Below are 60948 nucleotides of genomic sequence, written 5' to 3'. Positions count from 1 at the left end.
TGTTACATACATGACGTCAGTCTCTTCTGATACTGGCATTATATAATACAGCCCGGTGTCTCTACAGCAGATGGCCGTCGTTATACGTGTGGCGCCCTCCTAGCGGGTATTTCACATCTTACACCATTATAGTGACGTGACTGCTGGGGGGGGGGGGGGGGGGTTGAGGGGGCTCAGCCTGCAGCTGTCACACTGCCAGTGGTGTAGTAATGGTCTGCAGCTGTCACACTGCCAGTGGTGTAGTAATGCTCTGCAGCTGTCACACTGCCAGTGGTGTAGTAATGCTCTGCAGCTGACATAATAATAATAATAGCATACCTCCCAACATGACCCTCTCCAGGAGGGACAGAATGCTCTGCTGCTGGACTTCCCTCTTAATGTATAATTGACATCACCTGTGCTGCAACTCCTTTCTTCTCCATTAACCTGTTCAACACAGGTGCCGGTGATCATACATTAAGAGGGAAGTGCAGAAGCAGAGCATTGTGTCCCTCCTGAAGAGGGTCATGTTGGGAGGTATGATAATAATAATAATAATATTAATAATAATAATAAATAATAATAATAACAACAACAGGACACCACAGGCTGCTCCCCCTGTATAGTAATAATAACAGGACACCACAGGCTGCTTCCCCTGTATAGTAATAATATCAGGACACCACAGGCTGCTCCCCCTGTATAATAATAATAACAGGACACCACAGGCTGCTCCCCCTGTATAATAATATCAGGACACCACAGGCTGCTCCCCCTGTATAGTAAGACGCCATTACCTGATCTCCACGGACAATGCGAGGCTGCAGCAGTCGATGAAAACTCACTTCCTGTATGTGGAACGCACAGTCCGGAAGTAAGGTGCAACGCACAGGCCGGAAGTAAAGAGTGATTGGCACAAGCTGATTCCTAGTGACTGGTTCCTCAACCTCCTACACCCCGCCCTCTGTAATGACTATTACCACACATGTCCTCAGTGCAGGAGGCCGGCGGCCATTTTCTTGTAGACCAGTCCGGCAGCAGCAATAGGTTCCCTGGCCGTGTAGTGACGTCAGGAGCGGCGGCCATTTTCCCCTGGTCTGAGCTCCGCCTTCCTTCTATCATTCCCACAAGGCAGCAGGAGCAGAGAGCAGCCATTGCTGTGTCTGGCAGCAGGTAATGATATTATTATTATTATTCTATAGGCTGAGCAGCTCTGGTGTCAGGTTCTGTACTACAGGGGGAGCAGCCTCTGGTGCCTTGTTATAGTGCAGCTGGAGCAGCCTCTGGTGCTGCATTATCCCTGTGCAGGTGGCTGACACTCTAGTGTCCTATTACCGTAATACATGTGGCGCAGACCCCGCCATTACTGTAATACAGGTGGAGCAGACCCCGCCGTTACCGTAATACAGGTGGAGCAGACCCCGCCGTTACCGTAATACAGCTGGTGCAGATCCCGCCGTTACCGTAGTACATGTGGCGCAGACCCCGCCGTTATCGTAATACAGGTGGTGCAGACCCCGCTGTTACCGTAATACAGAGGGCGCAGACCCTGCCGTTACTGTGATACAGGTGGCGCAGTCCCCGCCGTTACTGTAATACAGGGCTCAGACCCCGCCGTTACCATAATACAGGTGGCGCAGTCCCCACCCTTACCATAATACAGAGGGCGCACACCCCGTCGTTACCGTGATACAGGTGGCGCAGACCCCGCCGTTACTGTAATTCTATAAACGGGACATTACAGGTGTTGTGTCCTGTGGCATTGTACTATACAGGTGGAGCGGCATATGTTGTATTAATATTCAGGGGAGCTGTATTAAAATACAGGGGAGTGGCATGTGTTGTCCTACTGTACAGGGTGAGCGACCTGGGGCATCCTCCTATACAGGGGTAGTGGATTATGACATCCTACTATACAGGGGGAGCAGCCTGTGTTGCCCTTTTATACAGGGTAAGTGGCCTGTGGTGTCTTGTTACTTTTATTATATAGGGTGAGCGACATGTATTGTCTTTCTATACAGAAGGAGTGGCCTGTGTTGTCATATTACAGGGGTAGCATCCTGTACTGTCATAGTATACAGGGGGAGCGGCCTGTGTTGTCATAATATACAAGTGGAGGGACCTGTGGTGTCTTGTTACTTGTATTATATAGGGTGAGCGGAATGTATTTTCTTTCTATACAGAAGGCGTGGCCTGTTTTGTCATAATATACAGGGGTAGCTTCCTGTGCTGTCATAGTATACAGGGGGAGCAGCATGTGTTGTCATAATATACAGGGGCAGTGGCCTGTGTTGTCATAATATACAGGGGTAGCTTCCTGCCCTGTCATAGTATACAGGGGGAGCAGCATATGTTGTCATAATATACAGGGGTAGCTTTCTGTGCTGTCATAGTATGCAGGGGGAGCGGCCTGTGTTGTATTTATTATTTATTAGCAGTTTCTTATATAGCGCAGCATATTCAGTTGCGCTTTACAATTGGAACAGTAATAGAACAAAACAGGGTAAAAACAGACAGACATAGAGGTAGGAAGGCCCTGCTCGCAAGGTTACAATCTATGTGGGAATAGGCATTGATACAGAAGGATTGATGCTACCTGTTGCATAATGGTCCACCAGATTGCTAGGTTCTTAATGGGTTGTATGATATGATCACCCAGCGATGAGATGAGGTATAGATTGAGAACAGCAGAGGACTTGCGGTGCTCCAACTGATAGAGGTAGAGAAGAAGAGGTAGAATCAGAGAAGTGAACACTGAAAGAGCGATTAGATAGGTAGGATGAGAACCAGGAGAGGGCTGTGTCCTGAAGACCTAGAGATTGTAGTATTTGTTTGAGAAGAGAGTGGTCAATGATGTCATAAGCAGCAGAGAGATCTAGAAGAATGAGTAGTGTGTAGTGGTCTTTAGATCTAGCAGTGACTAGATCATTCACTACTTTGGTCAGTGCAGTGTCTGTGGAGTGTTGGACATGAAAGCCTGACTGAAGTGGGTCCAATAAGTTGTGGGAGTTAAGAAAGTGTTAGAGGCGAGTTTAGGCAAGTCTCTCAAGTAGCTTGGAGGGATATGGTAGCTGAGAAATGGGACGGTAGTTAGAGAGTGTGTTTGGGTCAGAGTTGTGTTTGTTTAGAATGGGAGTAATCACTGCATGCTTAAACAGAGAAGGAAAGATACCAGTAGAGAGAGAGATTACAGATGTTAGTTAAGGTTGGGATAAGCACAGGAGACAAAGTTTTACTGACCTGTGAGGGTATAGGATCAAGAGGAGAGGTAGTGGAGGAGGAGGATGGAAAGACTGATGATACTTCATCTTCACTTGTGGGATCAAATGAAGAGAAAGTGCCAGAGGGTTCAGGTAGGGAATTGAGCAGGTCACTGGCTGAGGAAGAGCATACCATTTCATCTCAGATTTTATCAATCTTATCCTTGAAGTAGGAGGCAAGTTCTTGTGCACTGATACACAAAACACTATTATTTGCAGCGCCTGCATCAATTACATAAAATCAGCAAAAATATTTTAAAAAAATGAAATGGTGGGGACAATGTTTGGTATACGTTCACCAATATATAAGAGTTGTGTATTGTTCCTATCAGGAATAACTAGATGAAAGAAATATAATAGGGGCGCTCATATATCAAAACACTGTACCCAACAAGATAACAGCCATGGAGTCCCAATAGTTATTAAAATGACTTTATTATAAATAACAAATACTTTTGTATCTGTATATATTGCTATTATATATTAACTATTCTTGTACAATTGTATAGCAATTTCATAACACTTGTATAATTAATTAACAGTACTTACAGATTCATATAAAAAGCAGCTAGAAACCAAATACATATATTAATGTAATTGTTCAGTGGTAATATGACCAATATATCCAACCGGGCGTCCCCGGAAAGAAAATATTGGTTGTGGCTTAAAGACAACTGCTGGAAGATAAAAAAACATTTATATGCCAAGCCCAGGTGGGTGCCGGCACGGAACTGATGAGAAGAGAACCTTCAAGTCCAATGGTGGAAAATCCGTTATGCGCTTGATGTATATTCTCCTCCAGGATTACATCACCTCTTCCACTATAGCTGTATTGTATAAACCACAGTAAATTTTTCAGACTGGGGGCAGTATGTATTCCCGTCTCTTATACGGGACTTGAGGTGACTCGTACCTTGTTTGTGCTGCCGCTACAGCTTTACCATTGGGCTGACTGGCCCTGGGATATGGTCGCTGTTGGTATTGTCGGCATGTGAAGCGCTGTTACGGCGAGATCGATAAGGCCGTATGGTGAGAGTCCCGTGGTTGATGATATAAGCTGCAGTCAGTTGTTCAAGCTGGAGGGGGATTAGCTTCCCGACTCCCATGCAGTGCTTGAGATGGATTGATCGGTAATGTTCAAACAGGTCCGGTATATGGAGTAACCACCTGGACTGGTTTGTGCTGTTGTAGGCACTGATAGTAGCTAGTGGGGGAGGTGAGGGAGGGTAAAGAAGTGATTTAAATGTATTAAAAAGTTGCTTGGGGTTGGTGGCATGAGAAGAGATGAGAGTTTGGAAGTATGTTTCTTTGGCAGTGTCCAGAGCCTGATGATAGGAGTGGTAGGTGGTCTTATATCTGAGGAAGTCACTTGGATTCTGAGATTTACGCCACTGACGTTCTACTTTACGTGACAGTTTTTGTAGGTGTCTTGTTGATTTAGAGTTCCATGGTTGGCATCTAAGCCTATGTAGAGTGTGATGGGTAGCTGGAGCCACTTCATCAAGGGCACTCTTTAGGGTCTTGTGCAGGTGGGATACAGCAGTGTCAGGTGTGGTAAATGTAGAGATTGGTGAGAGCAGTTGTTGCAGAGAAGTGGAAAGTTGTAGAAAATGTATATTGTTAGTATTTCTGCGGGTTAGAGGAGGCTTGCTAGGTTTTAGTGTCATAGAATTTAGAGTAATAGAAGAGATTGTGAAGGTGATCAGGATGTGATCAGAGAGAGGGAAAGGAGTGTTAATGAATTCAGAAACTGAGCAGAGCCTGGTGAACACAAGATCAAGGCAGTGGCCCTCCTGATGAGTAGAGGAGTCAGACCATTGGATGAGGCCAAGAGAGGAGGTTAGAGAGAGGAGTTTGGAGGCATGAACAGATTGTGGACTGTCAAGAGCTATATTGATATCGACCCATAATGATGGTGGAGATGTCAGAGGATAAGATGTGTGGGAGCCAGGCAGAAAAACTGTGCCCGTAGCGTGGCGAGCGCAGCGAGCCTGCAAGGGGCTCATTTGCGCTCGCCACACTGTCGGTAAGCCCAACCGCCGGCATATCGTAGTGAACCCGTTAATTTGTTACAAACAGAGCGTGCATTCCATAAGCCACATTTTAGTGACATGGAGGGGGATGGGAGACACGTGGGGGATGGGAGACACGTGATATTTATGAGGTTAGATGGAGTTCTATGTTGTTTTGAGATAGCTGAGTGTGAGAGGGACAGGTGGTTGGGGCCTGGATTTGGTGATATGGCACCAGCTAATAAAAGCAGAAGAGTGAGATAAATATTGGTGGATGTTTGCGAGTGTTTATTCTGGTGGCCAGTTGTGGTTGTCAAAGTACTTGCAGAGAAGTAAGTATAAAGCTCATGAGTGGTTAGAAGAGGGGAGTGGAGAATAGAAGCTGTAATGTGCACAGAGGGGTGAGTTTTAGTGTGAGTGTAGAATGTGTTACATTTGGTGAGAATTCCATGAATTGAAATAAACGGTAGTTTGATGAACATGCTGTGGTCGTTTGTGAGATAATTTTGGGTTAAGTGGTTTAAGTAAGTTTCCTGTTTATTTAACTGTTCTGATAACACACGTCTTAATTCCACGCAAGCAGAGGTGACTGCTGGGAATGGGACATTATACAGGAACATCGGGGGATATGTCTGGGTGATGACTGGAGAGGTGACTGCTGGGAATCGGACATTATACAGTAACACCAGGTGATGTGTCTGGGTAAATGCTGGGAATGTGGCATTATAAAGTAACACCAGGGGACGTGTCTGTGTGATGACTGGAGAGGTGACTGCTGGGAATGGGACATTATACAGTAACACCAGGTGATGTGTCTGGGTGATGACTGGAGAGGTGACTGCTGGGAATGGGACATTATACAGTAACACCAGGTGATGTGTCTGGGTGATGACTGGAGAGGTGACTGCTGTGAATGGGGCATTATACAGTAACACCAGGGACGTGTCTGGGTGATGACTGGAGATGTGACTGCTGGGAATGGGACATAATACAGTAACACCAGGGGATGTATCTGGGTGATGACTGGAGAGGTGACTGCTGGGAATGGGACATTATACAGTAACACCAGGGGATGTGTCTGGGTGATGACTGGAGAGGTGACTGCTGGGAATGGTACATTATACAGTAACACCAGGGGACGTGTCTGGGTGATGACTGGACAGGTGACTGCTGGGAATGGAGCATTATACAGTAACACCGGGGGATGTGTCTGGGTGATGATTGGAGAGGTGACTGCTGGGAATGGGACATTATACAGTAACACCAGGGGATGTGTCTGGGTGATGACTGGAGAGGTGACTGCTGGGAATGGTACATTATACAGTAACACCAGGGAATGTGTCTGGGGTATGACTGGAGAAGTGTCTGCTGGGAATGGGACATTATACAGTAACACCGGGGGATGTGTCTGGGTAATGACTGGAGAGGTGACTGCTGGGAATGGGGCATTATACAGTAACACCAGGGGATATGTCTGGGTGATGACTGGAGAGGTGACTGCTGGGAATGGGACATTATACAGTAACACCAGGGGATGTATCTGGGTGATGACTGGAGAGGTGACTGCTGTGAATGGGACATTATACAGTAACACCAGGGGACGTGTCTGGGTGATGACTGGAGAGGTGACTGCTGGGAATGGGACATTATACAGTAACACCAGGGGACGTGTCTGGGTGATGACTGGAGAGGTGACTGCTGGGAATGGGACATTATACAGTAACACCAGGGGATGTGTCTTGGTGATGACTGGAGAGGTGACTGCTGGGAATGGGACATTATACAGTAACACCAGGGGATGTGTCTGGGTGGTGACTGGAGAGGTGACTGCTGGGAATGGGACATTATACAGTAACACCAGGGGATGTGTCTGGGTGGTGACTGGAGAGGTGACTGCTGGGAATGGGACATTATACAGTAACACCTGGGGACGTGTCTGGGTTATGACTGTATCACTGTGTGTGTCAGGTTCCTATAAGGTGTCAGGATGTCACTGTCTATGTCTCCATGCAGGAGGGGGAGTATATAGAGGAACACAGGGGTCTGTACAAGGATATGATGATGGAGAATCACCGGCCCCTCACATCACTAGGTAAGAGGAGACTGTCATGTATTGTACAGGGGAGAGCAGGTATGGGGGCCCCTATATACACACATCATCTGATAATCACATATATACACTGTACTCAGTCACTGTGTGTCTCCTATAGATGGACCCAGTAACAGAGATACCCCAGAGAGATGTCCCCGTCCTCTGTATTCCCAGGATTGTACAGAGGAGAATCACAGGATCCCACAGGAGGATCAGGTAGGTGGGATTTAGGGTCTCCCCAATATACCAAAGTGACTGTCACTATATGATCTGTAGAGGAGCTGTGTGTCTTATACACTGATATTATACTGTTTCACCTCAGTTTAAGCTAACACTATGCAAATGCCGTTGTATTATTTTCTCATACGTCCTAGATGATGATGGGGTCACATCAAGAACCATGGGGTATAGACGGGATCCACAGGAAACATGGGCACTTTAAGACTTTCAAAGGGGTGTGAACTGGCTCCTCCTTCTATGCCCCTCCTCCAGACTCCAGTTTAGAATCTGTGCCCAGGCAGACTGTATGCACTCTGAGGAGCTCTACTGAGTTTCTCTGAAAAGACTTTGTGTTAGGTTTTTTATTTTCAGGGAGAACTGCTGGCAACAGTCTGCCTGCTTCGTGGGACTTAGGGGAGAGAAGTCAGACCTACTTCTGTGAGTTTAAAGGCTCTGCTTCTTTGGCTACAGGACACCATTAGCTCCTGAGGGTCTGATCACTAGGTACGCCTAGATGCTCGTTCCCAGAGCCCGCCGTCACCCCGCTTGCAGAGCCAGAAGTCAGAAGACAGGCGAGTAGAAGAAGATCAGAAGACTTCAGTGACGGCCATGCTCCCACACTCAGAGGCACTACAGGTGCTGGGCGGGGGGGGGGGGGGGGGGCTGAGCAGCATTTTAACCTCAAAACAACTGACTGGCAAGAGCGGACAGGGCACTGTCCGGACCCCGCCAGTATAAAAAAGTTTAAAAAAGAGCGGGTCTGAAGCGCGCCATTACGGGGGCGGAGCTTAGCCCACACAGCCCGACACCATTTTCTCTACACAGGCTGCAAAGACGCTGGTCCTTCCTCACACTGCTGTACAAGTAACAGGGTACAAAACGGGGGGGGGAGGGGGCACAGTGATTTTGGTGCATTGTATGTAATTTATAAAAGCGCTGCTGGTCTGGGACATTTTCTGTAGTGTTTTCAGACCGGGTTTGGGCGCTGGGGTGTGAGCTGGCAATATCTCCCTCTGTGTCTCTGACAGGCTTTACTGTGGGTCTGTCCCCTATATGCCCGGTGTGTCTGTGGGTGGTGGGTGCACGTGTGTCGGCATGTCTGAGGCGGAGTGCTCTTCCCAGGAGGAGACTATGTTAGGGACACAAATGGCTGTGGGAGTGACCCTATCGGCACCACCGACACCTGATGGGGTGAATGTTTTGAGTGCTTTGAATTATAAATAAAAGATTGGATAAATCTGAGTCTCAGAACCAGGCTTGGAAGAAATCCGTAGAGGATGTGTTGTTTCAAGTCCAGACCTCCTCGGGGTCACAAAAATGTTAATTTGCCCAGCAGGCAGACACGGATACCGACACGGACACTGACTCAAGTGTCGACTATAGTGATGCCAGATTAGATCCAAAACTGGCAAAGAGCATTCAGTACATGATTGTGGCTATAAAAGATGTATTACATATCACTGAGGACCCTACTGTTCCTGATACAAGGGTCTGTATGTTTAAAGGGAAGAAACCTGTGGTAATGTTTCCTCTCATGAACTGAACGCGCTTTGTGAAAAGGTTTGGGAAAGTCCTGACAAAAAGTTTCAAATTCCCAAAAGGATTCCAGTGGTGTATCCGTTCCCCTCTGGGGATAGGGAAAAGTGGGAGTCACCCCCCATTGTGGACAAAGCTCTATCACGGCTGTCCAAAAAGGTGGCTCTCCCGTCCCCTGACACGGCAGCCCTAAAGGATCCTGCAGATCGTAGGCAGGAAAATACATTGAAATCCATTTATGTCACCACGGGTACGCTACTCAGACCAGCCATTGCATCTGCGTGGGTGAGTAGTGCTATCGAAAAAAATGGGCAGATAACCTGTCGTCTGAATTGGATACCCTAGATAGGAATAGCATTCTTCTGACACTGGGTCATATCAGGGACGCTGCAGTCTACCTAAAAGAAGCTGCGAGAGATATTGGCCTCTTGGGATCACGAGCCAATGCCATGGCAGTCTCAGCTAGGAGAGCATTGTGGATTCATCAATGGAATGCTGATGCTGACGCTAAGATAGCTATGGAGTCTCTACCGTATAAGGGTGGTGATTTGTTTGTTGACGGCCTCGCTGATTTGGTATCTACGGCTACCGCGGGTAAATCATCATTTTTACCTTATGTGCCTGCACCACAAAAGAAAGCACACCACTATCAGATGCAGTCCTTTCGTCCCAATAAATACAGAAGGGGCCGAGGGTCTTCCTTCCTTGCTACTAGAGGAAAGGGAAAAGGTAAACGATTACCGGCCGTGGCCGGTTCCCAGGAGTAGAAGTCCTCCCTGGCTTCTGCCAAGTCCACCACATGACGCTGGGACTCCTCTGCGGAAGTCTGCACCAGTGGAAGCATGTCTCAGGCTCTTCAGTCAGTTCTGGGCTCATGGGTTTTAGAAATAGTGTCCATGGGGTACAAACTGGAGTTTCAAGACGTCTCCCCTCACCGATTTTTCAAATCAGCCTTACCAGCTTCTCTTCCAGACAGGGAGGTGGTATGCGCCGCAATACAAAAATTGTGTCACAATCAAGTCATAGTCAGGGTTCCCCCGTCGCAACAGAGAGAAGGCATTTATTCGAGCCTGTTCGTGGTCCCGAAGCCAGATGGCTCAGTCAGACGAATCCTGAACCTCAAATCCCTCAATTTCTACCTAAAAAAATTCAAATTCAAGATGGAATCTCTCCAGGCAGTGATCTCCAGTCTGGAGGAGGGGGATTTTATGGTGTCAGTAGACATAAAGGATGCCTACTTGCATGTTCCCATTTATTCCCCACATCAGGCTTACCTGAGGTTTGTAGTTCAGGATTGTTATTACCAATATCAGACGTTGCCATTTGGTCTGTCCACGGCTCCGAGGGTTTTCACCAAAGTAATGGCCAAAATTATGGTTCTCCTACGCAAACAAGGAGTCACGATTATCCCGTACTTGGACGATCTCCTGATAAAGGCGAGATCCAGGGACCAATTGATGCAGAACATTATGCTCTCCCTCACAATTCTGCAGCAACATGGTTGGCTCCTAAACTTGCCAAAATCACAGTTGGTTCCGACGAGACGGCTGTCGTTTTTGGGAATGATTCTGGACACAGAATTACAGAGAGTCTTTCTTCCAGTGGAAAAGGCTCTGGAACTTCAATGTCTGGTCAAACAATTGCTGAAACCAGCAAGAGTATCGATGCACTCGGTTGCTGGGAAAGATGGTGGCGGCCTACGAGGCCATTCAGTTTGGCAGATTCCATGCCAGAGTGTTACAGTGGGACCTGTTGGACAAGTGGTCCGGGTCCCATCTGCACATGCACCGAAGGATAACCCTGTCTTCCAAGACCAGAATCTCACTCCTGTGGTGGCTGCACAGTTCTCACCTCCTAGAGGGATGCAGGTTCGGGATCCAGGACTGGATCGTAGTGACCACGGATGCAAGTCTCCGAGGCTGGAGAGCAGTCACGCAGGGGGAAAGCTTCCAGGGAAGATGGTCAAGCCAGGAAATGTGTCTACACATAAACGTTCTGGAGTTAAGGGCCATTCACAATGGCCTTCTGTAAGCGAACATCTTCTTCGTAATCGGCCCGTCTTGATTCAGTCGGACAAAATAACAGCAGTAGCGTACATAAACCGCCAGGACGGAACAAAGTGCAGAGCAGCAATAGCAGAGGCCACAAATGTGCTCCATTGGGCGGAAAGGCATACAAGCGCTCTGTCAGCGATCTTCATTCCAGGAGTGGACAACTGGGAAGCAGACTTCCTCAGCAGACACAATCTCCATCCAGGAGAGTGGGGTCTTCATTAAGAGGTCTTTGCAGAAGTGATAAGTCTTTAAGGGAATTCCTCAAATAGACATGATGGCGTCTCGCCTCAACAAGAAACTTCAGAGATATTGTTCCAGGTCAAGAGACCCTGAAGCAATAGCAGTGGATGCCCTAGAGTGACACCGTGGGTGTTTCAATTGGTGTACGTGTTTCCTCCGCTTCCACTCATTCCAAAAGTGATAAAGAGCATAAGAAGAACAAAGGTTCGAGCGATCCTCATTGTTCCAGACTGGCCAAGAAGGGTTTGGTATCCGTATCTTCTGGAATTACTCGTAGGAGATCCCTGGCCTCTTCCTCTGGGGGAGGATCTGTTACAGCAGGTGCGTGTTCCAAGACTTACCGCGACTTCATTTGATGGCTTGGAGGTTGAACGCCGGATCCTAGCCCGGAAGGGTATTCCCGAGGAACTTATTCAGGCCAGGAAGGGAGTAACGTCGAAACATTACCACCATATTTGGAGAAAATACATGTCTTGGTGTGAATCCAGGAAGGTTCCTACGGAAGACTTTCAGCTAGTACGTTTTCTCCATTTTCTACAAGTCGGTATGGATGCGGGCCTTAAGTGGGCTCAATTAAAGTTCAAATTTCAGCCTTATCGGTTTTCTTCCAAAAACAATTGGCCTCTCTTCCAGAAGTTCAGACCTTCGTGAAAGGCGTGTTGCACATCCAACCTCCCTTTGTGCCCCCCTGTGGCACCGTGGGATCTTAACGTGGTGTTGCAATTCCTGCAATCTCATTGGTTTGAACCTTTGCAGAAGGTAGAGTTAAAATTTCTTACTTGGAAACTGGTCATGCTGTTGGCCTTGGCATCTGCAAGGTGGGTGTCTGAATTGGCGGCCTTGTCTCACAAGACCCCTTATTTGATCTTCCATGAAGATAGAGCAGAATTGAGGACTCGTCAGCAGCTTCTGCCGAAAGTCGTTTCTTCGTTCCACTTGAACCAACCTATTTTGGTGCCAGTGGCTACTGACGCCTTGCTGGAATCAAAGTTTCTCGATGTAGTAAGAGCTTTGAAAATTTATGTAGCCAGAATGGCTCAGTTTAGGAAAACGGAGGCTCTGTTTGTCCTGTATGCTCACAATAAAATTGGGGCTCCTGCTTCCAAGCAGACTATTGCGCGCTGGATCTGTCCTACGATTCAGCAGGCTCATTCTATGGCTGGATTGCCGTTACCGAAATCGGTAAAGGCCCATTTTACCAGAAAGGTGGGCTCGTCCTGGGCGGCTGCCCGGGGTGTCTCGGCATTACAACTCTGCTGAGCAGCTACTTGGTCAGGTTCAAACACCTTTGCGAAGTTCTACAAGTTTGATACCCTGGCTAATGAGGACCTCATGTTTGGTCATTCGGTGCTGCAGAGTCATCCGCACTCTCCCGCCCATTCTAGTGCTTTGGTATAACCTCATGGTTCTTGATGTGACCCCAGCATCCTCTAGGACGTGTGAGAAAATAGGATTTTAATACCTACCGGTAAATCCTTTTCTCTTAGTCCGTAGAGGATGCTGGGCGCCCGTCCCAGTGCGTACTGTATCTGCAGTTATTGGGTATGGTTACACACATGTTGTGTTACGTTTATAGTCGGTCTGTTGCTGATGATGTTCATGCCGTTGACTTGCGTTGTGTTAAATGCCATGTTGCACGGCGTGCTTGAGGTGTGAGCTGGTATGTATCTCACCTTAGTTTAACAATAAATCCTTTTCCTTGAAATGTCCATCTCTCTGGGCACAGTTCCTATAACTGGAGACTGGAGGAGGGGCATAGAGAGAGGAGTCCGTTCACACCCCTTTGAAAGTCTTAAAGTGCCCATGTCTCCTGTGTATCCCATCTATACCCCATGGTTCTTGATGTGACCCCAGCATCCTCTACGGACTAAGAGAAAAGGATTTACCGGTATGTATTAAAATCCTATTTTTTGGGTAATTTAGGAAGAACGTCTGTCTGATATAAAGGCAGAAGATATAGAGGGAGAAGAAAAGACGTATGTGACTGATATAAAGGCAGAAGATACAGAGGGAGAAGAAGAGACGTATGTGACTGATATAAAGGCAGAAGATATAGAGGGAGAAGAAGAGACGTATGTGACTGATATAAAGGCAGAAGATATAGAGGGAGAAGAAGAGACGTATGTGACTGATATAAAGGCAGAAGATATAGACAGAGAAGAAGAGACATTTGTGACTGATATAAAGGCAGAAGATACAGAGGGAGAAGAAGAGACATATGTGACTGATATGAAGGCAGAAGATATAGAGGGAGAAGAAGAGACGTATGTGACTGATATAAAGGCAGAAGATATAGAGGGAGAAGAAGAGACTTATGTGACTGATATAAAGGCAGAAGATATAGAGGGAGAAGATGAGACGTGTGTGACTGATATAAAGGCAGAAGATATAGAGGGAGAAGAAGAGACGTATGTGAGGGGTGATCAGCAGTGTAAGGAGGAGGAGATCCCTACAGATATCAGCACAGGTGAGTAATAAACACTTATTACAGAAGTCACATATTCTCATTGCTCAGTCACTACAGCAATCTCTTATCCTACACCCTCCTCCGCCATCAGCCCTGTTCTCAGTTGGGTGTTTCTAACACAAGGCTATCCATGACAAATATCACATGTAGAGAGTTATTACACACAACACTATAATGTTATGAAAAGTAACAAGCAGAAGTTTATTATTAGTGATTATATATAAATGTGTATATAAGTGTGTATATACTATAATTAGTATTGTTTTTTGTGGAGTGCCTAATTTATATGCATTTTGTTAGATGATGCAGGTATGGAATATTTCCTGCTATACAGTAGACCTGAGGTCACCAAATACAATTTGTATAAGATTCAGAAACAAAATGAAATTTGAATCTAGAACTTCAAGTAAAACAGATTAAAAGCTTATCACAAGTACATATCTGTATAATCATAAGACAAGCGTTTTGCACTTGTTGTCACCCTTGCATGGGCGAGCTTGTTCTTATCCACTCCAATTCACTCTAAATCCAAATTGTGTATCACCAACGCGTTTCTTCAATAGTGACTTCTTCAGGGGTGTTTTCTGTTAAAGGCTTTATCCTCAAATATCAGTTGTGTAGACATGAAATGATTGTGTAACCTTCAGACGGTAATTGTGGACTTGTTCATGATGAACACATTCCTAATTACTTGTGAATAATAGTTCCTGCTCTGTGCAGTTCTGAGGTTATGACTTTAGGGAATGTAATGGCCAGATCCAATATTGCTCAATCTAAGGTCTCCCAGTAGCCTTACTACATACATAAATGTGTCTTGCACTCACTATTTTAGCTAACCATAATAAAAAGTGGATTTATAGTTCATGTATTGCTCAGTGCATTTAAGCCTGCAGCTCCCGACAAGGGACCCCACTATACTGCAGGTCCTACTCTATTGCTCAAAATAATTACCATAAAAACAGCTATCACATTAGTGTTAAACTTTAGGTGTACTCTCAGCGGCGGAATAGTTGCCGAAAGGCTTCTATTGGTTTTCAGAGCACCAGTCTGACGTGCCACATCTCACGTGGCCCTCCAATTCACCAGATCTGGGACTGCTTGGCTGGGTCTGGCATTGTACTGTTGGAGCAGTTCCTGATGCGTTTGGAATGATTGGTGGTTGCTAGGCGCCCTAAATGCCTGTGGTCCCGATTTGTCATGATCTACTTTCGCCCACTGTTCCGCCGCTGAGATTCTTGGTATCCATGCTTCTTCCACTGTAGATGGATACTACTCACTGTCTACAAGGGATCACCAACAAACAAATGCCGGTCTCGTGCAAAACCAATGGCTCCCTTTTGCCAGTCGCATCACGTGCACGACCCATTGCTCCATCTGAAAAAGAAACAATATCTCAACAAACTTTTATTATATCAATACCTCAGACATTCACAATGATCATCCAGTAACTTTAGTGTCACCATCTACACATATGTGCACGTTCTGTGTCATTGTACTTATATATATATGTATGCATTTGATTGTATCCCCCTAATATGGGTTGATTAGACTATATACAGGATTCATATGTAATGGACCAAGGAAGATGATCTGTCGATTCGGGGATTTGGCACCCCTAATAGTCCATGAGCTGATGTTTAAATATTCATGCTCATTATCCTGGCGGCCCGATGTTGCTAAGCAACCTGCAGAACCAGACATGTGACCTTTATATACAGTATAGCCGCTACTAGCGCCTGGTGACCTCCTGACAGACCGGGACTAGGCGGTTACTAGGCAACCACTAGAAACAACACACAGGATGTACGCACAGAGGATACAGCATGTGCGTTCCACAGACCGGAAGTTCGGCCCGCAGTGGAACGCACGCCGCATGTGGACCTTATCGATAGTGAATGCAGGTTAGAGATTGCATGAGGGGGTAAGTTAAATAGATTCATGGATTAATCTATCTATCATGACATGATGATTCTCTGTTTTTAACATAAGCATGTAAATGTTTAGTATGCTATTAGTAATTGTTGTTGATATGGGGAGTGGGGGAGTTGCTGAGATTAATTGGAGGGTGGGATTTATATGGGTATATATGTGGCACTAGTTCACTGTACTGGTATCCTGACAAAGGTCAGAAACATGACCGAAACGTCGATCTAATTTATCTACTACTGATGGCTTCAATAAATCTTATGTCTGCTTGAAGACTGGTGAGTGCTCCCCTTATTTGAAAATTGTATTGGAGTTGGATTTTTTTCCTCTCATTGGATGTCACCCCAGCATTTTATATACTCCAACGTGAGTGTGGACCCTCTGCTTGTGTATATATATATATATATATATATATACATATATGTGTGTGTGTGTGTGTGTGTGTGTGTGTGTGTGTGTGTATATATATATATTATTGATTTATGGAATCATATTTATGAATATTAATATTTAATATATCATATATGGTATTTAATATATGGATATATTTCAATTAATATGCATTTATCATATATATCTGCAAGTATATTATGTCAGGCTTACTAAGTGGCTGATAAATATATGCAGAAATATATACTTACCATGTCGTCTTGAGGTTTCATAATCCCAACATATTAGACAAATTATTATATCTATATATATAAGAATATATCAGGATTTACGCACAACCATTCTCACAGAATATATCATGAACCATATAGGATATACACACAACCATCTCCAAATACCAATTTATAAACATCAGGTACACATATCTGTACCGAGTAATTATCGATCCCATGTACCAGTTATTTATTCACCCAGCAATTCACATTATATTTCTTTTATAATACACTATTATGTTTAATATCACACATACTTATGGACACATTAACACACATGTAATAAAAGCCATGATAAACGTTCTTTCATTATTATTATTACTATTCACTTGGGTTTGTCTTTTCCTTTTGCACTGTCAGACACACCAATCTTTAATTAATTTTTGATTTTGTTTGTAAGTCACTTTGCACCAGTGTTAATAACACCCCCCCCCTTGTTTTACCCAGTACAAAAATGACACACATAACACATTAATCTATGACACGTACACTCACATATCAGCATAGATCCCAGTCACTTGAACCACATACGGAGCATATATCTTTCTTATTCCCCTCCTTTAAAAATTCACTAATAATTTTTAAATACACTCTTAATTAAAAATTCTTTGTTTATTACCTTTTCAATACCATCATAACACATAAAGATTATAATATTGGTTTATTTATTTCGGTACACCTATTTATCAGATTATGAAATATCTAAATGAATGACACTAATTAGTATAATTTTGTTTTGTTATAGTATATTTAGAATAAACAGTAATATTCATTATTATACGTATACATGTACCATTTATCAATAAGAAGCATATATACATTGGTAGATGGGTAGTGTTTCAGTTTATAATTATTCAAATGGTCATTAATATAATAATAAAAACTTATACATTTCCAACAGATGCCTCCCATATAGATCACTTTATGGACCCAGGGAGACTGGAGAATGGATTTCAGAAATCCTTGTAAATGACAGACGATACTGTCAAAACACAGCGTAGATAGTTTAATATTTATGAGGATAATAAAACATCACTATAAAGGGAAAATAGTGCTCCTTTGCGGGCAAATAAACTGTGGGAAAATTATTACATTACTATACATAATCTTCGTATATTCTGCACGGTACTATGAGCCTCGGATTAGAGGTATACTAATTACAGCAGCTCGCAATGGGCCGTAACGGCTAATTAAGTTTGAATTCCCCGCGGGACAATATGATAGGCAGCGGGTAGAATAAAAGGATACTCCAGTAACGGCCTCGGGTTACCCTGACGAAGCTATTGTGAAACGTACGTAGGACCTGAGCGTCCTACGTGTCTGCTTCTCCTGTTAAAAATATATAATTAATAAGAAATGTACTTTGAATATGCAATGTATCCAATATAAGAAAATTTATTGTTTAGTCTCAGAATCCAGAGTGATTAAGATCGCGCAATTTAGATATAAGAGACACGAGTTCTAACAGACACTCTACGTGCAGAATGTTAATAAGCATACTGGTCTTAGCGTAATAGTGATTGTTTAGAAGTCTCTATATATATATATATATTCATCTAGGCAAGTGAAATACTGTGATCATATGTGTCCATCAGGGTGATAGCCAGTTTAAAGAATATTGCTCTAAACACTGATAACAGACTGGCATTATATCCACGCGTGTGAACAAGAATACACAGCATATGTGGACTGTGACAAGCAAATTACATACGGAGTGTGAAGTAATATATCAGCTTGTATACAGTGGTTATCGCTTGTAGACACTAATACAGGCTGTCACTGAGATGCAGATTTACCCTAAAAGAATTGTTAGAAACTGATATATATTGATAATAAACAATATTCTGTTAAAGGAATCTGCAACACAAGTGGCACGTAATAGAGGATCATATGATTATTTCACCACATCTTAACTGGGTGAATAATAAAACTATCAGAGCACAGTAATTAGCTTAGCCACAGAGCGCTGACTGTACACCTGATTCTGAGCCATATACATGGATGAAAAGTTATTGAAGTGATCAAATCACAATAGATCACAGTAACTGACAAAATATAACTATAGACTATCTACTGCACACTTGACTGCAATCTAATATTTATTTATATACATTCATTATATTGTTAAATTTTCCTGTTTATAATCGCTATACATTTGTTATAAATAACTGAGCTCCATTCATATATTAGACTCAAACTTGCCTCTCTTATGTTGCATCCCTCTTTGGGATTAATAAATCTGTTATATCATCATCAGAATAAATCTCTAGCGATATATAGCGTGATATCCATTAGTAACTAAGAACATAACACCTGACACCATGAGTGAGAGGTGTACTGACACATAATCAAAGAATATCATAGGATTACCTCCCCCAATATATAGTACGCCTGACACTATAAGTGAGAGGCGAATCAGCACTCAATCTCACATGTGAGAGATATCACAGGACTATTCTCTGATACCTAATGCACCTGACACTATAAGTGAGAGGTGATGTGATATCATACAAAACTATCAAGGGGGATATGACCAGAAGATCTTCAGATATAAGACAGACACCTGACACTATGAGTGAGAGGTGAACTATCAGTGAAATATCACATCATTAAATAAAACGATTGAAAATCTGACTAATTCTGAAAGGAGATATCATACTATTACACAGAGATTTATACATCAATGAAATAACTATAGGATGCAACATTTATTTATATTGTCCCTTAAATTAATGAGAATAACAGCACACAAAATATATGTGCGACTGATCTTGCAAGTTTGAGTGACTAGCAACAAAACTTACGAATACAGGACCAATACAATATAATTCTCAAAGATTGCAACATATGTTTCAGTTATTAAATCTGGGCTCTGTGCCAGAAACATCCATCTCAATATTGAAGTGTTAAAAACACTCCTCTAAGTATTGAAGCTACCATTTGAACACAAATATATTTATAAATAAACATGTAACATTGCTGACATATACAAAATCTGGGCACAGTGCCAAAGGCATTCCATTTAAATAATGAAGTGGTAATAACATTCTTCTAAGCATTGAAGCTATCATATCATTGTGTAACACTGATTTGCAACACTGCTGATACATATAAAAAGCATTGAAGCTACCATTTGAATAGAAACACATCCATGTATATCATTGATTTGTAACATTGCTGATATATATGAAAACGGATATAACAGAACAGACACTAAACAGACGCTCATTTTTTTAAATCTATTGTTTATTTTCTTCTTTTTTGTAATTCACAGTGTTGTTATACTTTCACATATTTGTTATTTGTGGTTTTTAATATTTCGCATACTAGCTACTCAGTAGAATACACCATAATCTAAAATTCTTAACGGCAACAATTAAAAGTTATATTTTAAATTTTGTGCACCCAAGACAGATCCCTTCCTTTCCCCTTGCTACATATCTACAACATGATCTGTGGTAGCACCCCCTCTAAATATGAATGATTAATAAAACATATAAATTAGGGGCCTTTTCTATAAATTTCTATCCTGTGCAACTGACCTTACCCTTCCCCCTTTCCCTCCAATCCCTATCCTAGTCTTTTTTCCCTTTTTTTGTGACTGCAATATATAAGAACACCTGTGAGTACTGGTACGCCCTTTTGTACTTGAAAGATACCTTTATATGAGGATATTACACCTAACCAGTGTAAGTTAGGTACGCACTGTAGGAACCCATTCTGTGCACTGTTTTGTTGTACTTTATTGGAGCGTGGTCTTGTCTTAAAGATACGTTGATAAGTCTGCTATCAATTTTCATTGTGTAAGTTGAGGTACGGGTCCACCTCATGAGATTACCCTATTGAAATATGTGCGGTTCCTAAATCTTCTGAAAAGAAACTGCTATGGGTTTCATTATACCATTTATTGTGTAGGTACATCTATTAAGATAAATTACATATAAGAATAACCAGACAGGAATAATTCATCCGTAATTGGGTTCAACATATAATCTACAATCATTGCAATCCTTATTTTACATGCACTGTCCGTAATTCTTTGGAGGAATAATATTAAGAATATAAAGGGGAAAGCAGAGACACCATAAAGTCAACACACCCCGTTATTTAGATAAGTATCAATCTTTTATTTCACCCTCAGCGCCAACCCTCTCTTTCCACTTTTTTATCACTCTCAAAAAAGCAGGCTGAAAGGCTGGTGGTAAGTAAATCACATAGACATGATACAACATCTTCACAGTCTACACATGTTTTAGATGAGGATTCGTTGGAGGATGAGGACTCATTGCACTTCGGAAGGTCTCAGCTTAGAGGACATACCTGTTCAAATTAGTGCTATGTAAGCCATTCTATCCTTAGAAGAGGCAGCAGAGCCTGTTTTAAAAACTAAGGCAACTGTGTTTAAAACATCCCAAAACAGCTGATGGAAATTTTGGGTTACGCCCAGTAGTAAGTTAGAATTCCAAGAAGTGGAATTCCAATTATCCTCGTCCAGCTGGAGACTGTTTAAAAAAAAAAAAGGCACGTGGCTCCCAAAGTAGATTCGCAGGTCTTAGATTGGTGCGAAAATCTGCATTACTTTTGTTTTCAACATCAGTAAATGATGCCACGGATAGGAGAGTTGATGGTTTTCTAAAGACCATTTTTTCTTTTGTCTTGTACAATCGTTAGACCAGCCATGGCTTGGGCTGATGCATCGAAGGAGGATATATTAGTGGCATCTAGAGAGTAAAGATCTCACATTGCACATATCAAACAGGCAGCGATAAGTGGACCTGGATATGGGTACAATGGCCTCTCAGACAGCAGCGGGTTGGCTGTGTACATGGTAAGCTGACTCAGAATCCAGGAAGATTCTGGGGTCTTATCTTTGCTTACTGGAGATATTTTTTTGGTAAGGAATTAACAGTTTATTGGAGTCAGCTTTCCGGTCCTTTCCGAATCAAGGAAAAGGAAAGGGTAAAGGCAAACAGTCCCAATCCAACAGGTCTGGAAAAACTAAAAGGTATTGGGCTACCAGACCGGTTTTCAAATCTGAAGATAAGCCATCAGCCTGATGGTGCAGGCCTCCTCCTGGGGGGACCCGGGGTGGGAGGCTGACTTCTTCAGTTTGCACAGATCTGGCAGCAGTCTACTACAACCAAGAGGTCATCAGTATAAATCAGGCAGTGTGCCACTTCAGACCGAAGACCATTTTGGTAAAAAAAAAAATGCTATTTCTGTAGATGCCATGAAAGTATTGGCATATGCTGGGGCCACTTAGGACCCCATGGCACAGCCTGGCACTTGTAAATAGTACCCATTATCATAGAAAAGAACATTTCGGGTCTGAAGTGGCACTTTATTTGAGATTTATTGATGACCTCTCGATTGTTAGGACAGCAGAAGAGTTAATGTGGATACTAGACACACACAATGAATGAGGGAGTGTAGTGCAAGTAACGTATGTGCTGCAGAGTAATGGACAGAGATGTTGTCCTACCGCTTATGTGCTGCGGCTGCTGTGAATCAAGTGCTGCTTCCTCAGCTGGGTCAGCTTCTACTAGGGGCCCACTGCATAATCCAGGAAAGGCATATACCGACGCACCAGCGCCGCACATCACACGCAAGAGCCACACATCGTCATGCGCCATCTTTGATTACTTTTGCACATATGCACTATGGGTGAGACACTTTTGTTTGTTTTTTCATATTTTTGCTCTGCCGGCCAGCGTGTTACACATTTAATTTGTGTAGTAATATTGTTTCTTGGGGCCCCTTGGCACTTTGATGCCCAGTACAGGGGTCACCTTTGTACCCTCGCCGGGCCTTCATATGAATATTGGGAATGGTTTCTGCAAGCTTGGAGACAGCAGTGTTTTCCCTCTTCATCCTCCATGTCAGCCATTGCAATGGGTAACTTCCCTGTATGGAGAATTTACAAAGGGAACTCTCTTCATGCTCCTTACATCCCTGCTGCTCTAGTCCATATACTGATGGTTCCATCATCCATCAGAAGCAGGAGACATATGGTAATAATATAACCCTCCAAGCACTGGGACTAATGTGGAGAACTCAGTCCTTTTACTATAAATCACTTTTCCAAGGAGTGTAATCTGCATCAGCAGGCCCGTATCCAGAAACCTGGCAGTGGTAGGCAACGGTTGAGGACTTCCGTCTGCAGTTACCAACAGCACAGAAGTTGTCTGCAGGGGGTATCTGCAGATCTTCTTATGCTATCCCCTCAACAGCCCCTACCCCATCCTTTGTGCCTTACATCACTGTTGCCCCCTCAGTGGATTATTGCTGGATGTCACCTGGGGGATCCTCCATCTTCCCCAGATCGCTCACCTCGTCCAGCCTGACCGGCTGAGGGCCTGGCTGAATGCTATTCTTACTCTTGCTGGCATCTCCTTCATGACCCCAGGCGCATTATCCCTTTCTCTCCTCTGTGCTATGCTGGCTAGACTTGAGTCTTCTACATCACAGAGAATACTGGGTTGCAAGTGTTGTCTCCTAACATCCACTGTATCAGCATTTGCTTGTATGTCTCCTAGTGCTGACATAGTTACAGTCCACAAAACTTTTATGGGGCTTACAGTAGCGCAACATATCCCCATCTAGTTCCTGCTCTGATCTTGGGTTATCAGCCTCTGATACACGTGTCCTTTCTAAACCACAAGGTACAGACCAGCACTCAGATTTCAGCTCCTCACTCTCTAAATTGCTAAGTGGGAACAATAATTCATAATTGTCTTGTCAGCTGAATATGCTGGTCAGCCTGGGGCATGATGCCACCCTCGACTGGTGGTCAGGAAGTAGGACAATAATACCCCATCCATGGTTATCTCCTCTTGGACACAGTCCTCATAGATCCCCTGCCAGCTGGTTAATAGGTGTCCATCTTCCATATCAGCAAATGGGAAGGTGTAGTTGTGCAATACCCACTGCTTGCCACCAAATGTGAAGGTCCTAGGTCTATGTATGTGCCAAACTGGCACCCTGGTTCCTTCTCTAAGTCCTACAGATCACACAGGACACACAAGAGCAAAGATACAAATGATACCTCTATTTTACACACACTGGATATACATGTAACATCAGTAAATACAATCTATATACACTACATACAGAATGGACAGCAGTATTAACCACACTCTGAGAACCTTACCATGTCCAAACCACTTTGGCCTGAGGAGTCCCCTGGACAGGAACCAAGACGCCACAGTTCCAGTATCTCAGGTTTCAGGAAGTGATCTGAGATAACATATAAAGTCCTCGGTTTGCCGTTATAAAACCTCTGCTTTTACCTGATGGGTGACACCCTTGAGGCCTAGCTTTGGGTGATATGAATGAAGGGACTGGCTACAGAACAGTCTGTTTTCCCCACTTACCCCTGCGGATTTTGGTGCCTGGCTGTCTGACAAAGACAAGGTTACAATAAAGCCTACTCCATCACATTGACAGGGGGATTTGCATCTCGGGGCAATAAAACTGGTCGCTATTAACCCCTTGCAGTCATTTGTGATGTCAGAGCCCCTTCAGCTGTTCATGGCCTCCAGTGAGAGAGGGGGCAGTGTGCGGTGTCGGCCTTGGGACTTCCTGTAGGTCACACAGCAACACTGCCAAAGAGACACAGGATAGCTTACCTGGCTGGGCAGTCACCATGGTGACCAAGACATTACACCCTATAATACAATAATCAATATCTTCATGTATAAACAGGTCATACACATTCTGTAAGGAACAAATCCGCCTTAGAGCCCTCATTCCCTGATAGGCACACCCATATAACAAGAGGGACGATTTCCCACACCGAATACACATATTTAATGACAGGCCTGGATGTCACCAACTGTTTTCTGCCCATGCGTGTGCAATGCATCATGGGAGGTAGCTAGATTCAGGGGACCATGCCGTACATAGGACCCAAAACGGCTGCGTAGTTCCCAGTTTCTAAAACAGTAATGGGAACTGTGTGTGACATCTGGATACCTTTAAGGTTAATTGGATAGGGAGTTTTTGCAATGAACTGAATCCCCCCCATAAAGTGTTTATACATACAGTGTGATGTTACATTGAGATTACCGCTGGAGGAAACTCTGCCACAATATAATTGAATGTAATTTAGCCCGTCCTCGTATGGGTGTAATATATAAATATATTCTTACTGAACAGGATTACCAGCACTGAATCAGTTATCACCCAATATAATATACATGCCGATGTGTAACAACAAATACACTTGTTTCTTTATTACTTTATTCAACTTTATACATTTACCTTTGTGTTTAATATATCACTGATTTATCTTACATACTTTACTGTACTTAATAAAGGTTATATATTATTTATTAGTGCGCAAACAGGACATCACTTTCTCTTCTTTGCCGTTTTATTATTGCAAAACCCATGTCACCTCTAGTAATCCCACATGAGCGTCGGTGTCACCTCTAGTAATCCCACATGAGCGTCCATGTCACCTCTAGTAATCCCACATGAGTGCCCATGTCACCTCTAGTAATCCCACATGAGTGTCCATGTCACCTATAGTAAATCCCACATTAGCGTCCATGTCACCTCTAGTAATCCCACATGAGCGTCCATGTCACGTCTAGTAATCCCACATGAGCGTCCATGTCACCTCTAGTAATCCCACATGAGCGTCCATGTCACCTCTAGTAATCCCACATGAGCGTCCATGTCACCACTAGTAATCCCACATCAGCGTCCATGTCACCTCTAGTAATCCCACATCAGCGTCCATGTCCTCTAGTAATCCCACATGAGCGTCCACGTCACCTCTAGTAATCCCACATGAGCGTCCATGTCACCTCTAGTAATCCCACATGAGCGTCCATGTCACCTCTTGTAATCCCACATGAGCGTCCATGTCACCACTAGTAATCCCACATGAGCGTCCATGTCACTTCTAGTAATCCCACATCAGCATCCATGTCACCTCTAGTAATCCCACATGAGCGTCCACGTCACCTCTAGTAATCCCACATGAGTGCCCATGTCACCTCTAGTAATCCCACATGAGTGCCCATGTCACCTCTAGTAATCCCACATGAGCGTCTATGTCACCTCTAGTAATCCCACATGAGCGTCCATGTCACCACTAGTAATCCCACATGAGCGTCCATGTCACCTCTAGTAATCCCACATCAGCGTCCATGTCCTCTAGTAATCCCACATGAGCGTCCACGTCACCTCTAGTAATCCCACATGAGCGTCCATGTCACCTCTAGTAATCCCACATGAGCGTCCATGTCACCTCTTGTAATCCCACATGAGCGTCCATGTCACCACTTGTAATCCCACATGAGCGTCCATGTCACTTCTAGTAATCCCACATCAGCATCCATGTCACCTCTAGTAATCCCACATGAGCGTCCACGTCACCTCTAGTAATCCCACATGAGCGTCCATGTCACCTCTAGTAATCCCACATGAGTGCCCATGTCACCTCTAGTAATCCCACATTAGTGTCCATGTCACCTCTAGTAATCCCACATGATGAATCTCCAGTATAAGCATCCTAGCTTTTTTGTTTTTTAATGATTACAGGTAAAAAAAATGTCAGTTATAGAATTATATATTGTATCCTGTAACACCCTCGGTCTTGTCTACTCATTTTATATTTTAATGTATTTTATTTCCAGCAGATGGACACACAAACAGGAATATCACAGAAGGACATCTAATGTTATCCCCGGATTGTGACCTAAAAGAAAATGATAGTAGACCTGATTCTCCAGGAGATAATCCCATTACCCCAATTATACATCCAGCTCTATCAGCTGGTCTCTCTGATCCTGGGAAATGTTCTCCTGATCACTCTGATATTGGAGCATCTGTTACAGCTCTGAGAGTAGATACAGTGTTTCCCTGTTCTATAGATGCCAAATGTTTTACACAGAATACAAAGCTTATTACCCATCAGCCAGCTAAGGCAAGTGAGAGGCCATTTCCATGTTCTGAGTGTGGGAAATTTTTTACACACAAATCAGCTCTTGTTACACATCAGAGAAGTCACACAGGTGAAAAGCCATATTCCTGTTCTGAGTGTAGGAAATGTTTTCCACGGAAATCAGAACTTGTTACACATCAGAGAAGTCACACAGGTGAGAAGCCATATTCCTGTTCTGAGTGTGGGAAATGTTTTGCACAGACATCAGCTTTTGTTACACATCAGAGAAGTCACACAGGTGAGAAGCCATATACCTGTGCTGAGTGTAGGCAATGTTTTCCACGGAAATCAGATCTTGTTACACATCAGAGAAGTCACACAGGTGAGAAGCCGTACTTCTGTTCTGAGTGTGGGAAATGTTTTGCATGGAAATCAAATCTTGTTACACATCAGAGGAGTCACACAGGTGAGAAGCCATATTCCTGTTCTCAGTGTGGGAAATGTTTTGCATCGAAATCATATCTTGTTACACATCAGAAAAGTCACACAGGTGAGAAGCCATATTCCTGTTTTGAGTGTGGGAAATGTTTTGCATATAAATCAAATCTTGTTACACATCAGAGGAGTCACACAGGTGAGAAGCTATTTTCCTGTTCTGAGTGTGGGAAATGCTTTACATATAAATCATATCTTGTTACACATCAGAGAAGTCACACAGGTGAGAAGCCATATTCCTGTACTGAGTGTGGGAAATGTTTTGCATTGAAATCAATTCTTGTTACACATCAGAGAAGTCACACAGGTGAGAAGCCATATTCCTGTACTGAGTGTGGGAAATGTTTTGCATTGAAATCAATTCTTGTTACACATCAGAAAAGTCACACAGGTGAGAAGCCATATTCCTGTTCTCAGTGTGGGAATTATTTTGCACATAAATCAAATCTTGTTACACATCTGAGAAGTCACACAGGTGAAAAGCCATATTCCTGTTCTGAGTGTCGGAAATGTTTTGCACGGAAATCAGATCTTGTTACACATCAGAGAAGTCACTCAGGTGAGAAGCCATATACCTGTGCTGAGTGTGGGAAATGTTTTCCACGGAAATCAGATCTTGTTACACATCAGAAGTCACACAGGTGAGATGCCATTTTCCTGTTGTGAGTGTGGGAAATGTTTTACACAGAAATCAGATCTTGTTACACATCAGAGAAGTCACACAGGTGAGAAGCCGTACTTCTGTTCTGAGTGTGGGAAATGTTTTGCATGGAAATCAGTTCTTGTCAAACATCAGCGATTTCACAGGTGAGAAGCCATTTTCATGCTGAGAGATAAATAAATCCGCTCTTGTTAAACATATTAGACATTACCCAACTACGGAACCATTTAAAATAAGATTTTACTCACCGGTAAATCTATTTCTCGTAGTCCGTAGTGGATGCTGGGACTCTGTAAGGACCATGGGAAATAGCGGCTCCGCAGGAGACTGGGCACAACTAAAGAAAGCTTTAGGACTACCTGGTGTGCACTGGCTCCTCCCCCTATGACCCTCCTCCAGACTTCAGGATACTGTGCCCGGAAGAGCTGACACAATAAGGAAGGATTTTGATTCCCGGGTAATACTCATACCAGCCACACCAATCACACCGTATAACTCGTGATACAATATCCAATTAACAGTATAAAAAATTAACTGAGCCTCTCAACAGATGTCTCAACAATAACCCTTTAGTTTAACAATAACCATATACAAGCATTGCAGACAATCCGCACTTGGGATGGGCGCCCAGCATCCACTACGGACTACGAGAAATAGATTTACTGGTGAGTAAAATCTTATTTTCTCTGACGTCCTAAGTGGATGCTGGGACTCCGTAAGGACCATGGGGATTATACCAAAGCTCCCAAACAGGCGGGAGAGTGCGGATGACTCTGCAGCACAGAATGAGCAAACTGAAGGTCCTCCTCAGCCAGGGTATCAAATTTGTAGAATTTTGCAAAAGTGTTAGACCCTGATCAAGTAGCCGCTCGGCAAAGTTGTAAAGCCGAGACACCTCGGACAGCCGCCCAAGAAGAGCCCACCTTCCTTGTGGAATGGGCTTTTACAGATTTAGGATGTGGCAGTCCAGCCGCAGAATGCGTAAGCTGAATTGTGCTACAGATCCAGCGAGCAATTGTCTGCTTCGAAGCAGGAGCACCTATCTTGTTGGGTGCATACAGGATAAATAGCGAGTCAGTTTTCCTGACTCCAGCCGTCCTGGAAACATATTTTCAAGACCCTGACTACGTCCAGTAACTTGGTATCCTCCAAGTCCCTAGTAGCCGCAGGCACCACAATAGGTTGGTTCAAGTGAAAAGCTGATACCACCTTAGGGAGAAACTGGGGACGAGTCCTCAATTCTGCCCTATCCATATGGAAAATCAGATAAGGGCTTTTACATGACAAAGCCGTCAATTCGGACACACGCCTGGCCGAAGCCAAGGCCAACAGCATGACCACTTTCCACGTGAGATATTTAAAATCCACGGTTTTAAGTGGCTCAAACCAATGTGACTTTAGGAAATCCAATACCACGTTGAGATCCCAAGGTGCCACTGGAGGCACAAAAGGGGCCTGAATATGCAGCATTCCTTTAACAAATGTCTGAACTTCAGGCAGTGAAGCCAGTTCTTTATGGAAGAAAATCGACAGAGCCAAAATTTGGACCTTAATGGAACCCAATTTTAGGCCCATAGTCACTCCTGACTGTAGGAAGTGCAGAAAACGCCCCAGCTGAAATTCCTCCATTGGGGCCTTCCTGGCCTCACACCAGGCAACATATTTTCGCCATATGCGGTGATAATGGTTTGCGGTCACTTCTTTCCTAGCCTTAATCAGTGTAGGGATAACTTCCTCCGGAATACCCTTTTCCTTCAGGATCCGGCGTTCAACCGCCATGCCGTCAAACGCAGCCACGGTAAGTCTTGGAACAGACAGGGCCCCTGCTGCAGCAGGTCCTGTCTGAGCGACAGAGGCCATGGGTCCTCTGAGATCAGTTCTTGAAGTTCCGGGTACCAAGCTCTTCTTGGCCAATCCGGAACAATGAGTATAGTTCTTACTCTTTTTCTTATTATCCTCAGTACCTTGGGTATGAGAGGAAGAGGAGGGAACACATAAACCGACTGGTACACCCACGGTGTCACTAGAGCGTCCACAGCTATTGCCTGAGGGTCTCTCGACCTGGCGCAATATCTTTCTAGCCTTTTGTTTAGGCGGGACGCCATCATGTCCACCTGTGGCCGTTCCCAACGGTTTACAATCAGCTGTAAGACTTCTGGATGAAGTCCCCACTCTCCCGGGTGGAGGTCGTGCCTGCTGAGGAAGTCTGCTTCCCAGTTGTCCACTCCCGGAATGAACACTGCTCACAGTGCTAACACATGATTTTCCGCCCATCGGAGAATCCTTGTGGCTTCTGCCATTGCCATCCTGCTTCTCGTGCCACCCTGTCGGTTTACATGGGCGATCGCCGTGATGTCTGACTGAATCAGTACCGGCTGGTTTTGAAGCAGGGGTCTTGCTTGACTTAGGGCATTGTAAATGGCCCTTAGTTCCAGAATATTTATGTGTAGTGAAATCTCCTGGTTTGACCATAGTCCCTGGAAATTTCTTCCCTGTGTGACTGCCCCCCAGCCTCGAAGGCTGGCATCTGTGGTCACCAGGATCCAGTCCTGTATGCCGAACCTACAGCCCTCTTGAAGATGAGCCCTCTACAGCCACCACAGCAGAGACACCCTGGTCCTTGGAGACAGGGTTATCCGCCGATGCATCTGAAGTTGCGATCCGGACCACTTGTCCAACAGGTCCCACTGAAAAGTTCTTGCATGGAACCTGCCGAATGGAATTGCTTCGTAGAAAGCTACCATCTTTCCCAGGACTCGCGTGCAGGGATGCACCGACACTTGTCTTGGTTTCAGGAGGCCTCTGACTAGAGATGACAGCTCCTTGGCTTTCTCCTCCGAGAGAAACACTTTTTTCTGGTCTGTGTCCAGAACCATCCCCAGGAACAGTAGACATGTCGTAGGGACCAGCTGTGACTTTGGAATATTTAGAATCCAACCGTGCTGTTGTAGCACCTCCTGAGATAGTGCTACCCCGACCAACAACTGCTCCCTGGACCTCGCCTTTATCAGGAGATCGTCCAAGTACGGGATAATTAAAACTAATTTCGGCCATTACCTTGGTAAATACCCTCGGTGCCGTGGACAGACCGAACGGCAACGTCTGGAATTGGTAATGACAATCTACCACAAATCTGAGGTACTCCTGGTGAGGATGGTAAATGGGGACATGCAGGTAAGCATCCTTGATGTCCAGTGATACCATGTAATCCCCCTCGTCCAGGCTTGCAATAACCGCCCTGAGCGATTCCATCTTGAACTTGAATTTTTTTATATACGTGTTAAGGATTTCAAATTTAAAATGGGTCTCACCGAACCATCCGGTTTTGGTACCACAAACATTGTGGAATAGTAACCCCGTCCTTGTTGAAGGAGGGGCACCTTGACTATCACCTGCTGGGAATACAGCTTGTGTATTGCCTCTAACACAGCCTCCCTGCCTGAGGGAGTTGTTGGCAAGGCAGATTTGAGGAAACGGTGGGGGGGGAGATGTCTCGAATTCCAGCTTGTACCTCTGAGATACTACCTGAAGGATCCAGGGATCCACCTGTGAGCAAGCCCACTGATTGCTGAAGTTTTTGAGACGGGCCCCCACCGTACCTGGCTCCGCCTGTGGAGCCCCAGCGTCATGCGGTGGATTTAGAGGAAGCGGGGGAGGGCTTTTGCTCCTGGGAACTGGCTGTCTGCTGCAGCTTTTTTCTCTACCTCTGCCTCTGGGCAGAAAGGACGCTCCTTTAACCCGCTTGCCCTTATGGGGTCGAAAAGGACTGTACCTGATAATACGGTGCTTTCTTTGGCTGTGAGGGAACATGGGGTAAAAATGCTGCCTCTGGGCAGAAAGGACGCGCCTTTAACCCGCTTGCCCTTATGGGGTCGAAAAGGACTGTACCTGATAATACGGTGCTTTCTTTGGCTGTGAGGGAACATGGGGTAAAAATGCTGACTTCCCAGCTGTCGCTGTGGAAACAAGGTCGAGAGATCATCCCCAAACAACTCCTCACCTTTATAAGGCAAAACTTCCATGTGCCTTCTAGAATCTGCATCACCTGTCCACTGCCGAGTCCATAACCCTCTCCTGGCAGAAATGGACATTGCACTTATTTTAGATGCCAGCCGGCAAATATCCCTCTGTGCATCTCTCATGTATAAGACTGCGTCTTTTATATGCTCTATGGTTAGCAATATAGTGTCCCTGTCTAAGGTATCAATATTTTCCGACAGGGAATCTGACCACGCAGCTGCAGCACTGCACATCCATGCTGAAACAATAGCTGGTCTCAGTATAATACCTGTGTGTGTGTATATATAGACTTCAGGATAGCCTCCTGTTTTCTATCAGCATGCTCCTTTACGGCGGCCGTATCCGGAGACGGTAGTGCCACCTTCTTTGACAAGCGTGTGAGTGCTTTATCCATCCTAGGGGATGTTTCCTAACGTGACCTATCCTCTGGCGGGAAAGGGTACGTCATCAGTAACGTCTTAGAAATTACCCGTTTCTTATCGGGAGAAGCCCATGATTCTTCACACACTTCATTTAATTCCTCAGATGGGGGAAACACCACTGGAAGTTTTTTTCTCCCGAAACATAATACCCTTTTTTGTGGTAGCTGGGTTAATATCAGAAATGTGCAACACATTTTTCATAGCCTCAATCATATAACGTGTGGCCCTATTGGAAGTTACATTAGTCTCATCGTCGTCGACACTGGAGTCTGTATCCGTGTCGACATCTGTGTCTGCCATCTGAGGTAGCGGGCGTTTTAGAGCCCCTGATGGCTTTTGAGACGCCTGGGCAGGCACGTGCTGAGAAGCTGGCTGTCCCATATTTGGTATGTCGTCAAACCTTTTATGTAAGGAGTTGACACTGTCACGTAATTCCTTCCACATGTCCATCCATTCAGGTGTCTGCCCCGCAGGGGGTGACATCACATTTATTGGCATCTGCTCCGCCTCCACATAAGCCTCCTCATCAAACATGTCGACACAGCTGTACCGACACACCGCACACACACAGGGAATGCTCTGACAGAGGACAGGACCCCACAAAGTCCTTTGGGGAGACAGAGGGAGAGTATGCCAGCACACACCAGACCGCTATATAACACAGGGATGAACACTATAACTGAGTGATTTTCCCTTATAGCTGCTTATACAGGTTGAGTATCCCATATCCAAATATTCCGAAATACGGAATATTCCGAAATACAGACTTTTTTGAGTGAGAGTGAAATAATGAAACCTTTGTTTTTTGATGGCTCAATGTACACAAACTATGTTTAATACACAAAGTAATAAAAATATTGTATTAAATGACCTTCAGGCTGTGTGTTTAAGGTGTATATGAAACATAAATGAATTGTGTGAATGTACACACACTTTGTTTAATGCACAAAGTTATAAAAAATATTGGTTAAAATGACCTTCAGGCTGTGAGTATAAGGTGTATATGTAACATAAATGCATTCTGTGCTTAGACTTGGGTCCCATCACCATGATACCTCATTAGGTTATGCAATTATTCCAAAATACGGAAAAATCCCATATCCAAAATTCCTCTGGTCCCAAGCATTTTGGATAAGGGATACTCAACCTGTATATCACTACTGCGCCTAGATTTAGTGCCCCCCCCCCCCCTCTTTTTTACCCTTTTGTAGCTTGACACTGCTGGGGAGAGCCTGGGAGCGATCCTTCCAGCGAAGCCGTGAGGGAAAAATGGCGCCAGTGTGCTGAGGGAGATAGCCCCGCCCCTTTTTCTGCGGGCTTCTCCTGCTTTTTTTCTGGAATTCTGGCGGGTATTTTTCACATATATAGCCTCTAGGACTATATATTGTGATTTTTTTGCCAGCCAAGGTGTTAATATTGCTGCTCAGGGCCCCCCCCCCCCCCAGCGCCCCGCACCCATCAGTGACTGGAGTGTGTGGTGTGCATGAGGAGCAATGGCGCACAGCTGCAGTGCTGTGCATTACCTTGTTGAAGACCGAAGTCTTTTACCGACGATTTTCAGAACCATCTTCTGGCTCTGTAAGGGGGACGGCGGCGCGGCTCCGGGACCGGACGATCGAGGTCGGGCCCTGTGTTCGATCCCTCTGGAGCTAATGGTGTCCAGTAGCCTAATAAGCCCAAGCTAGCTGCAAGCAGGTAGGTTCGCTTCTTCTCCCCTTAGTCCCTCGTAGCAGTGAGTCTGTTGCCAGCAGGTCTCACTGTAAAATAAAAAAACTAAATTATACTTTCTTATCTAAGAGCTCAGGAGAGCCCCTAGTGTGCATCCAGCTCAGCCGGGCACAAGATTCTAACTGAGGTCTGGAGGAGGGTCATAGGGGGAGGAGCCAGTGCACACCAGGTAGTCCTAAAGCTTTCTTTAGTTGTGCCCAGTCTCCTGCGGAGCCGCTATTCCCCGTGGTCCTTACGGAGTCCCAGCATCCACTTAGGACGTCAGAGAAATCTTCTGGAGTATAATTATCACTGTCGTGCAATGTTCCTCAAGGGTCAATCCTATCTCCTATGCTTTATAAAATATACATGCTACCACTGGGTTATATAATCAGACATCATGGCCTGGTCTACCACTGCTATGCAGATGACCTGCTTTTTGCTCCATGTACTGAGAACTTAATACCAATCCTAAATGGTTGTCTAGCTGAGCGCCAGGGGTGGATGATGCCAGCCCAGCATTACATTGTCCAAGGTACTAGAAGCAGCTTCTGCCTCCTTACTGCCCTGCTTGCTTGCTTCTACAGATGAAGGACTGTTACCAGCAGTACCAAGAATCTCCTGTCATTCATTTATGGGTTGAACTTTTAGCTTTGCAGCCCTGACCATGGAACTCACTGCCTTGCACAGTCCAAGAGACCACCACTCTAGAGACCTTCACAAACAGACTGGTGACTGTTACTCACGCTTTTCATTAATGTACCTCTATTTACTTCCTAAATAATACATCCCAAATGCTTAGGTCTTTTTTCTGCTGTTTATTTTGTATCTTGTGCTTTGTGTAAATGTGAATGTCTAATACCAGTTTGCACAATCTGTATTGCTGCACGACAATATGGCGGCCATTGGAACGTGTTTTCACTTCTTCTAGTTTACCTAACTTGTTGCAGACACTCATCTTGATAAGGAGTGCTGAGTGTTTTCTGATACAAGATCCTATCTATATATACCCTGTACATTACCATGTGCATTAGAGTCACCCGGGTTCCATCTGCGGTGGTTTGTTGTATGTTATATCTATATGGTGCGGATACTCCCCTGTATTTCATAATAAAAGCTTTTGTTTGCATCTAATTATTGCTGTATAGCTTTTATTTCTCTTACGTCCTAGAGGATGCTAGGGGCTCCGTAAGTACCATGGGGTTTAGACGGGCTCCGCAGGAGATATGGGCACTATAAAGAACTTTTAGTATGGGTGTGCACTGGCTCCTCCCTCTATGCCCCTCCTCCAGACCTCAGTTAGATTCTGTGCCCAGAGGAGAAGATAGAAGCCGGGTGAGTATAAGAAAAAAGAAGACGTCTCAGGCGGCAGAAGACCTTCTGATCTTCACTGAGGTAAGCGTGCAGCGGTAACGCTGCGTGCCCTTGCTCCCGCATGTTACACACACGGCAGGCACTGATGGGTGCAGGGCGCCCTGGGCAGCAATATATACTTCTTTTTTAGGCATATTAGTCACATATAGGCTGCAGAGTCAGTGAATATGTTTATCCACCGCCATTAATTGTAAATTTGAGCAGGACCGAAGCCCACCACTAGAGGGGGCGGAGCTTGGTCGCACAGCACTAACCAGCGCCATTTTCTCCATAGTGTGCTGAAGAGAAGCTGTCTCCCCGGACTCTCCCCTGCAGAACGGTGATACAGGGCTGAAAAAGAGGGGGAGGAGGGGGCACATTTTGGCGCAGTGAGTGTATTACACGATTGACATAATATAAAAGTGCTATATCTGGGAATTGTTTCCAGTGTCAGTTGGCGCTGGGTGTGTGCTGGCATACTCACTCTCTGTCTCTCCAAGGGGCCTTGTTGGTGACCTGTCCTCTTATAGGAAGATCCCTCTGTGTGTGTGAGAGAGTGTGTCGGTACGCGTGTGTCGACATGTCTGAAGCGGAAGGCTCATCCAAGGAGGAGGTGGAGCAGATGATTGTGGTGTCTCCGTCGGCAATGCCGACACATGTTTGGTATGATATGTGGAATATTTTAAATGCTAATGTGACCTTATTACATAAGAGAATGGACAAAGCTGAGTCCAAGGAAACAGCAGGGAGTCAATCCGCGGATGTGACTGGATCACAGGGCCCGTCAGGGTCTCAAAAGCGTCCCTTATCACAAATAGTAGACACATGGATCCTGACACGAGGGTGCGCATGTTTAAGGGGAAGAAACCTGTGGTAACGTTTCCTCCATCTCAGGAATTGAACAAATTATTTGAAAAAGCTTGGGAAACTCCAGACAAAAGGATCCTTATGGCGTATCCTTTCCCTGCAAAGGACAGGGTACGTTGGGAATCCTTGCCCAGGGCGGACAAGGCATTAACGCATCTGTCTAGGAAAGTGGCGCTACCATCTCCAGACACCGCGGCCCTTAAGGACCCTGCTGATCGTAGACAGGAGACTACCTTAAAATCTATTTATGCACATACAGGGGCTTTACTCAGGCCGGCAATAGCATCGGCATGGGTCTGTAGCGCTGTTGCAGCATGGACAGATATCTTGTTGACTGACATGGATACCCTGGACAAGGATACTGTTGTCCTAACTTTAGGCCACATTAAGGACGCAGTCTTGTATATGAGAGACGCTCAAAGAGACATGGGGCTGCTTGGTTCCAGGGCCAACGCCATGGCAATTTCGACAAGGCGAGCTCTGTGGACCCGCCAATGCTCGGGTGAAGCCAACTCAAAAAAGCATATGGAGGTTTTACCTTACAAGGGTGAGGTTTTGTTTGGGGATTGTCTAGTGGACCTGGTGTCCACAGCTACCGTGGGTAAATCTACATTTTTGCCTTTTGTTCCCCCACAGCACAAGAAAACCCCCAATATTAGATGCAGTCCTTTCGGTCGCATAAGTCCAGAAGAGGTTGGGGTTCCTCTTTCCTCGCCAGAGGTAAGGGTAGAGGTGTCAGGAATCGACTCACCAAGCTGGCATCCGTCCGCCGCTGCGGACTCCGTCCTGGCTCCCTTCGGTCACCTGTCATCTGTGTCCCTGCCGTGGGACACCATCGCGGGCCTGGGAGCGCTCCTGTGACAGCGGGCGTGTAGCGCGCCGCGTTCCCGCTGGGCCGCGGCATGGGTGCCGCCATGACAGTCTACAAACAGCCAGTATACAGCGGCCAATCCGGTGCTTGGCCGCACCCACTTTCCCTCACTCACCCAATCCCTGTGGACCAAGGGGTACATAAGAGACTGCAGGATCAGTCTGCAGGCATCCTGGACTTTGTGCCACTCCTGCGACCCATGTGTAAGGATCTGTTCCGTTACTCCTGTGTTCCTGGCTCTCTGGCTAAAGACTTGTACTCCTGGTTATCTGCACAAGCTCCGTGGAACTTCAAGGCCCAGCAATACCTGCAAACAGGCTTCACACTCATCACCACCCTGTGTGCTTCAGCCTGCAGTTGAGACTGACTCCAGGTGTGTCTCATTCCAACACCTGTGATACAGCTTGCTGCTGCCAGTGCTTTCCACCTGCACTGTGAAGTCAGACTCCTGCCTCTGCTACCAGGTTTGCCATTAAACACCTTGCTGCCTAAAGTTCCTGTTTTAAATATCTGCACTGGTTTCCAAACCAGAACCAATTTCACAAGCACCTGTTCTTCTGTTATCATCACTACCGGTTACCACTTCTTCAGTTATCATTCATCCATTTACCATACTTCAGTTACCATAGACTTTCAGCTCCCACGCTGTACTATTGACATTGCACTTTCTCCCTGTTATTATTTACTGCCGTTTTTGAACTTGCTGTTTAATATCATCTGCCAATAAATATTATTGCACTGTTGCGCAAAACATCATCCAGCCTCCTCGTTTCCTCCACTGACCCACTAGCGCCCCCTCTGGGGACACAGACGAGACCAGACCTGACAGTAAGTCCAGGATCGATGGACTCAGATGGTGGACGGAGTGTGGGGTCAGAGGCCTTGCAAAACCTGGTCTCCCGTCTGGATGGTCAAGAGGCTGCGCAGCAGCAGATGTTTCAATTTCTGCAAGGGATGTCCTCCCGGATAGATACACTACAGCAATCCCTGCCTAGTGTACTCACTCCTGTTGTTCCTGTTACTCCAGCACCTGCCAGTGCTGTGAATTCCTCTATGCCGACTGCATCAGCTCCAGTGTCACGTCTGCACCTGCCCGTGCCGAGCAAGTATGATGGCAGTCCAAAGTTATGTCGCGGGTTTCTCAACCAATGTGAAATCCAGTTTGAGTTGTTGCCACATAATTTCCCCACGCCAAGATCCAAGGTTGCCTACATCATCTCCTTACTTTCTGGATCTGCTCTGAGCTGGGTGTCTCCTCTGTGGGAACGTGCTGACCCTCTGATTAACAACTATACAGACTTCGTGTCAACTTTCAGACGGATCTTTGACGAGCCTGGTCGTGCAACATCAGCTTCCGCTGACCTGATTCAACTCTGCCAAGGTACCCGTAGTATGGGACAATATGTTATTCAGTTCCAGACGTTGGCCGCAGAGGTTCAGTGGGATAATCAGGCCCTGGTAGCAGCCTTCTGGCATGGACTTTCTGACCGGATCAAGGATGAACTGGCGACCCGCGACCTTCCTGTTCAATTATCTGACCTGATCTCCTTGTGCATTAAGTTGGACTCTCGCATCCGCGAACGCAATAATGAACGCGCCCGGAGTGTGCCACGCAGATCAAGGATAATGCCACCTGTACAGTTCCAGTCTCTCTCTTCTGACGAGCCTATGCAGATAAATAGGTCCCGCCTAACTCCTGAAGAGCGGGCAAGAAGAATGCGTGAGAGACTCTGTCTGTACTGTGCGGCTGCGGGCCATCAGATTAACTCCTGCACAGTGCGTTCGGGAAAACGCCAGATCCTGACTTATAAAGGAGGAGTCAAGTTGGGATCTTTTTGTCAAGCTCCTTCTAATCCAGACCTTATCCTTCCTGTGACGTTAGAGACTTCAGTTGGGCTCCAGTCCGCATCAGCATTAGTGGACTGTGGAGCTGCAGGAAATTTCATCACCCAAGCTGCGGTAAATAAATTCTGCTTATCCACATGTGAACTTTCCTGTCCAGTTTATATTACCGCTGTGGATGGAAGTCGAATCTCCAAGGGGAATATTTCCCATCAAACTGCCCCCGTGGTCCTGGGAGTTGGATTTCTACACTCTGAACTGATTAAGTTCTTGGTCATCCCTCAAGCCACCCAGGAGATCGTCTTGGGCATGCCCTGGCTCCAGCTACATAATCCACAGTTTAACTGGTCAACGTTGCAGCTTACCTCTTGGAGTTCACAGTGTCATCAATCCTGTTTACCCCAAGTGTGTCCCATAAAGTCTACCGAAGTTAAGACACAGTCAAGTCTCCCAGCAGTTTATCAAGATTTCTCAGATGTCTTCAGTGAGAAGGCTGCTGATGTCCTACCGCCCCATAGGGAATGGGATTGTCCCATCGATCTCCTTCCTGGCAAGAAGCCACCTAGGGGGCGCACCTACCCGTTGTCTGTTCCTGAAACTGAGGCGATGAGCGACTATATCAGGGAGAATCTACAGAAGGGATTCATCCGTCCTTCATCATCCCCCGCTGGTGCAGGTTTCTTCTTTGTTAAAAAGAAGGATGGAGGACTGCGACCATGCATTGACTACCGGGGTCTCAATGACATTACCATCAAAAATAGTTATCCGTTACCACTCATTACCGAATTATTTGACAGAGTTAAAGGAGCCTGCATCTTCACCAAGTTAGATCTCCGCGGTGCTTACAATCTCATCAGAATCCGGAGTGGTGACGAGTGGAAGACAGCTTTTAACACTCGAGATGGCCATTACGAATACCTGGTAATGCCATTCGGGTTGAGTAATGCTCCAGCAGTGTTCCAGCACTTTGTGAACGAAATTTTTCGTGATGTCCTGTATAAGTACCTCGTTGTTTACTTGGATGATATCCTCATCTTCTCCCAAGACCTTCCATCTCATCGTCTGCAAGTCCGAGAAGTTCTCCGACGTCTTCGTGAGAACCGTCTTTATGGAAAACTATCTAAATGCACCTTTGAAGTACTCTCTATACCCTTCCTGGGTTATATAATTTCCGGATCGGATCTTCAGATGGACCCGACAAAATTGGAAGCTATTGCCAATTGGTCCATTCCTAATTCTCTCAAGTCTATCCAGCGATTCCTGGGTTTCGCCAACTACTATAGGAAATTTATCCGGGGATTCTCCACTCTCATCGCTCCTATTACCAACCTGACTCGGAAAGGGGCGAACCATTCCAACTGGTCAGAAGAAGCCTTAGCAGCCTTCCAGAAGATCAAGCTGGCCTTTATGTCTGCCCCAGTTCTGTCTCAGCCAGATGTAAACAAACCATTCGAGTTGGAGGTGGATGCCTCTACAGTTGGGGTTGGAGCTGTTCTCTCCCAGAAGGGAACCGATGGGAAGGTCCACCCTTGTGGATTTTATTCTCGCAAATTTCTTCCTGCAGAAGCTAACTACTCCGTTGGAGACCAAGAACTACTGGCGATCAAGCTGGCTCTCGAGGAATGGAGATACCTCCTAGAAGGGGCCAAACATCCGTTTAATATCTACACGGATCATAAGAACCTGCTATACTTAAAGGCAGCTCAGTGCCTTAATCCTCGCCAGTCCAGGTGGGCTATGTTTTTCTCACGTTTTAATTTTAAGCTTCATTTTCGCCCAGGTTCGCAGAATGTTAAAGCTGACGCTCTATCCCGATCCATGGAATCCGAAGAGGAAACGCCTGACTCAGTGCCTCATTCCATCCTGAGTCCAGTGGTATTCGCTGCATCCCAAGTCTCCCCGGCTCCTCCTCCTGGTAAGACTTTTGTTTCCCCAGAGCTCCGTCCCAAGTTGCTATCTTGGGCTCATCAATCCAAGTTCACCGGTCATCCCGGTGTTCTGAAGACCTTCAAGTTTCTCTCTGAGACGTACTGGTGGCCAAAGATGAAGGCTGACATCAAGGATTTCGTGGCATCCTGTCCTAAGTGTGTGCAGCATAAGACTCCTCGTCAGTCTCCAGCAGGTCAGTTACAACCATTGTCTGTTCCTAGTCGTCCCTGGTCACACCTGTCCATGGATTTTATCACCGACCTTCCTCCTTCCCAAGGATATAATACCATCTGGGTTGTAGTGGACAGATTTACCAAGATGGCTCATTTTGTCCCTCTCCAGGGTCTCCCGTCTGCCCCGAAACTTGCCCAAATCTTCCTACGGGAGATTTTCCGCTTACATGGTCTACCCTCAGAAATAATATCTGATCGGGGGGTACAGTTTGTAGCGAGGTTTTGGAGGGCCCTCTGTGCTGCCATGCAGGTCAAACTGAAGTTTTCGTCATCATACCATCCTCAGACGAATGGGCAGACAGAGAGAGTTAATCAGGAACTAGAGACGTTTTTAAGATTATATGTTTCATCTTCCCAGGATGACTGGTTCGATCTGCTCCCATGGGCCGAGTTTGCCCACAACTTCCGATACCATACTGCTACTGAAACAACACCATTCTTTGCAGTATATGGGCAACATCCCCGTGTTCCTGACTTCCAAGAACTCCCTCATATGGATGTTCCTGCTGCCACTACTGCTCTGTCTCAGTTTTCATCAATTTGGAAAAAGGTTCATGTGTCTCTCAAAAAGGCCTCCAGCCGGTACAAATTCTTTGCCGACCGCAAGAGACGTGCGGTTCCTCACCTGAAACCTGGGGACAAGGTTTGGCTGTCAACCCGTAACCTCCGTCTCAGGGTCCCGTCCATGAAGTTTGCACCACGCTTCATTGGTCCTTTCCCTGTTGAAAGAGTCATCAACCCAGTGGCCTACAAACTGAAGTTACCACCTTCTCTTCGTATACCTAACGCTTTTCATGTTTCTCTCCTCAGACCTCTAGTCCTGAACCGTTTTCAGAGTTCTCTTCCAGTTGGCCCCAAAATTCGAACTCAGCGGGGCGTGGAATTCGAGATCGGCAAAATCCTGGACTCCCGTTGCCGGTATGGACGTCTCCAGTACCTGGTCGATTGGTCCGGTTATGGCCCAGAGGAGAGGAGTTGGGTAAACTCATCTGATGTCCATGCTCCAAGGTTGGTCCGTGTTTTCCACAGCACTCATCCTTCCAAGCCACGTGGGTGTTCGGTGTCCACCCTTAAAGGGGGGGGTACTGTCAGGAATCGACTCACCAAGCTGGCATCCGTCCGCCGCTGCGGACTCCGTCCTGGCTCCCTTCGGTCACCTGTCATCTGTGTCCCTGCCGTGGGACACCATCGCGGGCCTGGGAGCGCTCCTGTGACAGCGGGCGTGTAGCGCGCCGCGTTCCCGCTGGGCCGCGGCATGGGTGCCGCCATGACAGTCTACAAACAGCCAGTATACAGCGGCCAATCCGGTGCTTGGCCGCACCCACTTTCCCTCACTCACCCAATCCCTGTGGACCAAGGGGTACATAAGAGACTGCAGGATCAGTCTGCAGGCATCCTGGACTTTGTGCCACTCCTGCGACCCATGTGTAAGGATCTGTTCCGTTACTCCTGTGTTCCTGGCTCTCTGGCTAAAGACTTGTACTCCTGGTTATCTGCACAAGCTCCGTGGAACTTCAAGGCCCAGCAATACCTGCAAACAGGCTTCACACTCATCACCACCCTGTGTGCTTCAGCCTGCAGTTGAGACTGACTCCAGGTGTGTCTCATTCCAACACCTGTGATACAGCTTGCTGCTGCCAGTGCTTTCCACCTGCACTGTGAAGTCAGACTCCTGCCTCTGCTACCAGGTTTGCCATTAAACACCTTGCTGCCTAAAGTTCCTGTTTTAAATATCTGCACTGGTTTCCAAACCAGAACCAATTTCACAAGCACCTGTTCTTCTGTTATCATCACTACCGGTTACCACTTCTTCAGTTATCATTCATCCATTTACCATACTTCAGTTACCATAGACTTTCAGCTCCCACGCTGTACTATTGACATTGCACTTTCTCCCTGTTATTATTTACTGCCGTTTTTGAACTTGCTGTTTAATATCATCTGCCAATAAATATTATTGCACTGTTGCGCAAAACATCATCCAGCCTCCTCGTTTCCTCCACTGACCCACTAGCGCCCCCTCTGGGGACACAGACGAGACCAGACCTGACAAGAGGTAAGAGAACACCTGCTTCGGCGAGTTCCCAGGAACAGAAGTCCTCCCTGACCTCTGCTAAATCCACCGCATGACGCTGGGGCTCCACGGAGGGAGTCCGCACCGGTGGGGGCACGTCTTCGACTCTTCAGCTAGGTCTGGGTCCTATTGGGCATGGATCCTTGGGCGTTAGAAATTGTATCCCAAGGTTACAAACGAGTTCGAAGAGGTGCCCCCTCGTCGATTTCTCAAGTCGGCCTTGCCAACTTCTTCCCCGGAGAGGTGAGTGGTTTTAGGTGCAATTCAAAAGCTGTGTCAACAGCAAGTGATTGTCAAGGTTCCCCTAGGCCAAAAGTGAAAAGGGTACTAAAGTCTCCTGTGGTGGCTGCAAAGTGTTCACCTTCTAGAGCAGGCATGTCCAAACTGCGGCCCTCCAGCTGTTGTGAAACTACATATCCCAGCATGCCCTGACACAGTTTAGCTGTCAGAGAATTCTAAAGCTGTGTCAGGGCATGCTGGGATGTGTAGTTTCTCAACAGCTGGAGTGCCGCAGTTTGGACATGCCTGTTCTAGAGGGTCGCAGGTTCGGCGTTCAAGACTGGGTTCTGGTGACCACGGAAGCGAGCCTCCGAGGATGGGGAGCAATCACAAAAGGAAAACATTTTCAGGGGATATGGTCAAGCCAGGAGGCTTGTCTACACATCAACAATGTTTGTGGTCCCGAAGCCGGATGGTTCGGTTAGACCAATTTTGAATCTCAAGTCACTAAACCTATACTTGAAAAAGTTCAAATTCAAGATGGAATCACTCCGAACGGTGATATCCAGTCTGGAAGCAGGTGATTTTATGGTGTCGCTAGACGTGAAGGATGCCTACCTTCATGTCCCCATATTTCCTCTTCATCAAGAATACCTAGTACAGGACTATCATTACCAGTTTCAGACGCCGTTTGGGCTTTCCACGGCCCCGAGGATTTTCACCAAGGTAATGGCAGAAATGATGGTGCTCCTGTGCAAGCAGGGTATCACAATTATCCCGTACTTGGACGATCTCCTGATAAAGGCGAGATCAAGGGATCAATTGCTGAAAAACATGTCCCTCTCCCTGAGAGTATTACATCAATACAGTTGGATTCTCAATCTGCCAAATTCACAGTTGCTTCCAACGACTCGACTATCCTTCCTAGGCATGATTCTGGACACGGAACATAAAATGGGTTTTCTACCAATAGAAAAAGCCCAGGACATCCAGAACATGGTCAGGGACCTACTAAGACCAAACAGAGTGTCGGTGCATTAATGCACTCGAGTTCTGGGAAATATGGTGGCAGTCTACAAGGCCATTCCCTTCGGCAGGTTCCATGCGAGGACATTTCAGTGGGACCTTCTCGACAAATGGTTGGGGTCCCATCTACAGAATAAAGGGCCATATACAATGGCCTACGACAAGCAAAAAGTCTTCTTTACGACCTACCGATTCTGATTCAATCAGACAACATCACAGCAGTGGCTCATGTAAACCACCAAGGCGGAACAAGGAGCAGAGTGGCAATGGTGAAAGCCACTAGAATTCTGCGCTGGGCAGAAAACCATGTAAGTGTTCTGTCAGCAGTCTTCATACCGGGAGTAGAATCTGGGAAGCAGACTTCCTCAGCAGACACGATCTCCATCCGGGAGAGTGGAGACTTCATCAAGAGGTCTTTTGCAGAGATTGCAAGTCTTTGGGGACTTCCTCAAATAGATATGATGGCGTCACGCCTCAACAAAAAGCTTTGGAGGTATTGTACCAGGTCAAGGGACCCTCAGGCAGTAGCGGTAGACGCCCTAGTGACACCATGAGTGTTTCAGTCGGTCTATGTGTTCCCTCCTCTTCCTCTCATCTCAAAAGTGTTGAGAATCAGAGTGCAAGCAATAATCATGGTTCCAGGTTGGCCTTGAAGGGCCTGGTATTCGGATCTTCAGGAAATGCTCACAGAAGATCCGTGGCCTCTTCTTCTGAGGGAAGTCCTGTTACAACAGGGGCCTTGCATGTTCCAAGACTTACCATGGTTGCGTCTGACGGCATGGTGATTGAACACGAATCCTAGCAGAGAGAGGTATTCCGGAGGAAGTTATCCCTACTCTGATAAAGGCTAGGAAGGAGGTAACGGCAAAGCATTATCACCGTATCTGGAGAAAGTATGTATCTTGGTGTGAAACCAAGAATGCTTCTACGGAAGATTTCCATCTGGGATGGTTTCTCCACTTCCTACAGACGGGAGTGGATTTGGGCCTAAATTTAGACTCCATTAAGGTGCAGATTTTGGCCCTATCTGTATTTTTTCAAAAATAATTGGCTTCTCTCCCAGAAGTCCAAACTTTCGTGGTGGGGGTGCTGCACATCCAGCCTCCTTTTGTGCCACCAGTGGTGCCATGGTACCTTAATGTGGTGTTACAGTTCCTTAAGTCACACTGGTTTGAACCTCTTCAAACTGTGGAATCAAAATTTCTCACCTGGAAGGTGGTTATGTTATTAGCCTTGGCATCTGCAAGGCGGGTGTCGGAGTTGGCGGCCTTGTCTCACAAGAACCCCTACTTGATTTTTCATGTGGATAGGGCAGAGTTGAGGACTCGTCCTAATTTCTGCCTAAGGTGGTTTCTTCGTTTCATTTGAACCAACCTATTGTGGTGCCTGTGGCTACGCCTGACTTGGAGGACTCCAAGTCCCTGGATGTGGTCAGGGCCTTGAAAATTTACATAGCCAGGACGGCTAGGGTTAGGAAAACAGAGGCTCTGTTTGTCCTGTATGCAGCCAACAAGATTGGCGCGCCTGCTTCTAAGCAGACTATTGCTTGCTGGATCTGTAACACGATTCAGCTAAATCTGCAAGGCTTGTATATAGTTGTTGCTTACATAAGGGTTATGTTACAATTGGAGTCGGTCTTTGGCTGATACTGTTTTTTTCATTCATACTGTTAACTGGTTATGTGTATTCCAGTTTATATGGTATGATTGGTGTGGGCTGGTATGAATCTTGCCCTTAGATTTACAAAACACTTTCCTCGTATTATCCATCTTCTCTGGGCACAGTTTCTCTAACTGAGGTCTGGAGGAGGGGCATAGAGGGAGGAGCCAGTGCACACCCATACTAAAAGTTCTTTAGAGTGCCCATATCTCCTGCAGAGCCTGTCTATACCCCATTGTCCTTACGGAGTCCCCAGCATCCTCTACGGACTAGGATAAAAAGATTTACCGGTAGGTTTAAAATCTTATTTTTTATTCTGTTTTATATTCCCGTCTGAGTAATTACGCCATAATGTCTAATCTCGGAGTGGACAGCAGAAGATTTAAAGAAACCGTGTATGTGTAAGCATACAGGTAAGTGATGTCATGGTGGTCACTGTCACATTCAGGTGGTATAATGGAAGTGGGACTGTCTGGACTTATTTTAGTCTACTGCAGAAATAAAAAAATCAGCCTTTATCCTGCTTAAAAAAATGAAAAAGCCCATAAATCAAGCTTGGTCGGACAAGACATCATATAGGCTGAGGACCTATACTTCTGGGATATATGGCATAACTTCCTCTTCACCCACAAAATCTTCCCTTCACCATTCACAATGTCCACCATTGCCACTTCAGAAGGGACACAACTTTCTTTTGCTTGTTCCACCTCTTCCTTCACAGAGCCCAGGACCACCTCCATGACCATTACATGTTTATCTGGAGGCCTGGTATCTGGGAGGTTTGTGGTCTGAGATGACCACAGAACCACCAGGTAGTGGGCAAGAAGAATCCACAGCCTCATGAGGAACTGGAGAGTCCAAGGATCCACCCCACATGAGGCAAAGAAGGGTCAACCACAGGGTCTAGCTTACCTATTTCCTTCCTAAAAGCTGCTCTTTACCCAGTTTGGTACCTGTGGGCACCCACTCCAATTTCCCTTGAGAGTCCCTACCCTCACTAATCCATTCTAGGTCCCACCACCTGGTGTGTGGTGTTTAATGACTTTATTTTCATTTTACTTCACTTTGGCTGCAGCGTCCAGAGTCCCATCCAACTACTCCATTCCTTTACTCATTGGTGTCGCAACCCCTTCCGCCCCCCCCCCCTCCCCCAATACACTGCCTTACTGCAGCGGAGCAGTGAGGCATGCTGCTGGCAGTACTCACTACTCAGCATACATACACACAATCATGATGGAGACACACTCCCAGGAAGGCATGTATGGAGAAGAATGGACAGAGTGGATGCAGTGGGGCTGCATGACTAACAGCTGAGGCTGTCACTTCAGTGAGGTGGATGGGGCATCTTATTCCCAGCTGGTACAGCACACTATTTGTAAGAGGTAGGGCTGCTGGCTGACAGCTTAGCTCTGTACAGCGCCAGCAGTCTGTAAATGATGGGAAAAAACATCTGGACCATGTCTGCTATTGATGGCGGGGAACTAACTTGGTCTCCACCTTTCATTGTAAAACTAGTTAACGTCAGGTATAGACCATCAATTATTCCTGAACATCAATTGTTGATTGCCAATCCTAGACCAGACCCTGAGAGACCACAGCCACCACCGGATCCACATTTGTCACCCACCAGCAGATCTACTTTCTCCTGGAGAGCCACCACTCCATGGCTTCCCACAACTAAGCTGGAACTCTCCAGGTCTCCTTCATCCCCAGCTTGGATCTCCTCTGCATCAACATTCCGACCGGTCTCAGACAGCTCCATGGAAGCAGCATTTGGGATAAGTTTTTACTCTTTATTTGCTGCAGCTCCAGTATAGTTCCTGTGATTTCCTCCAGGTCATCCCAGCTGCACCAGCTCCTCATTCCATGTAACTCCCAGCTGCACCAGCTCCTCATTCCATGTAACTCTCTCCCAGCTGCACCAGCTCCTCATTCCATGTAACTCTCTCCCAGCTGCACCAGCTCCTCATTTCATGTAACCCTCTCCCAGCTGCACCAGCTCCTCATTCCATGTAACTCTCTCCCAGCTGCACCAGCTCCTCATTCCATGTAACTCTCTCCCAGCTGCACCAGCTCCTCATTCCATGTAACTCTCTCCCAGCTGCACAAGCTCCTCATTCCATGTAACTCTCTCCCAGCTGCACCAGCTCCTCATTCCATGTAACTCTCCCAGCTGCACCAGCTCCTCATTTCATGTAACTCTCTCCCAGCTGCACCAGCTCCTCATTCCATGTAACTCTCTCCCAGCTGCACCAGCTCCTCATTTCATGTAACTCTCTCCCAGCTGCACCAGCTCCTCATTCCATGTAACTCTCTCCCAGCTGCACCAGCTCCTCATTCCATGTAACTCTCCCAGCTGCACAAGCTCCTCATTCCATGTAACTCTCCCAGCTGCACCAGCTCCTCATTTCATGTAACTCTCTCCCAGCTGCACAAGCTCCTCATTCCCCATGTAACTCTCTCCCAGCTGCACCAGCTCCTCATTTCATGTAACTCTCTCCCAGCTGCACCAGCTCCTCATTCCATGTAACTCTCTCCCATCTGCACAAGCTCCTCATTCCATGTAACTCTCTCCCAGCTGCACCAGCTCCTCAGTGCATTTAACTCTCTCCCAGCTGCACCAGCTCCTCATTCCATGTAACTCTCTCCCAGCTGCATTAGCTCCTCATTCCATGTAACTCCCAGCTGCACCAGCTCCTCATTCCATGTAACTCTCTCCCAGCTGCACCAGCTCCTCATTCCATGTAACTCTCTCCCAGCTGCACCAGCTCCTCATTCCATGTAACTCTCTCCCAGCTGCACCAGCTCCTCATTTCATGTAACTCTCTCCCAGCTGCACCAGCTCCTCAGTTCATGTAACTCTCTCCCAGCTGCACCAGCTCCTCATTCCATGTAACTCTCTCCCAGCTGCACCAGCTCCTCATTCCATGTAACTCTCTCCCAGCTGCACCAGCTCCTCATTCCATGTAACTCTCTCCCAGCTGCACCAGCTCCTCAGTTCATGTAACTCTCCCAGCTGCACCAGTTCCTCATTCCATGTAACTCTCTCCCAGCTGCACAAGCTCCTCATTCCATGTAACTCTCTCCCAGCTGCACCAGCTCCTCATTTCATGTAACTCTCTCCCAGCTGCACCAGCTCCTAATTCCATGTAACTCTCTCCCAGCTGCACCAGCTCCTCATTTCATGTAACTCTCTCCCAGCTGCATCAGCTCCTCATTCCATGTAACTCCCTTCTGCATCAGCTCCTCGTTCCATGTAACTCTCTCCCAGCTGCACCAGCTCCTCATTCCATGTAACTCTCTCCCAGCTGCACCAGCTCCTCAGTTCATGTAACTCTCTCCCAGCTGCACCAGCTCCTCATTCCATGTAACTCTCTCCCAGCTGCACCAGCTCCTCATTCCATGTAACTCTCACCCAGCTGCACCAGCTCCTCATTCCATGTAACTCTCTCCCAGCTGCACCAGCTCCTCATTCCATGTAACTCTCACCCAGCTGCACCAGCTCCTCATTCCATGTAACTCTCTCCTAGCTGCACCAGCTCCTCATTCCATGTAACTCTCTCCCAGCTGTACCAGCTCCTCATTACATGTAACTCTCTCCCAGCTGCACCAGCTCCTCATTCCATGTAACTCTCTCCCAGCTGCACCAGCTCCTCATTCCATGTAACTCTCTCCCAGCTGCACCAGCTCCTCATTCCATTTAACTCTCCCAGCTGCACCAGCTCCTCATTCCATGTAACTCTCTCAGCTGCAACAGCTCCTCATTCCATGTAACTCCCATCATCAACAGCTCCTCATTCCATGTAATTCTCCCAGCTGCACCAGCTCCTCATTCCATGTAACTCTCTCCCAGCTGCACCAGCTCCTCAGTTCATGTAACTCTCTCCCAGCTGCACCAGCTCCTCATTCCATGTAACTCTCTCCCAGCTGCACCAGCTCCTCATTCCATGTAACTCTCTCCCAGCTGCACCAGCTCCTCATTCCATGTAACTCTCTCCCAGCTGCACCAGCTCCTCATTCCATGTAACTCTCTCCCAGCTGCACCAGCTCCTAATTCCATGTAACTCTCCCAGCTGCACCAGCTCCTAATTCCATGTAACTCTCTCCCAGCTGCACCAGCTCCTCATTCCATGTAACTCTCCCAGCTGCACCAGCTCCTCATTCCATGTAACTCTCTCCCAGCTGCACCAGCTCCTCATTCCATGTAACTCTCTCCCAGCTGCACCAGCTCCTCATTCCATGTAACTCTCTCCCAGCTGCACCAGCTCCTCATTCCATGTAACTCTCTCCCAGCTGCACCAGCTCCTCATTCCATGTAACTCTCGCCCAGTTGCACCAGCTCCTCATTCCATGTAGCTCTCTCCCAGTTGCACCAGCTCCTCATTCCATGTAACTCTCTCCCAGCTGCACCAGCTCCTCATTCCATGTAACTCTCTCCCAGCTGCACCAGCTCCTCAGTTCATGTAACTCTCTCCCAGCTGCACCAGCTCCTCATTCCATGTAACTCTCTCCCAGCTGTACCAGCTCCTCATTCCATGTAACTCTCCCAGCTGCACCAGCTCCTAATTCCATGTAACTCTCTCCCAGCTGCACCAGCTCCTCATTCCATGTAACTCTCTCCCAGCTGCACCAGCTCCTCATTCCATGTAACTCTCCCAGCTGCACCAGCTCCTCATTCCGTGTAACTCTCTCCCAGCTGCACCAGCTCCTCATTTCGTGTAACTCTCTCCCAGCTGTACCAGCTCCTCATTACATGTAACTCTCTCCCAGCTGCACCAGCTCCTCATTCCATGTAACTCTCTCCCAGCTGTACCAGCTCCTCATTCCATGTAACTCTCTCCCAGCTGCACCAGCTCCTCATTTCATGTAACTCTCTCCCAGCTGCACCAGCTCCTCATTCCATGTAACTCTCTCCCAGCTGCACCAGCTCCTCATTCCATGTAACTCTCCCAGCTGCACCAGCTCCTCATTCCATGTAACTCTCTCCCAGCTGCACCAGCTCCTCATTTCATGTAACTCTCTCCCAGCTGTACCAGCTCCACATTTCATGTAACTCTCTCCCAGCTGCACCAGCTCCTCATTCCATGTAACTCTCTCCCAGCTGCACCAGCTCCTCATTCCATGTAACTCTCCCAGCTGCACCAGCTCCTCATTTCATGTAACTCTCACCCAGCTGCAACAGCTCCTCATTCCATGTAACTCCCATCATCAACAGCTCCTCATTCCATGTAACTCTCCCAGCTGCACCAGCTCCTCATTCCATGTAACTCTCCCAGCTGCACAAGCTCCTCATTCCATGTAACTCTCTCCCAGCTGCACCAGCTCTTCATTCCATGTAACTCTCTCCCAGCTGCACCAGCTCCTCATTTCATGTAACTCTCTCCCAGCTGCACCAGCTCCTCAGTTCATGTAACTCTCTCCCAGCTGCACCAGCTCCTCATTCCATGTAACTTTCTCCCAGCTGCACCAGCTCCTCATTCCATGTAACTCTCTCCCAGCTGCACCAGCTCCTCATTCCATGTAACTCTCTCCCAGCTGCACCAGCTCCTCATTCCATGTAACTCTCTCCCAGCTGCACCAGCTCCTCAGTTAATGTAACTCTCCCAGCTGCACCAGTTCCTCATTCCATGTAACTCTCTCCCAGCTGCACAAGCTCCTCATTCCATGTAACTCTCTCCCAGCTGCACCAGCTCCTCATTCCATGTAACTCTCTCCCAGCTGCACCAGCTCCTCATTCCATGTAACTCTCTCCCAGCTGCACCAGCTCCTCATTCCATGTAACTCTCTCCCAGCTGCACCAGCTCCTCAGTTCATGTAACTCTCCCAGCTGCACCAGTTCCTCATTCCATGTAACTCTCTCCCAGCTGCACAAGCTCCTCATTCCATGTAACTCTCTCCCAGCTACACCAGCTCCTCATTCCATGTAACTCTCTCCCAGCTGCACCAGCTCCTCAGTTCATGTAACTCTCTCCCAGCTGCACCAGCTCCTCATTCCATGTAACTCTCTCCCAGCTGCACCAGCTCCTCATTCCATGTAACTCTCACCCAGCTGCACCAGCTCCTCATTCCATGTAACTCTCTCCCAGCTGCACCAGCTCCTCATTCCATGTAACTCTCTCCCAGCTGCACCAGCTCCTCATTCCATGTAACTCTCTCCTAGCTGCACCAGCTCCTCATTCCATGTAACTCTCTCCCAGCTGTACCAGCTCCTCATTACATGTAACTCTCTCCCAGCTGCACCAGCTCCTCATTCCATGTAACTCTCTCCCAGCTGTACCAGCTCCTCATTCCATGTAACTCTCTCCCAGCTGCACCAGCTCCTCATTCCATGTAACTCTCTCCCAGCTGCACCAGCTCCTCATTCCATGTAACTCCCAGCTGTACCAGCTCCTCATTCCATGTAACTCTCTCCCAGCTGCACCAGCTCCTCATTTCATGTAACTCTCTCCCAGCTGCACCAGCTCCTCATTTCATGTAACTCCCAGCTGCACCAGCTCCTCATTCCATGTAACTCTCCCAGCTGCACCAGCTCCTCATTCCATGTAACTCTCTCCCAGCTGCACCAGCTCCTCATTCCATGTAACTCTCTCCCAGCTGCACCAGCTCCTCATTCCATGTAACTCTCTCCCAGCTGCACCAGCTCCTCATTCCATGTAACTCTCGCCCAGTTGCACCAGCTCCTCATTCCATGTAACTCTCTCCCAGTTGCACCAGCTCCTCATTCCATGTAACTCTCTCCCAGCTGCACCAGCTCCTCATTCCATGTAACTCTCTCCCAGCTGCACCAGCTCCTCAGTTCATGTAACTCTCTCCCAGCTGCACCAGCTCCTCATTCCATGTAACTCTCTCCCAGCTGTACCAGCTCCTCATTCCATGTAACTCTCCCAGCTGCACCAGCTCCTAATTCCATGTAACTCTCCCAGCTGCACCAGCTCCTCATTCCATGTAACTCTCTCCCAGCTGCACCAGCTCCTCATTCCATGTAACTCTTCCAGCTGCACCAGCTCCTCATTCCGTGTAACTCTCTCCCAGCTGCACCAGCTCCTCATTTCGTGTAACTCTCTCCCAGCTGTACCAGCTCCTCATTACATGTAACTCTCTCCCAGCTGCACCAGCTCCTCATTCCATGTAACTCTCTCCCAGCTGTACCAGCTCCTCATTCCATGTAACTCTCTCCCAGCTGCACCAGCTCCTCATTTCATGTAACTCTCTCCCAGCTGCACCAGCTCCTCATTCCATGTAACTCTCTCCCAGCTGCACCAGCTCCTCATTCCATGTAACTCTCCCAGCTGCACCAGCTCCTCATTCCATGTAACTCTCTCCCAGCTGCACCAGCTCCTCATTTCATGTAACTCTCTCCCAGCTGTACCAGCTCCTCATTTCATGTAACTCTCTCCCAGCTGCACCAGCTCCTCATTCCATGTAACTCTCTCCCAGCTGCACCAGCTCCTCATTCCATGTAACTCTCCCAGCTGCACCAGCTCCTCATTTCATGTAACTCTCACCCAGCTGCAACAGCTCCTCATTCCATGTAACTCCCATCATCAACAGCTCCTCATTCCATGTAACTCTCCCAGCTGCACCAGCTCCTCATTCCATGTAACTCTCCCAGCTGCACAAGCTCCTCATTCCATGTAACTCTCTCCCAGCTGCACCAGCTCTTCATTCCATGTAACTCTCTCCCAGCTGCACCAGCTCCTCATTTCATGTAACTCTCTCCCAGCTGCACCAGCTCCTCAGTTCATGTAACTCTCTCCCAGCTGCACCAGCTCCTCATTCCATGTAACTTTCTCCCAGCTGCACCAGCTCCTCATTCCATGTAACTCTCTCCCAGCTGCACCAGCTCCTCATTCCATGTAACTCTCTCCCAGCTGCACCAGCTCCTCATTCCATGTAACTCTCTCCCAGCTGCACCAGCTCCTCAGTTAATGTAACTCTCCCAGCTGCACCAGTTCCTCATTCCATGTAACTCTCTCCCAGCTGTACAAGCTCCTCATTCCATGTAACTCTCTCCCAGCTGCACCAGCTCCTCATTCCATGTAACTCTCTCCCAGCTGCACCAGCTCCTCATTCCATGTAACTCTCTCCCAGCTGCACCAGCTCCTCATTCCATGTAACTCTCTCCCAGCTGCACCAGCTTCTCAGTTCATGTAACTCTCCCAGCTGCACCAGTTCCTCATTCCATGTAACTCTCTCCCAGCTGCACAAGCTCCTCATTCCATGTAACTCTCTCCCAGCTACACCAGCTCCTCATTCCATGTAACTCTCTCCCAGCTGCACCAGCTCCTCAGTTCATGTAACTCTCTCCCAGCTGCACCAGCTCCTCATTCCATGTAACTCTCTCCCAGCTGCACCAGCTCCTCATTCCATGTAACTCTCACCCAGCTGCACCAGCTCCTCATTCCATGTAACTCTCTCCCAGCTGCACCAGCTCCTCATTCCATGTAACTCTCTCCCAGCTGCACCAGCTCCTCATTCCATGTAACTCTCTCCTAGCTGCACCAGCTCCTCATTCCATGTAACTCTCTCCCAGCTGTACCAGCTCCTCATTACATGTAACTCTCTCCCAGCTGCACCAGCTCCTCATTCCATGTAACTCTCTCCCTGCTGTACCAGCTCCTCATTCCATGTAACTCTCTACCAGCTGCACCAGCTCCTCATTCCATGTAACTCTCTCCCAGCTGCACCAGCTCCTCATTCCATGTAACTCCCAGCTGTACCAGCTCCTCATTCCATGTAACTCTCTCCCAGCTGCACCAGCTCCTCATTTCATGTAACTCTCTCCCAGCTGCACCAGCTCCTCATTTCATGTAACTCTCTCCCAGCTGCACCAGCTCCTCATTCCATGTAACTCTCCCAGCTGCACCAGCTCCTCATTCCATGTAACTCTCTCCCAGCTGCACCAGCTCCTCATTCCATGTAACTCTCTCCCAGCTGCACCAGCTCCTCATTTCATGTAACTCTCTCCCAGCTGTACCAGCTCCTCATTTCATGTAACTCTCTCCCAGCTGCACCAGCTCCTCATTCCATGTAACTCTCTCCCAGCTGCACCAGCTCCTCAGTTCATGTAACTCTCTCCCAGCTGTACCAGCTCCTCAGTTCATGTAACTCTCCCAGCTGCACCAGCTCCTCATTCCATGTAACTCTCTCCCAGCTGCACCAGCTCCTCATTCCATGTCACTCTCTCCCAGCTGCACCAGCTCCTCATTCCATGTAACTCTCCCAGCTGCACCAGCTCCTCATTCCATGTAACTCTCTCCCAGCTGCACAAGCTCCTCATTCCATGTAACCCTCTCCCAGCTGCACCAGCTCCTCATTTCATGTAACTCTCTCCCAGCTGCACCAGCTCCTCATTCCATGTAACTCTCTCCCAGCTGCACCAGCTCCTCATTCCATGTAACTCTCTCCCAGCTGCACCAGCTCCTCAGTTCATGTAACTCTCCCAGCTGCACCAGTTCCTCATTCCATGTAACTCTCTCCCAGCTGCACAAGCTCCTCATTCCATGTAACTCTCACCCAGCTGCACCAGCTCCTCATTCCATGTAACTCTCTCCCAGCTGCACCAGCTCCTCAGTTCATGTAACTCTCTCCCAGCTGCACCAGCTCCTCATTCCATGTAACTCTCTCCCAGCTGCACCAGCTCCTCATTCCATGTAACTCTCACCCAGCTGCACCAGCTCCTCATTCCATGTAACTCTCTCCCAGCTGCACCAGCTCCTCATTCCATGTAACTCTCTCCCAGCTGCACCAGCTCCTCATTCCATGTAACTCTCTCCTAGCTGCACCAGCTCCTCATTCCATGTAACTCTCTCCCAGCTGTACCAGCTCCTCATTCCATGTAACTCTCTCCCAGCTGCACCAGCTCCTCATTCCATGTAACTCTCTCCCAGCTGTACCAGCTCCTCATTCCATGTAACTCTCTCCCAGCTGCACCAGCTCCTCATTCCATGTAACTCTCTCCCAGCTGCACCAGCTCCTCATTCCATGTAACTCTCTCCCAGCTGTACCAGCTCCTCATTCCATGTAACTCTCTCCCAGCTGCACCAGCTCCTCATTTCATGTAACTCTCTCCCAGCTGCACCAGCTCCTCATTTCATGTAACTCTCTCCCAGCTGCACCAGCTCCTCATTCCATGTAACTCTCTCCCAGCTGTACCAGCTCCTCATTTCATGTAACTCTCTCCCAGCTGCACCAGCTCCTCATTCCATGTAACTCTCTCCCAGCTGCACCAGCTCCTCAGTTCATGTAACTCTCTCCCAGCTGTACCAGCTCCTCAGTTCATGTAACTCTCCCAGCTGCACCAGCTCCTCATTCCATGTAACTCTCTCCCAGCTGCACCAGCTCCTCATTCCATGTCACTCTCTCCCAGCTGCACCAGCTCCTCATTCCATGTAACTATCCCAGCTGCACCAGCTCCTCATTCCATGTAACTCTCTCCCAGCTGCACAAGCTCCTCATTCCATGTAACCCTCTCCCAGCTGCACCAGCTCCTCATTTCATGTAACTCTCCCAGCTGCACCATCTCCTCATTCCATGTAACTCTCTCCCAGCTGCACCAGCTCCTCATTCCATGTAACTCTCTCCCAGCTGTACCAGCTCCTCATTTCATGTAACTCTCTCCCAGCTGCACCAGCTCCTCATTCCATGTAACTCTCTCCCAGCTGTACCAGCTCCTCATTTCATGTAACTCTCTCCCAGCTGCACCAGCTCCTCATTTCATGTAACTCTCACCCAGCTGCACCAGCTCCTCATTCCATGTAACTCTCCCAGCTGCACCAGCTCCTCATTCCATGTAACTCTCTCCAAGCTGCACCAGCTCCTCATTTCATGTAACTCTCTCCCAGCTGCACCAGCTCCTTATTCCATGTAACTCTCTCCCAGCTGCACCAGCTCCTCATTCCATGTAACTCTCTCCCAGCTGCACCAGCTCCTCATTCCATGTAACTCTCTCCCAGCTGCACCAGCTCCTCATTCCATGTAACTCTCTCCCAGCTGCACCAGCTCCTCATTCCATGTAACTCTCTCCCAGCTGCACCAGCTCCTCGGTTCATGTAACTCTCTCCCAGCTGCACCAGCTCCTCATTCCATGTAACTCTCTCCCAGCTGCACCAGCTCCTCATTCCATGTAACTCTCTCCCAGCTGCACCAGCTCCTCATTCCATGTAACTCTCTCCCAGCTGCACCAGCTCCTCAGTTCATGTAACTCTCTCCCAGCTACTCATTCCATGTAACTCTCTCCCAGCTGCACCAGCTCCTCATTCCATGTAACTCTCTCCCAGCTGCACCAGCTCCTCATTCCATGTAACTCTCTCCCAGCTGTACCAGCTCCTCATTCCATGTAACTCTCTCCCAGCTGCACCAGCTCCTCATTTCATGTAACTCTCTCCCAGCTGCACCAGCTCCTCATTTCATGTAACTCTCTCCCAGCTGCACCAGCTCCTCATTCCATGTAACTCTCTCCCAGCTGCACCAGCTCCTCATTCCATGTAACTCTCCCAGCTGCACCAGCTCCTCATTCCATGTAACTCTCTCCCAGCTGCACCAGCTCCTCATTCCATGTAACTCTCTCCCAGCTGCACCAGCTCCTCATTTCATGTAACTCTCTCCCAGCTGTACCAGCTCCTCATTTCATGTAACTCTCTCCCAGCTGCACCAGCTCCTCATTCCATGTAACTCTCTCCCAGCTGCACCAGCTCCTCAGTTCATGTAACTCTCTCCCAGCTGTACCAGCTCCTCAGTTCATGTAACTCTCCCAGCTGCACCAGCTCCTCATTCCATGTAACTCTCTCCCAGCTGCACCAGCTCCTCATTCCATGTCACTCTCTCCCAGCTGCACCAGCTCCTCATTCCATGTAACTCTCCCAGCTGCACCAGCTCCTCATTCCATGTAACTCTCTCCCAGCTGCACAAGCTCCTCATTCCATGTAACCCTCTCCCAGCTGCACCAGCTCCTCATTTCATGTAACTCTCCCAGCTGCACCATCTCCTCATTCCATGTAACTCTCTCCCAGCTGCACCAGCTCCTCATTCCATGTAACTCTCTCCCAGCTGTACCAGCTCCTCATTCCATGTAACTCTCTCCCAGCTGCACCAGCTCCTCATTCCATATAACTCTCTCCCAGCTGCACCAGCTCCTCATTCCATGTAACTCTCTCCCAGCTGCACCAGCTCCTCATTCCATGTAACTCTCCCAGCTGCACCAGCTCCTCATTCCATGTAACTCTCTCCCAGCTGCACAAGCTCCTCATTCCATGTAACCCTCTCCCAGCTGCACCAGCTCCTCATTCCATGTAACTCTCTCCCAGCTGTACCAGCTCCTCCTTTCATGTAACTCTCTCCCAGCTGCACCAGCTCCTCATTCCATGTAACTCTCTCCCAGCTGTACCAGCTCCTCATTTCATGTAACTCTCTCCCAGCTGCACCAGCTCCTCATTTCATGTAACTCTCACCCAGCTGCACCAGCTCCTCATTCCATGTAACTCTCCCAGCTGCACCAGCTCCTCATTCCATGTAACTCTCTCCCAGCTGCACCAGCTCCTCATTTCATGTAACTCTCTCCCAGCTGCACCAGCTCCTTATTCCATGTAACTCTCTCCCAGCTACACCAGCTCCTCATTCCATGTAACTCTCTCCCAGCTGCACCAGCTCCTCATTCCATGTAACTCTCTCCCAGCTGCACCAGCTCCTCATTCCATGTAACTCTCTCCCAGCTGCACCAGCTCCTCATTCCATGTAACTCTCTCCCAGCTGCACCAGCTCACCAGTTCATGTAACTCTCTCCCAGCTGCACCAGCTCCTCATTCCATGTAACTCTCTCCCAGCTGCACCAGCTCCTCATTCCATGTAACTCTCTCCCAGCTGCACCAGCTCCTCATTCCATGTAACTCTCTCCCAGCTGCACCAGCTCCTCAGTTCATGTAACTCTCTCCCAGCTACTCATTCCATGTAACTCTCTCCCAGCTGCACCAGCTCCTCATTCCATGTAACTCTCTCCCAGCTGCACCAGCTCCTCATTCCATGTAACTCTCTCCCAGCTGTACCAGCTCCTCATTCCATGTAACTCTCTCCCAGCTGCACCAGCTCCTCATTCCATATAACTCTCTCCCAGCTGCACCAGCTCCTCATTCCATGTAACTCTCTCCCAGCTGCACCAGCTCCTCATTCCATGTAACTCTCTCCCAGCTGCACCAGCTCCTCATTCCATGTAACTCTCTCCCAGCTGCACCAGCTCCTCATTCCATGTAACTCTCTCCCAGTTGCACCAGCTCCTCATTCCATGTAACTCTCTCCCAGCTGCACCAGCTCCTCATTCCATGTAACTCTCTCCCAGCTGCACCAGCTCCTCAGTTCATGTAACTCTCTCCCAGCTGCACCAGCTCCTCATTCCATGTAACTCTCTCCCAGCTGTACCAGCTCCTCATTCCATGTAACTCTCCCAGCTGCACCAGCTCCTAATTCCATGTAACTCTCCCAGCTGCACCAGCTCCTCATTCCATGTAACTCTCTCCCAGCTGCACCAGCTCCTCATTCCATGTAACTCTCTCCAAGCTGCACCAGCTCCTCATTTCATGTAACACTCTCCAAGCTGTACCAGCTCCTCATTACATGTAACTCTCTCCCAGCTGCACCAGCTCCTCATTCCATGTAACTCTCTCCCAGCTGTACCAGCTCCTCATTCCATGTAACTCTCTCCCAGCTGCACCAGCTCATTTCATGTAACTCTCTCCCAGCTGCACCAGCTCCTCATTCCATGTAACTCTCTCCCAGCTGCACCAGCTCCTCATTCCATGTAACTCTCCCAGCTGCACCAGCTCCTCATTCCATGTAACTCTCTCCCAGCTGCACCAGCTCCTCATTTCATGTAACTCTCTCCCAGCTGTACCAGCTCCTCATTTCATGTAACTCTCTCCCAGCTGCACCAGCTCCTCATTCCATGTAACTCTCTCCCAGCTGCACCAGCTCCTCATTCCATGTAACTCTCCCAGCTGCACCAGCTCCTCATTTCATGTTACTCTCACCCAGCTGCAACAGCTCCTCATTCCATGTAACTCCCATCATCAACAGCTCCTCATTCCATGTAACTCTCCCAGCTGCACCAGCTCCTCATTCCATGTAACTCTCCCAGCTGCACAAGCTCCTCATTCCATGTAACTCTCTCCCAGCTGCACCAGCTCTTCATTCCATGTAACTCTCTCCCAGCTGCACCAGCTCCTCATTTCATGTAACTCTCTCCCAGCTGCACCAGCTCCTCAGTTCATGTAACTCTCTCCCAGCTGCACCAGCTCCTCATTCCATGTAACTCTCTCCCAGCTGCACCAGCTCCTCATTCCATGTAACTCTCTCCCAGCTGCACCAGCTCCTCATTCCATGTAACTCTCTCCCAGCTGCACCAGCTCCTCATTCCATGTAACTCTCTCCCAGCTGCACCAGCTCCTCAGTTCATGTAACTCTCCCAGCTGCACCAGTTCCTCATTCCATGTAACTCTCTCCCAGCTGCACAAGCTCCTCATTCCATGTAACTCTCTCCCAGCTGCACCAGCTCCTCATTCCATGTAACTCTCTCCCAGCTGCACCAGCTCCTCATTCCATGTAACTCTCTCCCAGCTGCACCAGCTCCTCATTCCATGTAACTCTCTCCCAGCTGCACCAGCTCCTCAGTTCATGTAACTCTCCCAGCTGCACCAGTTCCTCATTCCATGTAACTCTCTCCCAGCTGCACAAGCTCCTCATTCCATGTAACTCTCTCCCAGCTGCACCAGCTCCTCATTCCATGTAACTCTCACCCAGCTGCACCAGCTCCTCAGTTCATGTAACTCTCTCCCAGCTGCACCAGCTCCTCCTTCCATGTAACTCTCTCCCAGCTGCACCAGCTCCTCATTCCATGTAACTCTCACCCAGCTGCACCAGCTCCTCATTCCATGTAACTCTCTCCCAGCTGCACCAGCTCCTCATTCCATGTAACTCTCTCCCAGCTGCACCAGCTCCTCATTCCATGTAACTCTCTCCTAGCTGCACCAGCTCCTCATTCCATGTAACTCTCTCCCAGCTGTACCAGCTCCTCATTCCATGTAACTCTCTCCCAGCTGCACCAGCTCCTCATTCCATGTAACTCTCTCCCAGCTGTACCAGCTCCTCATTCCATGTAACTCTCTCCCAGCTGCACCAGCTCCTCATTCCATGTAACTCTCTCCCAGCTGCAACAGCTCCTCATTCCATGTAACTCTCTCC

At 47.3% G+C, this 60948-nt stretch overlaps 1 pseudogene; it reads left to right on the top strand.

Moving 5' to 3' along the window:
- The first annotated feature begins 13601 nt into the window (after positions 1–13601).
- LOC134984331 (zinc finger protein 260-like) lies at positions 13602–27782 on the top strand (annotated as a pseudogene).
- Positions 27783–60948: the final 33166 nt, after the last annotated feature.

Source organism: Pseudophryne corroboree (assembly GCF_028390025.1).
Source record: "Pseudophryne corroboree isolate aPseCor3 chromosome 3 unlocalized genomic scaffold, aPseCor3.hap2 SUPER_3_unloc_5, whole genome shotgun sequence".
In the NCBI taxonomy this organism is placed as follows: Eukaryota; Metazoa; Chordata; class Amphibia; order Anura; family Myobatrachidae; genus Pseudophryne; species Pseudophryne corroboree.
This window is presented reverse-complemented; position numbering and strand designations above follow the sequence as displayed.